General features: G+C 36.9%; 2 protein-coding genes across 2 annotated transcripts; one reads left to right on the top strand and one right to left on the bottom strand.

Annotated features, from left to right (window-relative positions):
• Positions 1–23,782: 23,782 nt before the first annotated feature.
• On the bottom strand, positions 23,783–24,827 carry CAPZA3 (capping actin protein of muscle Z-line subunit alpha 3). Its single transcript, XM_059472636.1, is given in 5 exon segments — positions 23,783–23,898; positions 23,901–24,049; positions 24,051–24,290; positions 24,639–24,718; positions 24,819–24,827. Coding segments are annotated over 5 exon segments (594 nt in total).
• Positions 24,828–24,855: 28 nt separating this feature from the next.
• Positions 24,856–70,342, top strand: PLCZ1 (phospholipase C zeta 1). The gene is made up of 13 exons (XM_059472635.1): positions 24,856–25,013; positions 25,646–25,763; positions 29,916–30,150; positions 37,084–37,285; positions 38,820–38,964; positions 40,788–40,943; positions 48,129–48,353; positions 50,485–50,641; positions 52,299–52,415; positions 61,981–62,153; positions 65,144–65,276; positions 66,726–66,875; positions 70,260–70,342. Exons 1-13 carry the CDS (start codon positions 24,856–24,858, stop codon positions 70,340–70,342), a joined length of 2,052 nt encoding a protein of 683 aa, XP_059328618.1.
• The last annotated feature ends 1,747 nt before the right edge of the window (positions 70,343–72,089 follow it).

The raw sequence follows: 72,089 nt of genomic DNA, 5'->3' as shown, positions 1-72,089 counted from the left end.
TGGTCTGTTGCTTTCTGTTTCTCCCCAGTGGTCTCTCTTTTTCACAATTTCTGACAGTAAATAAGAATGTACAGCTCCCTTTCCCATCAGTTCTCCCTCCATGTTGGAGAGCTAATTTTGGATTTTCTATTCAACATTTAAGGTAAAGAATGGCTAACCACCCAAGAAAGGTGCAGGTCTCTTCCTCCCACCCAAGTAAATTTGACACAGGAGAGCTGTTGTCTGATCGTTCTTTTCTACTCTAGATCTAGTGGAGTCACTGAAATCTTCAAAATTAATCTTAATACAGACTCTGATGTGACCAAATTTTAGATGCCTGGATTTAGATATGTCTTAACTAGACTACTATGTATGACCCACATTTTTTGGGTGTTATTTATAAAGACAAAATGGATTTACCCAGGGCAAAATGGGACTTTTTCTTTCTCAGGAACATTTTTTAATTAATTTCCCATTAAATTTCTGCTCAGCCATACCCATTTCCAACAAAAAGTGTTGGTATAATTTCTCATTTTCCTACTTATTTTTTAGTTAATAACTTTTCTGATCTATGTAATGACTATTTTTCCTCTTTTACTCTACTCTGAGATAACTATCAAACCCCCAGCATTTACTATTAGACACCTTCATTTCCTATCCACTGAGCCTACTTAATCAGCATACAGTCTGCTCTCAGTGCAAATTGTCATAATTGCATAATATTCACTGGAAAATACTGAAGTAACTGCAAAAATGCCATATTATTAATAAAGTGAATAATAATGGAAGTAGAATATGCTGTATTTGTGTCAAGTAAGCATTTTTCTTGCTTGTCCTTGAAAGGAACTGCAAGTGAAACAACAGAGCCTCACTTTTATACTAGATAAGAGTTGGAAATCCTCTTGCCTCCCCATATCAGGCAGTGAATAGAGCACTCCTGGGTGCTGCACTGAAAACATGCATTGAACTTATTAGGCACATCCATTGTGGCTACCAGCCTTCTTCATTTGTCACCAAAAAAGAGATAATGCAGGCCCTGTCAGAGCATGAAATCTGTGTGAAGAGCACGCAGCAGCCACTGCTTGTAGCTGCAAACAGAGAGCAAGTTCTTGGTTTTGTCAGGCTCTGCAGAAACACGGTGTAGTGTTCTCTGAGGAGAGCAAACAAAGTGCACTGTGAATGGCACAGTCACTATTATACATCCACCACAGAATAAACTCCATCCCCATTTTTCAGGGCAGCTGGAGGATGCCCTGTTGTGGAAACCCAGGGCATTGGGAATATTTCTCTGTCTGCTCTGGGGTCCCCCCAGGGCAGCACTGACTCTGACCCTCATCCATGGAGAAAGTTTCGTGGACATCAAGATAGACTGGAACCCACAAAAGTGTGAAATAGATTATAGAGAGCAGTGTAGGTGGGTCACTGGGTGAGAAATTGAGGGTTTGGGGTTTTTAGTATGTTATGGATGGAAGCAAGATGGAGGGCACAGGGTGCCATCCTGGGTTTCTTCTTCATGCTGCTTCTTCCTCCTTCTCCATGGGTTTGGGTGGCATTTTGCAATTGGGCAGGAAAATCTGCACTGGGGGCTCTTTGGGATCAGTTATTGGGTTAAAAGGGAAAATAATCCAGGTGAAATCCTTAATTGGATAGTTTGGCTTTAAAAGACTTTGGAACAAGAGATTGTTGGCCATTTTGTGCCTTCTAATGAAAAGCTGCTGAACTCCCAGCAGTGAGACTGTTTCACAGATAAGAAATAATAAACACCTGAGTCTGAACATGAATTACTGTCTCAGGTGCCTCCAATCCAGACCCAGAGAAACCCACAACTGGTATCACCACACCCTATCACTATTAAACTGAGAGAATAAAGACCCAACATCATATAATTTTTTGCTCTCTTTGCTGAGTATGGTCTCTTCTGTGTGCTTTGTTTAGTGCCATAAACAAACACAATGTTTGATACCTCTACCTGCTTAATTCTTGATTTCTAATCTTTCTATCATATTTATCTATCAAAAAATAAAAAGAATTCAGTTGTGTACAAGTATCATGAATGGAAAATGGGATTCCCATCACCCTCACAGTTGCTCAGCTGCTTCTACAGTGAGATATGTGGTTATTGCAGCCACACTCTTGAAAGCAAGGGGCTGGTTTTGTGTAAATGTGATTCAGTGCTGTGAGAGCTCAGTTCCAACATTAAGCTCAACAAACCACCCAGAGACATGTTATGCTGTCCTGAGCACTCAGATCAGTGCTTGAGTGCAAAGTGGTTACAGACTCCCCTGCAGTGGAGAGAAAAAAATGCCTCTTTTTAAAAATATTGGTCCCTTGCCCACATTTCTGTACAGATTTCTATATGAGGCATTGATACGCAGTATGTGGAACCATACAGCTTCTTTTTTTCTGGAGAGTTTAGTAAGTAAACCAAACACCAATCAACAAATATCAAAAAGAGCATTTCTGTGTAACTATTCTATGACTGGTTGGGCTTTGTTTGTTGTTTTGTTTCTTTTTTCCTTAACAAAACAAGGCCTTCCTCCTTTAGGCTCTCTAAGATCAAAGCAGTTATCACCAAGGACAAAATGTGTCCCTGGGAAAAAAAAATAATCTAGGTTTACTTGAAATCCTCTCTCCTGGATTCTTGGCTTAAGGTAATGGACACACTGGATAGTTTAGGATTATGGCTTTAGTGCTTCATTTTTACCACCACTAAAACAACAACAGCAAGCTTTTTGCGTGGTACAACAGCTGAGAGGCCTCAAAACGAATTCAAGAATTCCTCAGGGCAGGGATGCTCCTAATCCAGCCAGAGGGACCCAGCTCTGAGCACTTCCATTAAATGTTATCTGGCCCTTCCCCAAAGCCTGAAATCTTAAACCACTGGCTTTGAGCTTTGATTTCTGGTGTTGAGAAAGACACAAAGATGTGTATCTCCACCCCAAGAGTTCACGAGAATTAATATTTATACAGCATTTCTTAGATACCAAGCATTGCATGCTGTTATTTTTGTATTCTTTTGTACTCTGCTCAAAAAATTGTTGTATTCTGCAGGCACTGTACAATTGCTAATTCTTTTAATTTACATCCTTAGAAGATAAGATAGGGTAGAATAGGAGAAAAAACAGGGCCTGCAATTAGTCCAGGCAGAGTGTTTTACTGTGCTTTTTAAACCCCTTAAATTGCCAATGTAGTTATAGCACTTAATTTTACAATACCCTAATCTCTAATAAAAGCGTTTAATCTACATCTTTATTCTCCTCTTGAAAAGACATTTTTGTGGGTCTCAGAAGCAAAGCATTTATGTTGTCAAATGGCACATTTAATGGCCAAAAGACTCAAACATATATAATGCATTAGCTTTCCATAAATGTGTTCTGACATATGACAGAAGTATTATTTTCATTGCTGGAAAATAGTATTCAGTATTTACTGAATATGATTTATGTTTGTAACTTTTGACTGCTCTATGAAAACAAGTTTTAGAACACAAGATTTTGGTTAAGAGATAGTTTTAAGATCACTTTTTAATTTTACTCATCACAGCCATTTTGAATTTCAATGCTTTTAAATAGAGCAGAGCCATCTTTTCTGCTTGTGTTTGCAAAGTGCAATGCACAAGATACTGTAAAAATAGAACTTTAAGTAATCAAAACAACAGAGAATCAGATTTAACGTTGTCAGTCCACAGAATCACTTATTTTCTTTCTGTTTTTTTTTTTTCAATCCCTCCTGATTTCCTCACCTTTCTTCCTACTGCATTCTTTTTTTAATACCTGCTTAGCACCTTCTTTTCCTTTCCTCTCCCAAAATACACATTGAAATTATTTTATTTAGCCTTAAAATAAAGAGTACAATCTCAGTTAAGAAAGTGCCAGAGTCTTCCACTCTGGTTCTCTATAAAGAACCTTATTCCCTGTTCCAGAATAAGACATTTTAATTTATAGTTACTAATTTTTGAGGGCAGCTGGGGACAATAGAACATGAAAAAAGAAAAAATAAGCTAGACCAAACATTGAATTTTATTTTTATCTTTTTTTAAAAAAACCTTCTATTAAAGTAAATCATGCTCTAAACTGGGCTTGTTTTGTTAATACATCTTCCCAAAATATCTCCATGGACTTCTTGGAGTGGTTTTGGGTTTTTTTTTTTTTTTATTGTGCAAAGGGTCTGTGCCTGTTCATGGCCTCTTGCCTGGGCCTATTGCATTTCCCACCACCCAGAGCTCAACCTACACTAAATTTACTCCTTAACGTCACATTGGTGATCTGCCCACTCCATGTCAGCATCACAGGAAAAATAAAGTGGTGACACAAATTTGATGACCTTAGTGCATGAGCATTGCAGAAGATGCAAAAATGAACTATTTTAGGTTTATTGCTACAGAGAGCCTGAAAAAAATCAGCTGAGGAGAGAGGGGCAAGTCTGTATAATGGCTGTATTCTCCAGTAACTATAATCCAGGTCTGAAATGCAAGAAGTTCACCAGCCAAAAATATGATTATTACTGAGTTAATGAGTAGATGTGATTGCACACGAACATGCTCTTCCTCCAGTTTTTTCAGAGAAAATTACCTATTAGAAGTTTTTCACCCTTTCAGTGACTGATGCTTCTGCAACGTTTAATCAGCTTAATACCTGTCCCTACCCCTCCTGACCCTTACAATGAATTCAGTCCCAAAGTTTCTCCAGACCTATAATTTGCAAAGAGCCACCTACATCCCGATCTAAACGTGACAAGAGGTTAAAAGGAGGAGAATATTTCATCCTCATTCAACGGACAGAGGGCTGTGGCCCAAAATGTGTGGGTCATTTTCTCCAGTCTCTGATGAAGCAGTTATTAAATCACATCTCATACATCTCACTTCAAGAACTCTTAATCACAAGGATTCCTTTGTTGAGGTTTCCTAGTAAATGAGATAAAAATAGGTTTGTAAGGAAATTTTGTGTGATGGCCAAGGAGATCCAGTTGTCAGCACTTAAATTCTGGCACTTCTGTTCAGTGTTTGCTGAGGGTAAATCTGCTCTCGATGAGACGGGATCTGGGAAAGGAACTCCTTGGCACAGGGAGAAATCCAGGGGACAGGAATGAGGGCAGCCTCTCCAGAGCACGACTCAGACAAATTCAACTGAATCACAGCTGTGACACTGCACTTTCTTCAAGGCTGCATAAAACCATTATTCTCTCCCTAATATTAGGAAAATGCTTGCTAAAAAAAAATAAAAAAATCTCAATATTAAGACAAAATAATGTGTTCTACAAGGCAGACTAATGGTTTGGCAGGGGTCAAAAGTTAAAGCAGCAGCAGTACAGTAGACTACTCTGTGGACTGGGAAATAAAAATAAATATACAAATACATCTGCTTTGATTTGCTAATGATAGCTCTCAGCTAGACTACAGCATTTGAATGCCTGGTAGCCACTGCAAAGTGACAGTAGTTATAAAGCAAATCACAAAGACACAGTTATTTGGAGTGACAATAATTACATAACTGGAAATTATTTACTTTTATGCATTTAAATGGAAACAACTTAAATTGGCCTCAGATTTGGCACAATCTTTAGAAACACAGCCCAGAGCAATAAAAGACAAAATGTAAAAACCAACTATGTATGAGCTAGGAAAACCAGAGAATTCTTAAAAAAAAACCCTCTCTATTTACACTTGATAAATTCTGCCCACATATCTGTTCAGAATGACAGTGTTGTAAGATGGTGTGCAGATCCTCTGTGCAAGATTCATAATGTATCCTTGTGTTGATTAGTTTTATACAATGTGATCATGTTGATTAAATGAGAAATTTTTTTATGGTTTTCAAAACATTCATAATTTTTAAATGGTCTTTAATAACAAAAAATGGTTTTCAAAAAATAAATAACAATGTTTTATGCAGCATTAAATACTACATCAATATCTTTAGCTAAATTTAATTTTCATATAAAGAATCCAACTTTTGTCTGTACAAACAAATTGCTGGTCGCTCCACTCTACTTTCTGCTTTTCTGCCATGAAATTCCATGGACCCAAGTTTTTGAGCTCATTATTCTATGGGAGTGTGGTGTAGAAGAAAAGGGAAAATAATGTTTATTGGTAGCAGGTTTATCTGTATTTTTTGGAACACACTGAATATTAATGCATTTCTAATAGTAACTTGTACTAAGGGCTTACAGAAAGGCATTAATTTCTAATTTAATATCAATACATGATTTTTTACAAACCACATAAGAATGAAAGTTTTGGAGCAGAACACACCAAAAGAAATGAGCAAATAATTTAGGAAATGTGTTTAAATCCATATCTTTCATTTCATGCAGTTCACTTCAGAGTACAAACTTGTATGCTTAATGCACTGATATAAAAATAATGGGAGGCTAATTTAAAAAAAAACTCAGTGCATTCTGTGTTAAATTTGGAAGACAGTGGTATTTTATTAGAGTGAACTGTGTTCATCACAAATCAAATTCAAGGACTGACAAGATGCAGTATTCTGCAGAGGAGTCATGTAAGTTCCTCCCCACGCAAATATTAAAGGACAACAAGTGATTTAAAACCAAGATTTAAATCATTCTCCATAAGTACCTTTCAGAAAAGATTGAATTGATAGCTATTACCATAACCTTGACACTCAGCTGTTCTGAAAAGGAATGATTTGTGTCATAGCTGAAATTTAAGATGCTCTTTTTTTTCATTTCATTTGCAGTTATAAGGGTGAAGCTTCGCTCACCTATGGAAAGAGTTAGGACTCCAAAGCTGAATGCAGATACACCAAACTATAAACAAACTAAGGTAAAACAAACACCAAACTATAAACAAACCAAGTTAAAACACCAATTCTAGCAAAGTTTTGTGATCGCTTTTGATAATTATTGTGAATTTATACCTAGGCAAACTCATACAGAAAACAATCAGAAAAGTGGGGAGCTTTTGTTCCCCTGATACATAAGCTCCCATTTCCTTTTATAATATAATAGATTTATGTTTAAAATAGCGTATTAGAAAAAAGACTGGATTTTGTTGTTTCTCATGCTGGTGAGATCATTGCAATTAATCTGATCTGCTGTTTGTTAAACAGTTGCACAATCTGTCCTTTCACCCTAGCAACTCAACCTCAAATTAACAACAGCTACTGTTGGTAAAACTTTCATATCTCAAAAATTGATTAGAAACAGTTGGTAGATATAAGCTATATTTGTTATTTTTAACTTTTTTTAGTGGATGAAGATTGGCCTACATGAATTTCGACAATGAGTGCTGTGCAGGAATGGCAGCTGATTAAGAATGGTTTTAGAGGGAGAATTTGTGGTTATTTGATTGCAAGTATACACAGCATTGTAAAATAACTCTGAGGTTCTTACAAAACAAAAAATACTGTCTTGAAAAAAACCTCCGAAATTATATTGGCAAGAGAATAGAATATTTCAGTGAACATATGCATTAAGCAGGTAACTACTGCCAAGCATTTTCTAACACATTTGAGGCAAACTATTCAGCACACCAGCTTTTTTTGCCAGCCACCTTCAAAAAAAGAATCAGATTTTCTAATTTTAGGCATCAATTTCACTGTGCTTTGCTGCTCTATCAGCTACTTATACCCAGAATAATTCTGTACAGAACGGCATAGCAGAATTGTTCAGGATACATACAATGTGTCTGCCCACACATCTGTGTCTGCAAATTGGCTTGTCAGCACTCTTCAATCCCAACTCAGGCCCAGTTATACCTATTACAAAACCCATAACATTTGTTTCACACTTCCTGATATAGCACTGTCTATCCAAAGACAATTTTCAGTGTATTTATAGTAATTTCATCAGTGAAGTATTATTAGCAGCCCTACAGTAACCATAATGTTCCACATCCCATTTTATTCACCAGCTTACATTAATTTTCTTTGTATCTCAGAAAGTCATCACTGTAAGTTTACTTCCAGGAAAATAGTTCATATGGCAGCTCTTTAAAAAAACATAATGTATTTCTGTATAAAGTTGGTGAGATAACAAGGAAAAACAGAATAGCTTTTCATTCCTCAATGTTATATTGAGTTTGTGAGAGAACAGTCAGATACATCATTTATGTAAAAGTTTCAAAACCAGAACAAAATAGGTTGAAATAGGAAATACTAAAATGTGTGTTACCCTTAATACCCTGTCATACAGTTATTCACCTTTCCACCAAAACAATTCCTGTCTACAGGCAATTTTTGAGATGCTTTTAGGAAGAAGAGCTTGAACCCTGCAGAAGAGTTTCCTATCAATCTGATCACAGCACAGTTTCTGTCAAGGACAGCAGAACTTATTTAAAAATAATCAATTTAATAAAGTAACTTGCTTCATTTGGAGGGGTGGACATAGCAGAATTGGAGAAAAGCTATTAGGATGTGGGAGGTCCTGTCAGAAGGGTTTCAGCAAAGCAGCTATTGGATGTTGGGCTGTTAGAGTTTTTTTGATGAATGTATGTCCAAATACAAGTAATGTCTGAGAATGTTTTGGGTTGTTCATGGTAATCTTCCTGCCTGGGGAAATCAGCCAGCAGGGCATTCTTGTGCTCTCTGTTTTGGAAATCTGGGGCACTTCTGCTCATGGCAAAAGGGAGCAGACAGACAATTTCTGATGTAAAACTGACTGAATAATATGGTTAATTATAAGTTTTAGGATAATGACTTATAAATCAGGGGTGTGAAATAGTGAATGCAGTACAGAGATTGCAGCTAGTACAGTGTAATATGTTATGGGACAAGGGCTGATGATACAAGAGGATCAATGCCATATTGCCTTGGAAAACAGAGATACTCATATTAAATAAATATGAGATGCCATAAAGAAATTAGAGAAGACAATCAATTTACTGGGATACAGCTGGAGTGAGTCACAAAGACACAGGGACGAGAAGTAGAATGCTTTTAAGATGTCTGAGTTCCACATAAGCATGATTTATGTTACAATAAAATGGAGATAGCTTCTCTCAAGTAGAAATAATTCTTCTGATCAGATGAGTTATGGTAAGGGAAACAGAGCATGTTTATCAACAAGTGAGTTCTTGATGACTAATCATGACAAACAAGACGTGAAACATGTAAATACATTACTACACTGCAACACCTCTGGAGATCCCTCAAAAAAGACAGGAAAAAAGGAAAAGTCTTCAAGAAAAAACAAATGTGAACAAATAATTGCTGGGTTGTAAATTCTCAAAAGGGTTTTCTCATATAACTAATTTTGGTTTTCAATTACATTTTGGATTTCCTCTGTATCTAGATCTTGAAGTGAAATTGCATTTTGAATTATTGCTGGTGAGCAAAGATCTGCAAAATAAACCTACTTTGATTCACGGCACAGAGGTGCTGTAAAAGAGGAAGGGAAGACAAAAACAAGATTAAGGTTCTGCTTCAACCTCCTATTCAGTGTTCAGAACAGCATGATGTCACTTGCCTTATGAATAGTGGAGACCCATTCACCACTTTGACAGCAGTGCTAGAAAAAAATGCTCTGCATGGGAACCCTTGGGAACCGACAAATTGAAAAGCTGATGAAAGACATTCATACATTTTATTTGGCCTTTAGTAACCTTAAGCACAGCAAATATATTATTCTTGTTATTATTTGATATGTGGCTGTCCATAATAAGTGAGCATACAACATTTTGAAGGCTATAGTTCCAAAGATTTGGTGACTGGCTGAACTTTAGTGACAAAGGATTGACTTCTGGGATATCATCTCTCGGAATGATTACATTTCTTCCTCCATAAAAATGATCATGTTTAGAATCTTTTCAGCGTTTAGTTTAAAGTAATGATTTAATTATTCATGTCCTGTTAAAGATGAAAATTCCTGTCTCCCAGGTATCAGCAAGCAGAAAAAAATTGAAATGATTTTATGCATATCTAAGGGTTTTCTCACCCCTTTCTGTAAAGTAAGCCAAATTACAATATTCTACCCCATAGGAGGATAAGAATTAATCATGTCAGATAGCCAACTTCTTAGAAGCATTTGTTTGGTATTTTAGAGGAAGGTGGCTTTCCATGTGCCAGGACAAACAGAAGCAATCCTTAATTGCACATGAGGAGATGAAATAAAGGCCACAGGTTTCCAGTTTGTGAAGGCAACCAATGATTAGAGTAATTGCTTTTAGCATATTCCTGCCTTAAGAGTTCTGAGCCTTGATTACTACTGCCCTTTCCCCAAACACCAGAGGGGACTTTTCAGCTGTACCTCCTGCACGCAATCAAATCACATGGACAGGCTCTGTGAGCACTCACTGCACCTTGCTTGCTTTCTGGGCAGAGAAACAGCAGCAGAAAGCAATGGTGAAGCCAGAGTTCACACATTTTCCTCCCCCTTAGGAGCTGGTAAAGCAGGAGAGGTGAGCCAGGGTGTGCATGTCCAGCTTGCTGATAAGTTCAGAGAGACTTTCACAGCCACAAGATTGGCTGCACCCCAGCTGTCTTTGGGATAACTTCTCAAGTTTCTTTGTGGTAAAGTCTCAAGCTCTATCAAGGGAAATATAGGTTCGATGTTAGGAAAATATAATATTTTCCTAATATCCAACCTATCACTCACAGAAAGAGTGATAAAGCTCTGATATCACTCACAGAAAGAGTGATAAAGATCTGGAACGATCTGCCCAGGGAGGTGGTGGAGTCCCCATCCCTGGGTGCATTAACAAAGCCTGGATGTGGCACTGGGTGCCAGGGTTTAGTTGAGATGCTGGGGCTGGGTTGGACTCAATTATCACTGCTGGGGTCACCAGTTATCACCAAGGGGGTATCAGGGACATGCAAAGGTGATACAGAGACACCATGGTTGTGATATATAATGCAAAAGTCCTATTGTCATTATATTGCAAAGATTCCATATTGCTAGAGTTTCATACCTCCTTGATATTTCTTGTAGGCAACTCCTCAAGGCACTGACTCTTCCTTGTCCTCACAGCAGCCAACTGACTCCAGTTCCCCTCAACTACCCAATCCACTCTTTTATAGCGCTCTTCAAACTGGCTACAGCTGTGGCCTGTTAACATCAGGCCTGCTCCTCATCCTTAATGATTGGCTCAGCTGCAACTCTTTAGGGGGTAAGATTACATTCTATACTACCTTCATTTACTTATATTCTATCCCCCTACAGTCCATCATCAGAAGGCATGAAAAGCACTTTATTATTAGAAATACACAGTTCTTATGAAAACACTGGTGGACCTAAGACCTGATTGGCCTTTAGGAATCTTCTCTCACCATTGGTGAACTATGAATAGCTCACTCTGGAGAATCAAATCTATAAACAACAGTTACAGAAAGAGAGATAATAATTGTTTTAATTCTTTCTCTGAGCTTTCTCACAGCTTCTGAGGAAAATCCTGGGATAGCCATGTCTCTCTCTGTTCAGAGAATATGTGATTACCACACTCAATGTTCTTGAAGGTCTCTTCCAACTCAGTGATTCTGTGAATTCTATGAACTTTTGTCCCCAGTGCTCTTCTGTGTAAAGAGTGAAAATTCATCTCTAGTTCCTTCCCTTCATGTCCCTAAATGGATGTATTTGGAAGCATAGCAAGGCACATAGTGGTGATAGAATTTGTTTTAGCTCACCTATTTAAAAGAGAAGAGGTAACTTACTGCTTCTCTGCTCTTGTGCATGACCTAACAATCTGTGAAGTTTATGTGTGGTATTTAACACTGTGTAATATAGATGGTTCAGTCTTCACAGGTTTTAGGTTTTGATCTCTAGAGGGAATATAGATTTTCCTGGTTTAGCCAAAGCAGCAATCAGTACAGCAGAAGATTCCTCTGTGTATTTAGGCCACAATCCTGTGTGCCCTAATACAGACCCCACTAATACAATGGAGATCTGCAGCACCATTTAGGGATTTCTGTGATAAGACACTAGTGTAACAGCAAGGTTATACACTACAGAATTTGCCTTTAAGGAATCTAGATTTTCAGGGAAACTCATCAGAATTTCTACATTTTTTGTAATAAATCTTCTTGAAGAAGGAACAGGATATGCAGCAATAGCAAGATCCGTTGGCTTAAATGAGAACAAAATTGATTTCCTGAAACATATTCCATCTTCTTGAGAATGGAAACCAACATCCAGCAACTTAAAAGCTGAGAGTGGGTGCTGCTGAAAGCCTAGTGGTTTTATTGCATTTCTTTTCCATCAACAGTATTCCATTTAATTGCTGACAGAAATGAAAATTTGCAGTGACCATTCAAGTACACAAAAACATAACATAAATATATTGAATTGGGATGAATTCAGGGATGCTAAGTTGTGTTATTCTGTTGTGCTGGACACCAATAGCATTCTCTTTATTTTAAAAATGGTCCACCTCAAATGGTGGAAGTTATGAATGAAGATATTTTGTCTTTTTCTTAACATGTCAAAAAGAAGACAAAGTGTAAAGTGTAACATTTATCAAAGGGAATGAAACAAGTTAATGAAGAAAGTGAACATTTATTCAAACCAAGCTAACCAACACACCAGCCAAGCAAGAAGAAAGTAACTAATGTAGGATTGAGCAGGTAAAGAGTGTATCAACAAGTAGAAATATGTTGGGGTAAACATCTCACTGCTTTGCTTTTCACGTATTTTTCTTTGAATGGAACATTTAGACACAGTTTTTAAAGAGCAAATGAATCAAAACAAGAATTCTGAAACCTTGAACATCAATATTTCTTTATGCATAAGAGTGGATCATTTAGATGCAGAGTGCAATGTCTGTCACTTTAATAAACCAAGGAAAATGTCCTAGCAAATTGACATATGGAGGTAGTATTGATATATAAGATATCCATAAGATAGGAGGTTATAGTGAATAGGAGGTTATTATGAACTGAATTTCAGAATTATATGGAATCAGCAGAATAAATTCAAAGCTGAACCATAGCGAAATGCAGAGTACTATTCAGGAGCTATGGGCAAGCCTGCTGCTACAAAATCCATTTTCCTGCAGTCGTTTTCCATCTCCCCTTTTTTTAAACTTCTGCTCCCTAGTCATCCCGCTTTTATCCTTCACAAGCTTTTTCCCCCTGTGCCTTGTAATTCACTTAATTCCTGCTTCTCTAGGCTGTGCAGCTTGCTAGCAGAAGAGCACTAAAAACAAAGGAGAGATTTTCTGCCTGCTCAGAGTCATGTAGATGCAATTTCAAGGGAGATTCTTCCTAAAGCTGGAAACAACCTGCTCAGTATTGATTGAAGACCTCTCTGTCCAGCACTTGTGGGACTGTGCCTCCAGCACTGTGACCATGAAGTGCTCCACTATTAACTCCACCTCCTCTGGGCAGGCTTCATTCCTCTCCCACCTAGGACTGAGTTGTGACTTGGCATAGTTTAATTCTCCTCACAGGTATAAACTGATTCTTCTGATGCTCTTTGACCTTGCTCAAGAAGCCAAATTGTGATGGCTGCTCAGTGTGTTTAATTGAGGTGTTTCTGTGTCATTGCAGTCATTCAGGATGTGGCTTCCCATAGAATGGATGCAGGCTGCAGGAATGTGGTGGTACAAGTGCGGTTTCTTCTCAGGAATTTATCACAATATGCAATACTATTTTATTCAGGATAAACATGTCTTTAATAAATATTCATATACCATTTGTCTAGGTTTCTACATGACAATTGTCATAGCTACAAAACTCGTTTAATACAGAAGCCTTTACTCAGTCTGAAAGCTTTTAGCAAAAGGTATTCACTCTTAGTGATATTTCCCTTGATTTGACACAATTGAGGGATTTAAATATTCTTTTAATATAAATAACAAAATTTAAATCAAATATTATTTTTAAAGCTATCCTTATGTGTATAAATACTATCTTTGTATAAACAGATTAAGTATGAGAGCAGAATAGATTTAATGTGGAATAAATATTTATCATGAGCAATAGTAAGTTTATATGTATTAACTCCACTTGTAGAGATATTTACAGTAATCTGTAATCAAAGTTGTTTTGCATCCAATTTTTAAAGTGATCAGATAGCATTTTCCAAGGCTATTATATTGAAAAACACAGTATTTGGTTTTAGAAAAGTCTGCAGATACCAAGGAATGCTGCATATAAAGCTTCAATGTTCTATAATTATGTTAGATACAGTAGCTAAGTCACTATTTTGAATTGCATATTTGTAAATCTATTTGGCAACCAGGGAAAAAGTTTAGCTGCCAACCATTTATTATATTATTTTCTTTCAAAGGAAAACTTTTATTATCCTGAAATATGTAGCATAGCGCTGAGGTTCATCTTGCTTAGACATATTTATTTTTCAATAATTCCTCAAATATGACTTTCACTACAACCTTGTTTCTTGTGAGGATTACCTGGAATCTCCATAGACAGAATCTTCAATGACACAGCATTAAACATTGAATAAGTGACTGCAACTTGCATCCTGTATGTGAATTAGAGCTTAGCCCTTTTATGATTTTTAGGTCTCCTAATTTTATTGGCTCTATTTCATCTCAAAGTGTATATATGTGCACACACATATGTTTTATAATATCTATATATCTATACATAAACACATTAAATTTATATTTTAAATGTATCCATAGGCTTTTTCTTCCCATAAAATATGTTTAGCAGGTCTGTCCTGTCTTTAGGATATTTCATGGCCACAACACGTTTGCAGTGACCCTGGAGGTTGCAATGTCAGTTACACTGTGCAGCCCAGCTGGGATTCTCTCTGAGATCCAGCATGAATTCCAAAATCAGCTGAGCTGCAGTAGCTCCATAGTGCATGGAATCTCATCAGCCTGGGGTTTAGCTCTTCAGGCAGGGCAGGAATGAATCTGGTTCAAGAACTGGGCTGATCAGGGCTTGGAATCCCAGTACCAAGATCAATTGTGCAAAGACTTTAGAATACCAAACAAATGGAGATTCATACTTGGCTATCCAAAATCCTTATTTCAACAGTCTGATAGAAATGTATCAGCTCTGCATTTCTTGTATTCTGTGTCTGGTTTTCAGAAACAGGCACTCCTGTAAGAACAAACACTATTTCCCTCCACTCCCACCATCAGCACACTTAGATTTTTTTCTGTCTCCTTCCATTTCTTTTATTTTGTGATGTGGGTACTCACATTCACCAGGCTACTTGCCAAACTCTCTTTCCTTTTGGTGTGTTGGTGGAAAACAGGATCTTAATCCTTTCCACCAGACACATCAAAGGAGAGTTCTGGTGTTGGGTGTGAAGGGGAGCACCCAGGGTTTGATTTAGAGGGAAGAAGGAGGGGTTGCTCAGAGCTCTGCTGCTGGGTGAACCACTAAATTGAGCTTGCAGCTCTGTTCATGTGTGTTTGGGGAGAGATGGGGATCAAGTCCAGCTCCCCAGGGGAAAAGTGCAATCTGCTATTTCATGCCCCATTCCCTGACATCAAAACAAGTGTGAAGGCTTTATTCTCCTTCTTACCAGACTGAGCAAAGAGATCATGCAGCCTTTAGCTCCTGAGAAGGAGCCTCTGAGCTGCTCATTGTCACAGCAGCATGGACGCTGACTCCTGACCTACACGGCCCAAAAGTCAGGAGGGTAATTCAGGCTGTATTTGAATTTTCTTCAGGCATCAAAAGGCAGAATGGGAGCAGGACAAACTGAATTGAGCTCTCCTGTAAAATCATATATTGGCAGTCAGGGTTGCACAGCTGGGTAAAGAGAGAAATAGCAGAAAGAAAAAAAGAAGCAAACATGCTGAGCAATATATTTTGGCTTTTGAATTGTTTTCCTGCTTCTGGATGAGGCAAATAATGCACCCAAGAAAGCACTTCTGCCACTGTTGATATGAGACTACAGATCTGCATGGAATACTTGGAAATGCATAAATTCTTCACTAATTACATCTTAAACAAACATTTAATATAATTTCAGATTTCACCACATCATACTAATGAGCTACAAACAACTGTCCTTTGACCCAGAGCTTACAGCCCCTGGCAATTTCCTTTCTACTTTGCACATCATGAAGTCTTTAGATGGCAATTTTACAATATGACATGGTTAATAATTTGGTCTTTTAGAAGCAAATGAAATAGAGAATATTCTTCCAGGGAATTGAAATTATCAGGATTATGCTGCCTATGAAGAGCTTAATGAAACAGGAACAGAAGCATCAAAGTCACTTTTGACTGCAGAATTTCATGATAAATATATTGAGTTCTTTTCATTTCTGCTTTAACTTTTTGCTTATAAAAATATTGTGCCAATATCAGTAGGAATTAGACATTGGAATTGCCTACTCTGTTGCAGGGATAAATTTTCAAATGCTTTCACCCCTTCTAGTCTGGTCCTATATGTTCAGAGAATTAACAGAAATTCCCTTTATATAGGAAATTCTTATAATAAATCTTGCTTTTTAAAAAAAGTAGTGGACAAGCTCAAATTCTAAACTTAAGAATCTACGGCAAGCAAAAATCCAAGGTTATTTTCACTTTCATTCTGCACCTAATTCCTAATGAAGCTCTGTGAGCTTCATGTATTTACTTTCCCATTACATAATGGTCACAGAATCACCCCACAGAATTCTCTCACAGAATCACCCCCACAGAAATTAAACAGAATTTCACACTACTGGATCCACAAAAGCAGTATGGAAAGTTTTCAAAAATTTGGTTTTATATCTTCCTGGTGCAGAAGAAGTGACCAGAACAGAACTCTCCAGCTACCTTCAAGCTGTGTCAGAAATGATATTAATCTTGCTCCTTTTATGCCCACAAATTACTCATTCTGTAGAACACATGGGCATTTTCTTACAGAGGAAAAATTAGTTGAACCACACAGCTGAACCTCCTCAAATTCAAAATACACTGAACACTCCTGCTCAGAGCTTAAATGGACAAGGTGCTTCACTTGACTCTTGTGTTTTTCACTAGAGAAAGAATCAATGCTTAGCATTTAATTTACTGAAGCTTCTTGCATTTCTAGAACATTTCTGGATCCAGTAGTATTCATTTAAAGACAATAAATCAACACATACTATATTTAAGACAAAAAATTGCAGCAGCATCATGTAAATTAAGTTATAAAATAAATTTGAGCAAAGGACTGGAAATTGGTCTGTAGAAAATGTCTTCAGGTAGGTCTAAAGCTCACAGTCAAAAGAAAGGAACCTTTCTGTTGTTGTCTGTACCTGCTTTATCAGGTCCTTCATTTGGCATGATCAAATTCAACCAACTGTAGCATCATGGTAGCTATATCATACTACTCCTCCCAGTGGAAATAGTCACATGATTATAATTAATCCGACAATTAAGTACTTTGTTGAGCTGGGACTTAAACAGAGGAGCCCGAAAAGAGCTGAAGGCAAAATAGAGCCTATGCATTTTAATCTTCTCTTTCTCCCCATGAATACTTCATGGGAAATAACAGGTTGTTTTGAAAGAACTTAAATTTTAAGCACAGTTTGTCCCCTAATCTGTATCACACATTTGGCAGCCTATGTAACTTTGATAACAGAAAATAAATTATTGCACACCAAATACCAAAATGTTAATTATGCTTTTCATTGGCTTCAGATAAATCCATATTTTTAAATGGATTTAGGCATATGGAACTACAGCCCAGGGGCTGAAACAACAGCTTGGTTCTTGCAGGGTTTACAGATCATTGAAAGCATGTTGTCAATGTGTCTTTAAAATGACCTTTTGATGGAAAGAGAAAGAATAAACTATAGCTGCTCAGTGAATACTTACAGCACTGGATGATAATTACTAAAGGAACTGGTCTGAGCAAGAATATATTAACAGATAATGTTAATTATTGAAGAAAGAACAACAGAATAAATTTGCATCTAGATGTTAAATTGGAAAGCAATGGTACTGAATCTATGTAATACAGTACCTGAAGCAATCACATTTATTTTATGGACTTGAAAAACTGATGAACAAGAAGGTGACTTCTTACTGCAGATGTGCTTCAGGCATTGCTTCATTAACAATACAAGAATGAATAATAAATACTTCAAATAAGCTGTGCTTCTCAAATCTGTCTCTAATGACTATGTAATTAAAGTAAGTTGAAAATGGGAAGTCTTGTGTGAAATATAGTTCTTAAATAAAATTAATATCTTCAGTGAACTGGAAATTCTTTTTTTCTCAAAAATAATCACAGGGATTTGTAAAAGATACTTCCTAATGAACTTGTAAGCATTGGAAACAAAAACCCACTTTTTCTCATCTGTTGAATGCTATAAAGCAAGAAAGAAAGCATAAGGAAACTTGATGGCTTGGAACATGCCTGGTTCTAAAGGGAACTTATCTATGATGCCTCAAGATCAATGGAGTCAATGGTACAGAAAGGACAACACAGCTGTTAAAGGCATTTTTTCCAATTTTCCATCCAACACAAAGTTTAAGGAGTTTTTTCCACCTGTGTGAGCCTGATTTCTGAATGATGAGCTTCTCAGAGGTAATTTTCTTAACAATATTTTCAATGTAGGGTAAAAAAACCCAGAACTCCACAACCATCCCCCCTGCCCCAATAATTTGTTCATCTTACCTTTGTTTAACTTGTTTCAGAAACAAAGTGTTTCTAGCTGAAACTGAAGACCTTTACTGAAATCTGCTTTTTTTTGGTTTGTTTTTCACTGAAACCAGTCTTTAGGAGGTTTAGCTGTCAATTCCCCACTCAAAGAGAAGTGGCTTATAGGGTATTTATTTTCCTCAATCTCTAGAGGAGCTTGGACTCTTTCAGTCATAGAATTCCCATAGTAGGATAAACTTCCCAGTATGCTGTCCCAACCTCCTGTCCCAGCTGAACCCCACATTAAAAATTCCTTTCCAAGGGAAAGAAATGTGAGTTGGTGGGCAAAGTATGAGCCATATGAAATGAGCATTTTATCACGCGCCCAGGCAGAATGAATGGAGGATTAATGCCAGAAGGGCCCACAGTGACAGTATCCAGCCATGAACATGAGTGACTGTGAGCACAAACTCATATTTTCATCTCAGCTGAATGTGGAGGATTTAGTGTGGCCTGATCTATGCATTTGGTTTAAAGTCTAACTCCTCAGTGGGCAGGCTGTGTCTCAGAAGTCAGATAACAGTAAAATTACATGAGAGGCACAATACTCCATGTTTTGTCTTCCTCAGGCTTCTGAACTTGTGTTTAAGAACAAACAAACTGTGTTTTAGAAAAAGCAATGAATAAGTGAGTAAGCAAAGGCTTTTGATCCTTTGCTTTCTGCCAGTGAAGATGAGCACACCTAAATAGCTCTAGGCTTGCCAGGGGCTGGTACACTGATCTGAGATCTGTGTAGGTAGATCTTGAATCTTTGCAGAAAAGAAAGCTGTTGCACATGAGAGCTCAGCAGAGTGCTTGAGGATGTAGGTTTGTATTCTAAATTTCAACCGGGATAGGAAATTTCTTTTCTTGATGCTTTTTCATTTTGTGAAAGAAACTCTCATCAACTACCCGAGAATTTAATTTGGGATCATGGCTGCTTTGCGCGCGTGTCCCATATAATTATCTTAATCCCTACCTCAGTTTTTAAGAGCCAACCCTTGTTGTCTCTAATCTGACCTAGACACTGGCCTTCCATTCCCCTGAGACTGGGTCTCATCTGCAGTTCTGGTGACATACAGAGGGACAGCCCCAAGACAGGTCTCATCTGCAGTCTCTGTCACTATCAGCAGACTTTAATAGCATCCCAGGAGCCTAAAAAAATCTCAGGATAATAATTTATTAATCACAGGAATTAATTTAAGGATGTGTAATAGTTCCTTTTTCCATTCAAGGATAATTGACTACATTAATGATCTAATATGGCATGGGTAATTTGTTATGAATATTATTATTTATTATTATTATTATCACTACTAGTAGTAGTATTAGTATTATTAATGTCTCTTATTCCTTTAGTTTTGTATTATGGCAATTCCAAAGCCTTTCTATAACAAACATGTCTCGTAACTTTGGAGAATCCCAGGATACTATGCTTTGAATAGCTCAAAATAGTTATTTTTTGAACCAGTGACTCTTTGAAACCATTCCACATTTTTTATAACTCTGAAGCTTTCATTAAAAAGGACTATAAAATCCACTATTTGGGCAGGAATGGCATACTGACTTACAGACTTAGAAAATATCTTGCACTTGGCATGTACTAAATCTGCTTTTTCAGATTTATTGAAACATTTTAAACCATTCTTGCTGTAGAAGGGAAAATAATCCTTGAATTTAGTCCTACTATAGCTGCAGCATTAATATGTTGCTTGTTTAAGCTCAGTGACAGAGAGACACTTGACAGAAGGTTCTTTCCTTCATTTTTATTTCCTCTGTTTTAAAATCATATTTTCTTTTCTTTCCCACAGCTTGGAAAGGAATGGGCAGTAAGACACACAGTGGAAATTTTAAGACAGACTACAAGCTGGAAGACATACAAGCAAGGTGTTTTGTTTTACAAAAATTGTCTTTTCCTTTTCACAAATGAAGCAAAGAAAGAATTTTTGGAAAATGTAAAGAGGAAAACATGAATTTCTTCCAATGAAGCAAAGAAAGAATTTTTGGAAAATGTAAAGAGGAAAACATGAATTTCTTCCAATGACTAGAAATATTGACAGACTTTGCTTTCTGCCAACAGATAACTGGAGTCTTTATTGCCTGTTACAGATTTATCTATCTATTCTGAAACAAGAAATAAATTAGCTTTTAATTCCACACATATATTTGAAAATGAAATCATTACATTTGTTTCACTGGTATTATTTTGATAGGTTTTCCACCTGCTGTAGTACTAGAAAAACATGAAGGAAACTTTATAATGTGAACATTAAATATTCAGTCCAAATACAAAGTGTCTTCTCATTTTAATGCAGCTGTAAGCTGGCAATGAAGTCCAAGCTAAACTCTTATGTTACTGGCATAGTAAAAATGATAATTTTCTTTACAGCAACAATTAAGGACAGATTCAAAATTATTATCAGAAATAAAAAAATTGAGCCAATTTGGCTCAGGTATGTTTATACCAACTTGGTGATTCCAATGCGTCTGCAAGCCTGAAAATGGAAGAGCAGAATTTTAACAAAATTCCTGGTTTATTTTGAGAGAAAATTGCATCTCTCTGTAAAGCTGTTCTGAACTTCTGGAGTAGGTGATCTCCTTGTGACGAAGAATCATGGCTGCTCAGGAGCAACCCAAGATAAGAAGAACCAAAAGATACCTGATGATAATGTTTTTTTGTAGGCACAAAGCAAGTCTTTAGCAGCAGATTGTTATGATTATAAATAGGACAGAGCTTCAATTCCAGGTGTGCTGTACTCTTGACTGCAGTGGAAAACTGCTGCCTGATACAGCTGAACAACTTGAATTTTGGTTTTGTTGTAGATATAAATATACATATATTATATGTGCCAATCCTTCATTTCTTTTGTTAAAATACAAAGAACTGGAGAAAAAAAAAAGTGGGATTCACAAGGAGCTATAAGAATGTGAAAGGTTTTCAAAGCATTGGAGAGAAAAGGAGGCTATTTTAGGAATAAAGATAATGAAAGCTGGCATGTATTCCCTAAGCAACAACAAAAAATCATTTATAGACAAAAAAGCAAACAGTTGCAACTAAGTCTCAAAGACATTCAGAGCTACAAAACTGTATAAATAAAAGTTCCCTGAAGTTTTCCATGGTGTTGTACACCTTCAGTTTCTTCTCATAATGTTTATTCTTTCCCAGGTTTCCACTTTCCAAAAGAATGTAAAAAAAATTTAAAAAATCCAAGCCCATCCTGGAGAATGTAGAGGGATATTTGACAAAGCCTGTTTTGTAATTATCTTTTCCAGATTGATTTCACAGACTTGCAAAAAATGAGTGAGCATTTTCAGTCAGATCAGAACATTTATTCTGCTGAAATTCCATCCTTCTCAGCAGCTTTTGTTGCAGATTCTGGTTTCACAGATTCCCTCTTTTACAGGGAAGGAAATTGAAAGAAAATGAAAAGTTCATAAAGGTAGACTGATAGACTGACATTGCAATATTAAATGCTTTTTATTATTGCACTCCTTGCTACCGTTTTGTCATATAGAAACGTAATTTTAAAGTAGAGAGAATTGAATTCTACGGAACCAAAAAGTGCACAGCAAAATGCCATATATTTGCATCTCATAGGGGATTGATCTAGTGCAATAAATATTGGAACTGAAATTTGTTTAACTGTTTTGTCTTTTTCATTGTTCTTTATTATTCCCTCTTGTTTGTTCATGTTTAATATTTGTGAAAAAAAGTGATTTTTTCCAATCCAGAATTTCTAGTGTTATATCTATATCTGTTAGCACTTAAATCTATGCCCAAAATTTCTTTTATTTTTTGGTACTGCAGATATAAACTACATTCCCACCAGGCCATCTTCATTATAGCAGCCCTGGGTTGCATAACATTTTTAATAAAAATACTTTTGCTTCCAATAAAGAAATAATCACATATTCAACCAAATTCCATATAAAGACAGCTGCTTGCTCATCGAATGGTGTCCAGCAGCAGCACAGGCACCGAAGGATTGGTGGGTTGGTGTTGGATGGATCTCAGCAGCAGCTGTGGGGTGAAAAGAGAATGACCCATAGGTAATGCAGCTCTGAAGAACCAAGGGAGCGCAGAAAATGCTCTCTGTGCTCCATCTTTCTCTCTATTCAACACTAGTTTATCTGGGAAATTAGTTATCATATCCAGATACACAGAGAAAGGAACCTCCCAAATCAGAGGGCAGTAAGTATGCAAAATCTTCATTTTCCTTCAAAAGAGTAACCCGAGGATGCCCATTTTTGCACAATGTTGTTTCTCCTTGAAACCATAGAAATGAGTAGTTCTTGATGACATTTTAAAACCAAGACAACGGAAGCAACCATTGCCAGTCAGCAGTGAATCTCTAAAGCCACAGATGAGTATTTACTTATTCAGATGAGTATTTACTAAAGGGTGTGTTCAACCTATGTGGCACTGCAATTCCCACCTGCCATGATGAACAGCAGCAAAATCTTATGCTTAAATCAAAAATATCTAATATTTGTCAGAATAATTCTTAAATGTTCACATTTCTTTTTCCAACTGTAGTGTCTACAGTAGTGCTTGAAATTAAACTTTGTTTCTGTTGAAACTCTAATTAAAAGTTATGTTTACAGAAAACAGCAAGGATGAAAGGCATTTGTAATAATTTGTGATAAAGGTTAGGAAATAATCACTATCACAGTTTGAAAGTAAACCAAAATCCCATGCATTCCTTTGGCCTTTGTAATAAATACTGGGAGAGAGGGAGTAGCATTATTTTATTCTTTAATGCTGCAACACCCAGCCTACATCCCTGGGTAGTCCTGAAATATCTTCTGCACTAGCTATTAGAAATTTATTCCTCCAGTGTCCTAATCTTCCTTTTGTTCATGTGCCTGTATAAGGAATTCAGAGATAAATGCACAAGCAAAGCCTGAAGGCTGAATTTACAGGGTTTCTGTAGCTATAAATGAAATCTAGATACTATGTCCCAATCTTTGCCAATCTACCTTACCAACTTCCTTAAAATCAATGTTTCATTTGGTGTGATGCTACATGAGTGAATGTAATTTTAGTTAAAATTACAAATGAAAATAAGAATTTGCTTACTATCTCACCTGTAGCATTGTGCTGCTTTGACATTTTGACTGTTACTGGTAAAGCACTTGAAAAGTACATGAAGAAAGTGGAAAAAAAAACTCCAGCAGATTATTTCCAGTCACTGCAGACCTGAATTATTTTTGAAGTGGTGATTGACTGATGGAAGTCTCTGTACTCTCCTGAGTGATCCAGAAATAAATCAATTAAACAACTCCATTTTGTCTTTCCCCCCTGCTTTTTATTTAGGCCATCATATCAAAGATAGTATTTCAGCAAGCATTGAAGCACTTCAGCATTGGAGACCTTGATGTTCAGATGCTGAACATTCCATAGTTTATTCCAGTCCATAAAAGTGTGAGTAACAGGGAATTCCTTGACAGATTTTTCCCTCATATATCCTCTGACAAAACCTGAATGTTTTCCAGAATACCAATACAAAACTTGTTGTCCTCGGCTTTCACAAGTTTCATAAAACCTGTGGCAAACTGCCTTTGGTCTGTCACATTTAGAGTCTCACTCAGGCTTGCTGACAGCTACATGGAAGCTGGCAACTTTGAAGCAGATTGCCTGGAGAAGAATCCATGTAAAATGAGTGGGAAATGGAGAAAGGGTGGAAGTCCAGCCTGATTTCCAAAGGTTGTCCAAATGATTTGAAGGCTGATACTGGTGTGCCTCAAAGCATGAGGCACATGAGAGCCATGAGAGCAACTTCCTTAAAATCCTCTTGCCAGGAGGACAACATGGACAGCTGCTCTTGCCCAGGCTGGTTTTGAGGACGCAGCAGTTCCCTGCAGGGAACTTGGAGCTTGGATGGCCTTGCAACCCTTTGGGGTGGCTTTCCAGCCCTATGGGATGGCCTCCCAGCCATTTGGGGTGGCCTCAGAGCCCTTTGGAGTGGCTTCACAGCCATTTTACGTGGTCTCCCAGCCCTTTGGGGTGGCCTTCCAGCCCTTTGGGTGGTTTCTCACCATTCCCCAACATCCACCATCACGCTGAACCATGGAGTTGGCTGGTTCCCTGAGGCCCAGGGTTTTCCCTCAAGCTGCTGCAGTGGGTTGGTAGCACAGTGCTCCTGGTTTTTTTGGGGGAAGATGTTGTGGTGACCGCTTGCCTCACCAGCTTGTCACCTCGCAGCAGAGCAGAGACACGTGGGACAAGCTGGCCAAAGTCCCCAGGAGGACGTTGGCACCGCTGGCCGCAAAGGCCTACTCGGCCTCAGGCAGCTCCCGCCTCGGCCCGCGCTGGCGTGTGGGATATCCTGAGGGTGGGAGATGGCGGATGAGGGCAGGGCCTGGGACATATTTGGTGCTGGAAGGAAAAGGCCCACAATGGTGTTAGAGCAGTGGCAGGAAGGGGCCTGTGCTGGGCGCCTGCAGTCTGTGACATCACTGCAGCAACACTGGAAGGATGGAGGGGCGAACGTTCCATGGCACTCCAACAGGACATGGGGGCATGAGGAGCCCACTGTGAGCCCGAGCAAGGGCTGGTAATGGCATTGCTGTGAGGGGGCTGGAGCACAGCCACCATGGATGAGAATAGATATCCTTTTTTTCTGCTGCCTTCTCCTCCTCCTCTCCCCTCCCTGGCCTGTGACAGCTGCCATTGGGTCCCCCTGGTGTGTTTCTTTCCCCTCAGGCCTGGAGGTGGCCTGGGCACACAGGAGGGTGGCAGGGTTGGCCTGGGGCAGCCAGTCCCATCAGCCAGGGCGGGTTGATAAGGTTTGGGTGGGCACAGTGCTGGGGACACTCATTCCTTGGTGTTTCCTGGCATTTCCCACCATTCCCTGCTGGAATTTCCCCTTGCCCTCTCCACATTTCTCTCCTCTCACTGCACCCCTTTCTGCACCCTGAGCATCCCCTGATCATCTTCACTCCCTCCCTTCAGCCCTTCTGGTCACTGCCCTCTAAGTCTCTGAAGACAGAGCAAAAATCTCTTCCTGCACACCTCAGGGCCTGCTGCATTCTCACAGGTCAGAAGATAAGGATGTTCTAGAGTATGAGAAAAGGAAAGCACAACCTTCTTAGCTGTAAGAAAATGAAACTTCTCCCCCTCATCCCCCCATTAATGGGCAATTTCATGGGCCAAAATCTTCCTTAACTTCACGTCTCATACGTGGTTTTGGAATCTCATTCAGAATGATTTCAAGAATGGGAATATTGATTTAGATGGTTGCATTAGGCTTCTTGAAAAAATGCAAATAAATTTTGATGAAGATCATTTAAAACATATTTTCAAGGTAAGGTGTATGTACATTAAGCAATTAGTAGCTCAGAAGTTCAGTTACGCACATCATACCTTTGCTGAATTTTTTCAAGTTAATTTTTTGGGAAATGTATTTTGTGCTAGAGTGGTGTGCAAAATCAGCAAAGATTTTTCCTCCTCCAGGTCTTTTATTTCTGTGTAAAATAGATAACCCAGGGCTTGTATTTGAATCACAATCTTTTAGATTGGAAAATGCCTCTAAGATCACTGAGTCCAACCATTAATACATTGAAAAGTCCACCTCTAAACCTTGTCCCTAAACACCACATCTACAGGTCTCTTAAATACTTTAAAGGAATGGTGACTCAGACATTTTCCTGGACAGCCTCTTCCAATGCTTGACAACACTTTCAGTGAAGAAATTTTTCCTACTAGCCAGTGTAAACCATCCCTGGCACAGCTTGAGTCCACTTCTGCTTGTCCTACTTCTTGGTACTCGGAGAAGAGACTGACATCCCCATAACTCTGTCTTTCCACCACAACAGATTAGTGTCAGATGGAACACACGTCAATTTTGATTCCCAGGTTTTTTGTAAAATTACCACACTTGAGATAACTTGAAGCATTCTGGTTTCATCCTATTCAGCTTTTTCTGTGATCAAGCTAATGAACCCAGATGTGCCTGTTTGCTGGGCAGAGCCATGAGAGCAACTTCCTCAAAATCTTCTTGCCAGGAGGACAACATGGACTTGTCTGAGCTGCTCAGGCTTTAGATCCAGCACACATTCATTCTGTTCTCCACTACATCTCTCCTGGAGTATTTAAGAGGTGTACCTGAATGGATGGGAATTGCACCCCAGGGAAAGGATTTGGCCTTGAGACATGGCAGTGTTTTAGATGTCCATGAAGGTTACACCATCCAGCTAGAAACTGGTCTTAATAAGTTAATTTAGTGTAGGCAAACTACTGCCAAGCAGATCTTGTGCCGCTGTTACTGTCATATTTGCTGAAAAATCCCTTCGCCAGGATTTTTTCTCCTGAGAAGCTGAGAAGCTTCAGGGAATTGTCTGATTGCTTCTCCTGTTTTGCTGCTTTGGAATGCCGTATGGAGATTGTTTGTCCAGCATGTGAATTGTTTTTACTTAATGACCAACTATGATCTAGCTGCGTCAGGACTCTAGTAGCAGTCACAAGTTCTTAATTAGTATTTTGTTAAGCTTTTTCTTTCGATTTTTTTCTCTATTCTTAGTACAGTTTTAGTATAGTATATCATATCATATCATATCATATCATATCATAAAATAATAAATTAGCCTTCTAAGAACATGGAGTCAGATTCTCAATTCCTCCTTTGTCCTGGGGATGCAACAAGTACCACATCCCAGTGAGCAAATACTAGAAAACTGTGTGCCTTGGCACATACTGGGTATACATGTATACATGTTCTTATTGTAATGACTCAAAAGATGTAAGATTTTCCTTTTACCTCATTTTTGTCCCCCAAAAAAGCTGTCTGGTAATGCTGTTTCCCTAAGGGAATGAAAACAAGTGTGTGTATATATAGAAATACATATTTGTTTATTTATTTATTTACACATTTATATACATGATTCTTTTAAGAATGTTGTAACCAGCTGGCTGATTCTGTCCTGATTTGGCAGAGGAGAATTAACTATGGCAAGTCAGAGACTTTTAGGTCATAAGAAGGAAGGTGCTAAGTTTTCCTCACCCTGTCTTCCCCTCTCATTGTGGTCAAGCCAAGGTAGAAGCAGCAGCATGAGTTCAACCCTGGCTGGAGAGGCTTCCTGTGGTTTTTGAACTTGCAAGGAGATATTTGCCAATCTGGAGAAGTTCTTGAGAATTTAAAAATATTTCTCACTGCTTCCTCTATCTTCCCCCTACTTTGATTTCTGGCAGGAGTTTGAGAGTGAGAAGAATTATTTGAGGGAAGTGACCTGCAAAGAACAAGTCTGATCTAGTTGTGTTTAATAACCTATTATACCCAATAGCCTGATCTAGTTATTTATTGCTGTACTGGTAGGTGTTCTTTGCTATTTGGGAAAGATTTACAGGTGTCCAGTAGTTTGGGGGGCTCAAATATTTAATCAGTGTAATAACATGTAAAAATTCAAAGCATTCTGGAAGGGAATCTTACTGACATCATTGTAACTAACTACACACCAGCAGTTAATCTAATGGTTACACATAGCAAAATACATTTTATAGAAAACCAATTTAAAGGAATAATCTGCTTTTCTTTCTTGTCTGTTCTCTTTGAGTTTGTTTTACTGTAATACTCTTTTGAGCAATATGAAAATTAGGTTTTAAGGAATAATAAATTTTCATATAATTTCTCTCAAGACTCTTTGTCTCTTCTTTTTCTGAACAGCAAAGATTTGATGTGCATTAATAAAAATAGGAATGACAAAAATCTACCCCCAAAATTGTAAGAATATCTTTTTATAGTGACATGATTTTATCACTTTAACTTTTAGAGCTCTCTTATGTAGTATTATTGCCTGTATTTCATCAAAAGGCAACTAAAATAGAAACTTTAATTTTTTTGCCCAGCTTCTCTTTGTGCCAGCAACTAAGTGAACATCTTCCAAGTCCTGATAGACTGTTTATTTCCAAAATAAGTTGGTATTCTCTTTTCCTGCTTAATGGTTATGAGCAAATTTGCTGTATTGTTAAGAACATTAAAAATTGGATTGAAGATATCAACCTTAGCTGGGGAATTTTTCAGCAATACTGAAATGTGAATAATTAGCATTAGTACAGAAATATTTTCTTGCTAGTGACTTCTGTTAAAAATCATTATTATTCTCTTTCACAAGCTCAAAGCAAATACTGAAGTACTGATTTGTAGGATGTTTTCACTAGAACTCATGAAATTAATTTTCTACTTGTTTTAGTTATCTAATATATTTTTAATCCTATCGTTGTACTTATTCAGAAGTACAGTAGGAACTGTACTGAGTAGGAAGGAACTGTCAGTGGATCATTAAATTTTAGATTTTATACTATGGCTTCAAAACCATGTAAATAAATCTAATTGAGCAGTAATCCCAAATCTTGATCAAAGAGCAGCCAGAGCTCAAGTAAGCAATTTCCTGTTTATAGACACTTTGGTGGAAGCCAACCCAGCCATTGTAAGTGCCATGTTTTGGATGCTGGAACTTGGCCTCTTTGGCACTTTTTGTTTAAGGAGCCAACAATTAGGAATTTTCATCAATTTACAGTGATGATCACTGAGGCAGTACATTGCCCTTTTTTTTTATTTTTGTGAGCAATTTTGTCAGCAGATTTCTCTTAATTTGGCAACTTTTAAGAATATTTCAGGCTAAAATATTACAAACATTTATATTTTGTATGCAGGTACTTATTTTGAGTATAAAATTTTAAAGGAAAATTTGAATTGTTAAACCTGAGAAAACCACAAAAAGCAGAAATGGTAAAAATTATAATTCTATTCAAATTCTTTTGCCCTTTTAACTTTTCTTTTGGCTTTTACACTGAAACACTGAAATTAATTACTATGCTAACATTTTGTAAGCTCTATGAAAACAAGCTTAAATTGAAGAATTCTGAAAGCGTGAATGATTAACCTAAGTTAAACATTCTGGCTTGTTAAGAACAGAACATGATGTCATAGGTTATTATAAAATATCATCTTCAATTTTTATTAGTGTTTCTTCTTTGAAGTGTTAAAAGACTTGTCTCTTGATAATTTGGACATCCTTATGTCATTTTTAAGATTACTGGTTGATGTAAATTTTACTGACAATATTTACAATATGATGTCAATAGCTGTTGGAGAGGTATTATACTAAATATATTTTCCACTTGATAAGTTTTATGCTGCACATTTGTTTTAATGCATAGCATTTTAGAGATTTTCGACAATATATTTTAATATTAAAATTCATTAAATCTAAATTTATTGTGCTTATTTAGATGCTAATTATGTCATATGGTCCATTTTACTTTATATAAAATATTTGTAGCACACAAAGCATAATCTAAAAGTTGAAGAATGTAATCTGATTGTATTCACTGTTGGATTCTTCTATGATTCTTACTCCTATGGTCAGTTATAAAAAAATGTTTGGTGCATAACTTTGCATATATGAATGTTGTTTTTTGATTTTTTTAAAAAAAATCTTTTGGTTGCTTCTTTCCTCAGAAAACCATTGACAAACACTCAGGAGATATAATTAGCATGGACGACTTCAGAGCTATTTATCGAGCTCTTGTACACAGACCTGAATTTGAAGAACTATTCAAGGCTTACTCAATAGATGGCAACATTCTACCTGATGGCCAGCTCCTGAAATTTCTTGCAAAAGAACAATTTCAAACTGAAGCTAATGAAACAACTGTCTTAGAAATTATTCTGAAGTATGAACCCATTGATGAAGGTATGCACAGTTAAATTATTTGATATCTAGCTGTGATTTATTTTGCTTCTCTCAATGACTTGGTTTTGCAAAAACTCATCTCTTTATTTATTTTAAAGCATGTCTTTTCATCATTAATTATTTTTCTTCCTTTGTTTTAATTAATTTTCATGGTGCCTTTCTTTCTCTGCTCTCTCCTTTTTTCTGTCATTTTTAATCTTTTCTTTCCAGTCCTTCTATAAATTCTGTCCTTCAACTCATTATAAACCATTTCCAATTTGTTTTTCTTAAAGTTCTTATCTGCCATTCTTCCTGTCTGCTCGTTACCCTGTCTTCTCTCCCTTGAGTCATTTAGTGATGATGCAAGGCTTCAGACAAGACTTTGATGTCCCTCTGACTCCCTTGCAGAAGCACTGTGTAAGATTTTCAGAGGTGCCTGGTCACCCTTTCTGATTCTCTAGAACTCTGAGATGAGGAGAGGTTCATAAATCTCTGACATGTTCTTCACCTATTTCAATATGCCCCAATTTGAAGTGTAACACTTCTGCTGAGTTTCACTGATTTCAGCTTGTGGCAAATTTTACCACTGAGCTATGAAAAGGAAGCTGTTATTTTATTCAGTGGTGGAATGTGTTTAATTCTTCCATTTCCTTGGTTCCCAGCCTTTGAAAATGGGCGGAATTGATAACTGGTTAGGAAAAGCAAACTCAAGGAGAAAATATTTCTTCTGGGATGAAAAACCCAGGTCTTCTATGCTGACTTGTTGTGAAAGAAGAAAATGGAAAATGCCACTTTTTCACTGAGAAACAGAAGAACATTTCGTATTTCATTAAGAGACACTTACTGTCCAGTAATAGCTGCAAAACACGTGACTCCTTATGCCCTTACTCTTTGAGGTTGCTTTTCAAATTTGTACATTTTTAAACATATTCCACTCTTTCAGAGGAAGTAATGTTTACTAATTGTACAAGTTACCAGTTTAAAAGGTTCCTTTTATTTTGTGTCTCTTGTTTTGATGGGAAAGTCAAGAACTGTAACACAGTTAAACAATGAAAAATCTTCAGTCTATTGGAAAACACCTTTGTAAATATCAACTGATGTTTCTATAGGTTTAATTTGATGTCTGGTTTAAATTTCAGATGCTGAGCCAAATTCTTGGTTGTTTCTTCACCTGTGATAAATTTGTTTGTCTCATAATTGGAAATAATGCTGAACAAAATAATCTCTGTATTGTTCATGCATCTTTGAGTGAATTCAAACTCCCACTCAGACATATTTATTGAAAAGTTGCAGTTATGATTGACGTGGGAGATGATTCATATGGTATTGTGATAGACCATTTTGTGCAACTGTCATTCTGAATTTGCTACAGAACGTTCTTCATCAGGATGGTCTGTTGGACTCATCTGTCACCCTTGCCCTCTGCTTTACAGAGAGGGAAAAGGGCAGGTTTTGACACTTGATTCACAGCTTTGCTAATAGTAATGACCATTCTCTCATCAATATGATAGCACTGGTATGTCAAGATTAATACAATTAAGATGAAAGCAATGACTACATTTTACATATAAATTAAATAAATCCATTTACGGCATTTAGTGCATCCCTAACATTTGTGCAGAGATATTTCCAAATATATTGGGCCAGATAACTCTGAATTTACTCTCTGTGGGTACTATAGCTACTTCAGGAAGGAATTACGTTTTCATTTTTATTATACAATTTAAATGCCTAATGTCAAAATGCTACACTAACGGATTTTTTCATGTGTATGCTAAAAGCTTGCATTTTTGGCAGAAAGAGCCATTTCTATGGAATTGATCACAAAATATGAAGATGTGATTCACACCTGACATTTATGTCTTACTAACACCCAAATTTCAGTTTTGTTCTTCCCAAACATCCCATTATCTGCCCATTCTACTATTAGCTTTGAATAGAAGCCTTGACTCATTAAATCAGGTTAAAGAAAAAATGCCAACTAAATGCATTTTCTTAGCTTGGTATATATGTCTTTTTTTAAAAAAATGCTTCTCATTTACATGGATAGGATTAGAGGCAGAGTGAGGATAAGAAGGTGCATCCCATTATTAATTATAATGTACTGCCACTCAAAGACTCTACTCCTGCCTATATTACTGCTAGGCAATACAAAAACAGGGCAAAAATGCAGTCCTGTCTTAAAAAACAGCTTGCTTCATAAATAACAATATAAGCCTGGTGCATCTGTCAGATAAGGACTTTGAGTAATCCAGAATGTGTTTGTGAAGCAAAATACCATTTTCAGTTTATTCTACTACACACAGTCATGAGGGTTTTCTTGGGTTTTTTTGAGTATGTGTGTGAGAGAGCAGGATGTAGAGCAGAAATTTGCAGAAGAGAACATTTGATCCCATTGGCCAATGTAAATCAAATTTAACAAAGCAGACATCTCTGTCAAAGTCCTACAGATTTCATAAAAAATCATGTGAAGCAAGAAAGATGACTTTAAAATCTCAACAACGACAATGGCTGTGGCTGGATTTGTGAGACACAGTAGTTCAGATGGATGAAAGGGTGTGTAAATACCCAGTCTCAGGGAAAATTTTCAAAATAAGGTGATTATAAGATAAAAGCCCTTAGGAAACTGAACTGAACTGTTCAGATAGATACTTTATTCCAATATGAACCAGTTATAGGTATAAGTAAGGTAGAAAAAAGCCTCCCTAGAATGTAAACTCAGAGTAGAAAAGGAATGACTGTATTTTTACTTTAAGGAATAACTGTATTTTTACTTTAGTCAGGGAAATACTTCCCTCTTTACTGCTCCCTTAGAGCATGAATGTTTCATTCTGATGTAAAGTAGTCAAATTTCACAGTATGAAATTCCATCTGATGATGTTTCTGCCTGACTTTTAACAATGATTGAAAGCTTCCTCCTTCCAGTACAACAGAGGAACACCCTGGTCTCTGCAAGTCTTTCTCATGAATTCCCCCCTAAAATTACCAGTAAATATATCTGTACCCACTTTACTATCTCTGGAGGCCAAGTAATGTAGACATTTAATTACTAATTCAACTCCTAGGAAGCAAAAAGCACACACATACATTTAAAAAACCATGGGAAACACCTTTCTCCCCATTTCCTAGCCTCAAATTCAGTTCAGGTTCTTTTCTTCCCCACTCCCCAGTCTCTGCTTCAGTCCAGAAGCGCTGCAGGTTGTACTCAGTCCCTCCAGTGTTGGTTTTTTTGGGTTTGGATTGAAGGCACTTGAGATGGTAGTTTATATTTGGACTCAGGTGTTTAATATTTTTATTAGTAGAACAGTCTTATTATTGTGGGTTTGGCAGGTTTTCATTAGAAGGCACAAAATGGCTTACAATCTTTTGTTACAAGGTCTTTTAAGACTAAACTATTCAATTAAGAGCTGACACCTGGATTATTTTCTTTTTTAACTCAATAACTGATCCCAAAGAGCCCCCAATGTGGACTTTTCTGTGCAATTACAAAATGCCAATTAAACTCATAAAGAGGAAGGAAGAAGAAGCATGAAGAAGAAATTCAGGATGACGCCCTGTGTCTTTCATTTTGCTTTTATCCACAACATACTAAAAATTTTAAAACCTCAATTTCTCACCAAGTGATACACCTACACTGCTCTCTATGTTCCACTCCAGGAGGAAACAGGTCTTGAAGGAGGCTCTGGCCAGTGCAGAATGATTTCTTGTTTTCTCTGCTTCAGTGTAGGTACCCTACAGCCCTTCAGGACAGCAAATATCTTATGAAAGTTTCCAATTTTTTTCTTTCCAAAGAGGGAGAAAAATACTTTCAAAGAAGTTCCAAGATAAATAAGAAAGCAGAATGTAATAAACACTGGAAATAATGTATAATGTAATCAGAGTCTTTCAAATACTCAGGTTATATCCATAATTCCTCTCTGATGTGACAGTATTTGTATATATGGCAGAGCTGGAGTTTACCTTAACAGGAGGAATGAGAAAAATATTTTTTTCTTAAATCAGATTAAAAAAAAACACCCAAACAATATAAAAGAGTATTGCTAAAAAAATGAATTCCACACTGTCCAAAAGAGGAGGGCAAGGAAGAAATCATTGAACTTTGTGAACAGAAAGAGGCAATGAGAAGACAGAGATCTTTTCTTGCCTTCCCTTTCTACAAGGAATGGATATGTGTGTGCACACTAGCTACTGCCAAAAGGTCCTAATGGAGAAAAAGACTGAGGTTTCTCAGGGGGAGAAATGTAAGGCCTTGATGAAAGTCTTTCACTGTGGAATAGTTATGGAGATGAATTCCCATTTCCTTTAATGGAGAAGCAGAAAATGTCTGTAAATGGTCAGAAAATAGTGTGACTGGGCTATTCCTCAGAAATGTAAGGGCCTGTAATAAGCTCTTTAAAGATACAAAGATTTTTAGTCTGTTGATTGGAGACATGAGCTGAATATTTTATTGAAGTCTATATTGACTAACAAAAAAATGCTAGATGTTCATTTTTGGGGGATTATGCTCATCAGTACATTTGCATAAACATTAATTTCTCTTGAGAATATTGCAGTTAACTTTTGTCAATGACAAAAACAGACAGGAAAACATAATAAATAATTCAGAAAAAAAACAAGACTTTGAAAAGCCAGTATTTTTCACTGATTTAATAAATAAATGCAGTAAAGGTAAGAATTATTAGAAAACAAAAAAATGCTCGCACACACATATAAATAGTTAGTAGCTCTACTTGTAATTGCTCAGAGAAATAGAGCATGAAAAATAAATTAATCAGAAATGAAATCCAGACAGTTCATGTATTCATTATAGGCAAAGCATACAGGATGAGCGTATTATGTTTTAAATAACATTTAAAAATTCAAAATTATTTTTAAAGATCTAGAAAGTAGAAAATTAATTCAATTGTTACAACTATAGAACAATATAACACAAGCATGTGGATAAACCAAAGTTAAGATACTAAATGGGATACTCTTTTCAAGAGTCATCAGGTTGGCAGGAAGTCATCCTGCAAATCTCTTAGTTAAAAGACCAAAGAAATTCCTCTGTAATATTATTGATCTGAGTAGATCTCAGTCAAAACTATGGATGAAACAGGGTAGGGCCTTCTTAAATTATGTAATCAGGTCAGTGAAGACAGGTTGACAAATCCAAGTTCTTAGAAAATTGACTGTAACAAGCTTGGCTAATACAAGTCAAAGGTTACTTTTGAAAATAGGGGGCAAATGAATGATGAATTGAAAGACTGGAAAAGTTCAAATGGAATATCTATTTTAGAAAGGGAACATCCAAGCAACTAGACACTGTCAGTTACTAGAAAAAAAACGGAGGAAATAATAAATATGTAAACTCTTCTAAGATGGTAAATGTGAGTAGCAGTTTGTTAGGACATCCCATGAAGAAATAGGATCCTGTTTTCTCCTATGAGAGGAAAAAGGAAAATTATCAGAAATCTGAAACAGAAAGATGCCCTGGCTTGGATTTGTTTTTGTGGAAAGCACTGGAATGAGGAAAGTGTGAGAGTAGTTTTCACCAGTGAAAGAGTGCGGAAACAGAGGAGAGGAGTAATACCAAACTGAACAAATATTTTGGACAGCAAGGAAGTTTCAGGGTAAACTTCTGTTTCCTAATTAGGGAAAATTTCCTGAAAATGAGATTATTTAGCTGTTGAAATGGTTTTACTGGGTTGTCTGTGGATCCTTGGTCAGTGGAAGTGTGGAAGAATAATTTCAGAAAGACTTCTGGTAGGAATTACAGTGGTGCGGTGAATGTATGTTTGATATCTGCATGGCCTTCTGTTTTTCTTTATCATTGTAAAACATTGCAAGTTTTCTAGTTCAAAGACCTGTGTAATAGAGAAATAATTATTTTCTGTAAATTCTCATTCAGGTGTAAAACTTTCACTTTGTTACACCCCAAAGATTGATAATAGCAATTCCAACTTGTGCATTCTGGTACTTACAGTTATAGTAAGAGTTACTAGGGCAGAAAAGGGGGTTTTCCTGCAGATATTTCCAGTCCTCAAGTTTGTATACATTGATTTCTAAGTTATTGTTAGCATAAAATAATCTTGGATTATTTACTGCTTGTTCACTACTGGCCTGCTAGGGTGACAATAAAGTTATTTTAGAGTAAGAACTGGGCAAAATCCCTCACTAATTCAAACTATGTTTTGAAGCAAAGCTGACTTTTGAGATTATATCATTTGCAAAATGACTGCATTTGAAACAGGACATTGGGAGCAATAGCTGGCAGTGTAATGGCTCTGTTTGCCATTAAATCAGTCAAAAGCAGAACAAATGGGATGGCTATCACTGGGATGGACTCAATTAGTTAATTTTGTTTTAAATGCAGTAGTATAATAAGCTTGATTTGCAATTCATCTGTGTGGGCAGTAAATTATTTTGTTAAGATGCTATTTTTATTTCAAATATTTCTAAACATGATTTGATCAATATTTATTTGATTTTTTTCCACCCCTGGAGAAGATATTTGGTGCTAGGAGTCACAGCTTCTGCAAGATTATATTGAGAATTTCTTACTGACTTTTAGAGAATAATCCTGGTTCTCTTAAAAGGGAAAAGAAGATTCTCTTATCTCATTGTCGGGCATGTCATGTTACTTTCCAAATTAAATAAAAAATATTTTACTTTATATTTAATCCAGACTACTGAAAACTTTTCTTACTGCTGTCCATAGAAGAATAAAAGTGTCAAAACACATTTATTTCCTCTCAGAAGTTTGAACCCCAGCAATTCAGCTCCAGAGTCACATGTATCTGATTTTTGAGTTATTTATACATTTGTTATGAACTTTAAAATTTCAGGAAAGTGTTGTGCTGTATAACCTTCAGCAGTGTTCAGAATTGGGTATTAAAAATTTCAGAAAGGACATAGATACAACCATCAGAGTGGCTTCCTGACAGAGATGTTTTTCCTTTTGTTTTTGTGCAGTGAGGAAGAGAAGGCAGATGTCATTTGAAGGATTTATAAGGTACATGAACTCAGACGAATGTTCAATATTTAAAAGCCAGCACAGGAGCGTCTATCAAGACATGACCCAGCCATTGTGTGACTATTTTATTTCATCTTCTCACAACACCTACTTGATAGCTGACCAACTAATGGGACCCAGTCATTTATGGGGATATACCAGGTATTTAGACACTGTTTTTTAATGTTTTAAATATTCTTTGGCTTTTTTGAAATGACTGCTAAGTCACATACACTCCTACTTGGCAAAAAGGGACAAAGCCATCAAAGATACAAGTTGAAAATGTGAGAGTAGTCTTTTATTTTATGTGCACCCTTTTCAATATATTTGCCAAACCATCTGTTCATAGTCTGGAAACAATTTATTTTTTTCACTTACATCTCAGAAAGTCAACCTTGCAGCAAATGAAATCTATAGTATGGTGTACAGTACATGATTAAATCAGTTTTTAATCTCAACACACTGTGCAAAAATAAATAACTCCCTGAAAGAAAGGTAAAAATCCTGGGCAAGCTCTAATCTGTTCAATATAGAAGATGTGTGTTGGAGTGTATCTGTGTCAAGAACATTTGTGGTCAGTGCACATGGGCAGTACAAAAACCACAAAACGTGGGCATTCAAGCAGGCAGCAGGGGAGGAACCTCTACAGTGTGTGACTCCAGGAGGAGGAGGAGGACCAGGATGGCAGAGAAGATGGAAATGCATTGTGCAACAAAGGCAACACTGAGGGCAGGATATATTAAGAATTAGGAAGAGCTGTGTCTAGAATTCCTATTATTTGTACTGCTTTAGTGAAGAGAAAGCAGTTGGAACCATCATCTATCTGAACTAATTTTTTTTTGTTGCTCTCTTAATTTTCTGTAATGACCTGCAACTATCAGAAACAGTACTGAATAATTAACAGTATTTTAAATTCCATTATGTGAATGCTGCATTGCTGAAAGTAATTGCAAAGAGGGTATAGACCCCTCTCTTTTCCTCTTTATCTATTATTTGTGTGAGGAAAATGCTAAAATCAGCTAGAGGCATATTTGACATATTGTTAATGTGTGAAAAGCAGCGTGTAAAAGACAGATTGGTAATTAAGTGAAAGGGTTTATAAGGAATGTTTCAGTTAGTTGCAAGTCAAATATTAGAAACCTAAGAATTTAAGGGATGCCACTAACGTATTAAAATTAAAGCAGGAAAGTCAAGGCGCCTGGGAAACTTTAGCACTCCCTCTTACAAATGTGGGCTGGGGAGAACTGACTTATGTAAAGACAAAGTGCAACCTGATTCTCTAAGTGCAATGGATCTTTAAATACAGGCATTCTCAAAATTGCAAGCAAGTTTGGTAGAGTAACACAAAAGACCATTTAAAATATTTATTCTTCTGTTTTAAGTGAAAATTTGTCTTTATTCCAAAATTCCTTTATTGAAATCTTTGACCCTCATTTTAAGGAAGATAATTCAGGTAATCCCATATTCTTTAGTGCTCCAAGAAAGTTTATTACATAACACACCTAGAATAAGCAACAGAAAATATGTGTGTCTCATATATGTAAAATTTTGTAGGGTTTATTTTTATTTATGATGAAACTGAGGTGGTTTTCCTGTAATTGATCACTGTGCTTGTAAAAAGAAATACATCAGCTTGTATAGAAAAGTATGGTATCTTTCTTTTGGCTGTGAAATGATTTCTCTTGTTCTTCTGAAGTGCTCTCCTAAAAGGATGTCGTTGCCTGGAGATTGACTGCTGGGATGGCCACAACAATGAACCTATTGTGTACCATGGTCACACTTTAACAAGCAAAATCCCATTTCGTTCTGTAATTCATGTGATTGACAAGTATGCATTTATGGTATGTATAGATATATGTCTGCAGAAATAAGTTGGGATGGTGGCTTTGACTAAGCCAGGGACACGGCTCTTATAGATTATCCAGGGTAAAAAAATATGAAACAGAGCATGTGGCAATGGGCATTGTTAAAATTAATTACAGAGCAAGTGTGCTATTTGTTCTTAATGTATTTTAAAAACTTTTAAAGGAATCATAATCATTTTTCCTGATAATGAATATACACCAAACTTAGTGCAAAGGATTCAGGTGATCTTGCTCAGCTTCTTGGGTGTAATTCTCACCTCAGATCATTTAAACAAGGATTGAATATAAATTGAAGAGCTACTTCAGAATTGGTCTGACATTTTCTCCCTTTTTATATCTTTTAAAGGTTTTTGTGTCACTTATTCTTCTACTGTTATCAGTCTGTCTTATATCCTATATGTGACTTTATGAAATAGACAATAATTTTAGATAATAGATGAGTCTGAGACTTTGTTTTTCATTTCCTCTCTTTTTATTTTGAATGTTGACCTGATAAGTGTTAGCAGTTACTGATTTTTTGGTCAGGTGACTCACAGGGCAAGGTTCCTTCTGCCTATCTCTGGAAAAGCACTGAAATGTGGAGAGTTTTTGGCACTGTCTCAGGATTTTGTATAGGCTTTTGGCAAAACTCCTGCTCAAAGCAAGTGCTGTATGACTATTAATACAAATCTCAGAATAAGGCCAGCATTATGTGTCTGAATTTATACATCCATGATCATAAATTTATGTGGATTTTTACACATATGTGTTATTAGCCTTCTCAGTGCTAATGAAAGCTGTGTTTTTTCTATTCAGTTTTCTGTATACAATTTAATTAATATCTGATTTTAAAAGTGAAATTAAAACCATTATTTTATTCCATTGTTTTTCAAAACTCATTGGATATAACTCTCCTATTCTCGCTAATACACAACATATTGTGCTTAATTCTAATGCAAACTTTATTTCTCAAGTTTAAGTGCCAATGAGATGATAAAATCACAACAGGTAATGGTTGGTACCAGCTGTCCATGCAAGCTGAGCTCTGCTTCTCTTAGCAAAAGCTCATGGGACAAAATGTGAAGACAGGAAAAAATAAAAAGGTGTTTTCCTTCTTGACAATTTAGGTCCTGCCTGAGCAAAGATTTCATTCAGACTATGGTTTTGGTAGCCACCATTATTACTGTCAACTTCTGAGATTTATTTGTATGTTTAAATGGATATGTTTGTTTTGAGTTATTATCTAGGTTTTACTCAATTTCCCCTTTTCACCTTTTATTTTTAATTTTTACTCAATTACCCTTGCTTGAGTACTGTGATGAGTAAAGTATAGACTGTCCCTAGAAATGTTTATGGTATTATTAAAAATTTTAAAAAATGCATAGCTTGTCTTTGCAGAAGTAACAATTTCTGAAAAAGCTTTGGGGAGACTATCAGCTTGAAAAGCAATTCAAAAAATCTGTCATAAACAAAAGCAAAAGACATTTAATCTTGTTTTATGTTGTCAATTTTAATTTTAGAATTTGATTTTACCTTTTAAAACCAAAACAAAGCAGTTCTTTTTACACCTCTGCCTATGTCCAGCTCTGCTTTAGCTTTCTGAAGGTGCATTTTTTTCTTCTTCAATTGTGCTTTCTCTTTTCCACAAATGTGAGCTTTTTCTGTTGCCTTACTAACCTGAAACAACTGATCTATATTCTGCATGCTTTGAAAATGAAGGTAAATACAGATTGCCGAGGGGACTTTTGTAAGATATTTTGGAAAAGCAATTATTCTCATTTTTATTTATTAATACTAAAATCCCAAAATTATGTTTCCAGTCATCTGCCTATCCACTTGTACTGTCTTTGGAGAACCACTGCAGCCCTAAACAGCAGGAAGTGATGGCATTCTGCTTGAAAAGTATTCTAGGTGACAAACTTCTTTCTTCACCACTTAATGGTGAGGTAGATATGACACGACTGCCTTCTCCTGAGGTAATAAGTTTTCATTTTTCTCTATTAAAAAAATGGAAAAAATTGTGGGGTTCTTCACTTTTTTTGTTCTTAATCCTCTGGAACTGAATTTATGGATCACATCTGGTGTCAGAAATAGACTTCAGTTAGTAACAAAACAATTTAAACAGCAGAAAAAAGCCCCATGGAAAGATGCACATGTTGCTGTATCTGTTATCTGCTGATTTATTTTTCTTGTTTGAATTGAAGGAAATTCCTGAAATTTAAACTTGTTATTGAAATGGAAACCTGAACCAGCATTTTATTTTGTCAGTAACAGTGATAATGAAGTTTTTCTTGGTGTTCTGCTACTACAAAGCCATTCTCTTTCTCAGTGTGCTTCTCCCCAAGACAGTGTTCCTCAGCTGGTGGCCTGAGACCCCTGGGATATGAAATCAGAAAAGGAAATTAGATGGGTATTGAAAATTTTATTGCAAGCTAAAACAAATGTCCACAGTTCCAGTCTTTGCACATAATTTTCTTTCAAGGACAATTTTTTTTTTAAATCTCTTGTAGCACAAATACATGCATATATACAAAATACTTATTTAGGCTTGTCAATGTTGCTAGTGATAGCTGTATTTTACACTTTTTTTTTACAGTAGCTAAAAAAAATGCAAATGAAAATGTGGAGAGGAAGCACTGTCATAAGAAAAAACAACACACAAAGGTTGTAATTTTCAAAGGATTTGTCAAGGAAAAATATTTTTGAAGCAATCTGTCCAGAAGATGTGTTAAAGTATTACCATATTCTTCTATTTCCATAACAATGTTGTTATAAATTTATTTAATATTCACATTTATCCGCCTTTTGTTTTTATTGTACCATTATTTTTTTTACATCATGGTGTCCAATATAATTTTGATGCCTTAAAAACTGCTTTTTCAATTAGGAAAAAATATAAACTATACCAAACAAGAGGGCTTGTTTTAAAGCTTCTCAAAGCATGGCTGGATTCAGTGTAGGAGATGTCCAAAGACCATACACCCTCTGAAGCAAGCACAAAATCAGTGAACATGGAATCACTGAATCACTTAAAAATATTACTGTCTATGATATATGTCTCTTACCATATGGTTACTGTGATATAGGGAATTCATACTTTATATTTCCATAGCTTAAAGTTTTCATGAGTCATTTTTGCCTGAAAATGGATTGCTGGGTCTATAAGTATGGAAATGCTGACTGGTGAGATTCATTCTCCTGAACTTTCAGCATATTAAAGAATTGCCAGACGTATTTCCCATTTGTGCCAGGTGTAAGGCTTACCTAAATACCACCACTGTCCTCAGCTGGTTACAAAAGTTTGAATTTAATAAATTATTATCTTGAGAATGAACATAAATTAGGATCATCTCCATTTCTCCTAAATGTACTTGTCAAGCATGTTAGAAAAATCAGTAGGATTTTACCTAGCAATGGAAATACGTAGCTATGGCAGAATGTGTAAATTCAGCTTGACTTTTGGCTGGCATCCTTTTGAAAAACAACTTTTGGTCCATGTTCAAAAGGAATTTAGTGGCATCACATCTTTAAAGCTTGGGACCTTAACCAGGCATTTTCAAGGCCTGGTTAAATTTGTTATGATTTTAGAAAGCCAAATTCTGAATTTAGTCTTCAGACTGCTTTGCTTAAGCTGTGCAAAGGAGATGTTACAGAATCATAAATGATGAATTTAAAATGCTCTTTGTGGGAAGGATTCTCAGTTAGTGTGGAAAAAAAAGCTGTCACCTATATAATTTATGCTCCATTTTTTTCAAGATGGAGCATGAGCACGAATAGGGAAAAAGCCACCTCAGTGTTCCTCAAGATCAGAATTAAATGGTTCTCTTTTGTGTACATGAAGTGGGAAAACATACAGTTTCTCACAACACTTCAGAGAAACATTTCCCAATTACAGGTTCCTTTTAGGTTTTGGAGGCTTCCATGGAAATTATTTTCTCTTCTCTTATATGGTCAATCTTCTACCTCCTTCTTTAAGTAGATCTTGAGCTATACTTTTGTCCCCTGAGACGATTTTGTGTGTGTGGAAGGAGGTTAAAATGAGGAACAAACCCACTCAGGTGGTTCCTTGGACCACCTTGCAATGAAGTCTCCTACCATTGTAATTCAAAGTGAAAATCACATGGAGGGCCAGAAAATATTAGTGGAGGATCACTGAACACTTCTTGTGTCTGCTTTTCCCAACACTTGCTTCATCTGAATAAACAAACCCCAGAAAATTTCAGGAAGAAAGTAATTTTTTTTTAATTCTTTGCCCTCAGTCATATATTCACACTTCCAGCTGATTATATTGATATTGTTAATTCCCTGCAATTCCTGTATGCTGTAGCATCTCAACACACAATTCTTCCTCTACATATGAAGGAAAGAGAAGACTTTTGCTCTGTTTCTTTCTTTCATACATACCTGATCCCCTGAGAAACTGAGGCTGCCCTTAAGCTTCATCTATCTATTCTACCTCTTTGCAGGGCAAATGTTTTGCCACTCAAAGCAGCAGACCTGATAAAATTCTCTGTTCCCAGCCTTGGCCATCATGGTGCTTCTGAAGAGACTTCATGAACTTCCTCTAATATTCACTGGAATATCAGGTCCTTTGAGTCAGTTCCTGCACTAAATTAGATGTGGCATCACTGACTGGTGCCAGACATCCCTGCAGGTTGTACCAGCACTCCTGGAGATGTGCTGATAGAAAGTGAAGGAATGAAATGTCTTATGCAGCAATTCACATTTGAACTTAGAAAATATCAAAAAATTGTGTTAAATATATGTTAGAATATATACTTACCCTGCTGTGTCCTTCCTCTCAAAGAAATTTGACAGCAATTGAAAGAAACATGTAGGCATCCAATGTAACACAGAAAAGAATGTAAACACACTGCTTTGATGAAGATTTGTTCCTCTATTATTTTGCATTGTGGTGCATTGAACTGCCTTGCACTGCTGACAGGATATATATATCAGATAGTTAGGGAACTTTTATTATTTGCAGGTTTCCTGTCACAAAGTTGGAATTGATGTGTGATTAACTGAATGGGAAGTGGCAGTTACTGTGATTTTACAAGTTGTCTTTAATGTTTACCACACAGCTGCAAGATCAATTACTGTATTGTGGTGATTCACAAGCATTTCTGGCCAGGATTGCCAAGGCTTCCTATGGTTGTTAAACCTGTGGTGTCCAAATAAAAGGATCTGTTTAATGATCTCCTTGAGAAAGATCAATAGAAACTCTCCAGTACAACTTTATACGCTATGGACATTTTAAATTCTGCTATTATGGGGAAAACCAGTTAACCCCATAAACCAGGACTCATTGTTCCCACTTTTCTTCAGCTTTATCTACTCAGTGTACAAAGGAGCTTTCTCTATACAGTGAGTGTTTTCACTGAGAAATTCAAGATCAAGCCTGCTTTAGTGTATCTGATTCTGTTGCTTCAGTTATGAGAGGAATTCCTATTTATTTTGGGAATTTCAAATATGCAAACATCTTGACCAAGTCTTTGCATCAGAAATGTCTTTGCTTCTTAGCAATTCAAAACATTTCTTTTGCCTTTCAATCAGTCTGTGGTATCTATTCTTTACAAAAAGAAGAAGAAAGATATGAGAATGTGGTATGTCTTGGTGATGACCTCAAAAAAAACCCCCGAAAAACAGCATTGTTTCTCATAAAATTACTAGAATCTCTAGGCTGTACTGAGTACTTATAGAAGGCTCATCTAATTCCTTCACTATTTTTAGGCATTGTGCTCTTCTTGAGGGAACATGGTTTTCCCAGAAATGCGGTAAACATGTGACAGCCATTATCTGTTGGTAATAGGTTCCCCGTAGTGTAAAGCAACTGCAGGAGGCAACTAAAAGCAACACATTGCCATATTTTATATAATCACCCAGGCAGGTTGATGGTTTATTTGGTGTCTAAAAATCAGGTTGTTTGTTTGTCAAGGTGTCTTCTTGGAACACTGAGCTTTGCTAAGGAATCTGCCATGAGGACTCTGAGCACGCTGGTTTAATATCCTGGCCAACCTGCAACCATCTTTCTCCACATTCATCCTTTGGATTTCTTTCCAATCCATCCAGAGATTTAGCTGCCTTTGTAGAATATCATCTCAGCTGTAGCACAGCTGTTTTGCCTTGGACGAGACTTGCCTGAAGTTTACTACAGAGCACAATACAGAAGTGGAATTTTCGGGGTAGGGTGCTTCTCACTGGGTAAATATGTTGTATGAAAACTTGCTATGAGCTAGCTAAAATGCTGCTCCTGATATAATTAATATCTATTTGCCCAGAGCTCAGACATTGCTGGTAGTATTAGTTTAAAGTATCTTGATAATTGTGATTTATAAGGCTGCCACAAAGACATCCAGTCACACTTCACTAAGTGTGAGTCTCTTGAATTGTTAAAGATAGCTGGTGTTGGGTTTTTTTAACAGTTGTACTTAACAAATCTTGTCATTGTCTCAAAACCTTTCCCTGTGTTAGACTTCACAGGAGGTGTTGCATCTTCACCCTGTATCAGAATTTAAGGCAGCAACACAATTCTTGAAATAGAATATTATGTAAAAGTCAGAAGAGATTTTTAACCTTGTTACTTAGCAAGATTTTCAGGATTTGATATTCCTCTAACTAAGTACCTACAGCTGGTAAGGAGAGGAGAAGGGAGAAAAACAAGCTACATTTAAACTGGAGAAACTATTCTTTTTTTAATACTTATATCTCAAATCCAGGGTTTATTCCTTAGATTTTTGGGAAGTGAATTTTTACATTACATAATCACAGAGATCAATAGGTGGGTTTGCTTGATCCAAAGTGCTTGTGATTTTTGTCTTGGAAACTTGGCATTGCTTCAGCTGATTTGTGTTATACATCACATTAACTAGAATATACAAAAAACCAGACTTTTGTTCATTTAATTATGTAAATATTTGTTCCAGTTGATTGTACTTTGAGGCTTTTGCTTATGCCAGCCTTGAAGTCCCTCTATGCTCTAGGGAAGACCTATTATGTTTTACATATTTAAATTTTTTAGTATGCTTACAGTTTATATAGAGGTAAACAGCAAATGTATTTTTAACATACTTTGCCTTTCATAATAAAACTAGAAATGAGAAGTTTTAGTGAATACTCAGAGTTTCAGCTTATTAAAAGACTTTTCAGCTCTCTTGGAAGACTTGGACTTGTAGAGAAAAAAGGGGTCACATGCTTAGCAGTGCTGATTACCAATTAAAGAACTCAGATTTCACAGTCACTGATTTTGTAACCATACATTTATTGTAAGTTTTTTTTTGAAGATCTTTGAAGTTCAGACAAAATCCTTGGTATGTCATTTTTCACTCTGTGTTTCACTTTCAACCATTTGGGGTAACTATTATTACAATTTTCTTCTGGCCAAAAAATAGCAAATTTTCATATCACTAGGGTATTTTTTATGACTGTTTCTGAAATGAGTCATGATTTAAAAATGTTATCTTTGTAGAAAAAAACCCTAAAAAAACTTAAAAAACTCCTCCTACCTCAGGGTGTTTACATTTTTGCTAACAGCTTGTAAACAGAATTTTAGAGACTGACTTAAAACATCATGACCCATTGTTTTATAACTACACACACATTCTACAGTCCTTTTTATTTAAAGAAATTTGCATACAGGAGGCAATAATGTAACCATAGAAAGTGTTTTAATCCCCTGTATACTAGGATTGGTTTTTTTTTAATTTGTAGAATTAAGTCTTCATGTGAATAACAAAATACAAGATTGAAAATGGATAGAATAGCTTTTAAACATTGGGAAATATGAACATACAAAGGAAAATTCAGAACTCTTAAAAAATATGGGTTAATTTTCATTTATTTTAGCATTAATAACATTAAAATTATTCTAAAAATATCACAAGGAAAAAAAAAGAGTGCATCAATAAGAAATGAAGGAAAATTTAAAGGGCATCCTTATTCTGAGTCACCAGTGCAGAGAGACTGATCAAACCTCCCAGCACCATGGCACTGATAGATACTGGGCATGGGACGTCTCATTGCACTGGCACCCTGGCAAACTACCAGCCTGAAATCTGAAGTGATAAAGGGATTATGAGCAATGGAGCAACAATGGCAATGAACGGAATGTCTCTGTCCTTGCCTATAATGGCTCTGGTTTCCATTATAGAACTTTGGGTTCATATGTTTTCATCATCCACACCTTTTATATTTACTTAGTGGATACTTCAAACTACAGCATTTCAGTTACCTTTCATTTATTGTGAAATGATTCGTTCCCTGTTCCTGCCACACTCCCTTTTCACTCCCTTTTCACATAGGAAATTTAAGGAATATTTTTGAGGATCACTTTATTCAAGAGCCATAGTAAGTCCTGTTACTCACTGGCAGCTCCAGTGTCCAGATGTAGATTTGAGTGTCTGCTACATAATAACAGCTTTACTATAAATATAATTTTGTAATCAAAGTGAAATATAAATTCAAATAATTCTGTTGCATAGATGAAAGCCATGTTATTAGAATCACTATAATTGAGAGATGCTTTTCCCCCTTTACATTATATATTATGGAGGTTGATACATGCTCATTTATAAACAGAGAAACTGCTTAGACAAAATCACCAAACTGTTGTTTCCCTCAACTGGGTAAGATCAGCATAAAGGATCTACTATAAAGAACACAAGGTATAAACAGAACTTTTAATTTGGTACACAAGAGAGATATGCACAAAAAATCAAATGACAAATTTCCTGCAGCCTCAATGATAGATGAAAACATTCCAAATTAACATCATACATGTCTATAAGTACACACACACACACACATATATATAAGGACATTTAGGCATAGTGAAAAAATATAGTTTTCCATCTTGTCTGGCTATCGCCTTTGGCTCTTACTTCCTACTTATGTTTTCATAGTTTCAGCATCTGTGTGCCTGTGGTGGAGAGCCTTTTTTCCTGTCATGGGGTTAGATAGCCACATTCTGTTATGTACTTTGGTCCCCAGATTCTGTTTGGTTCATTTGGCTTTGGCTTCTGCCTCACTCATATCTATTTTGCTTCATTTTATAAGCTCACTTCATTATACTTAATAAACAACTTTGAAGACGAGTTAAATAATACCAAGAGATGAAAAATCTACAGAATTCTAGTTATTATTGTTAAATCTCTTTTCTACAGGCATTAAAATTCAAAGTTCTGATAAAAAATAAGAAAGTTGGAACACTTGAGCAAAGCCTGCTCAGGATGGAGGAGGAGTATGGTGGTGAGGCAGAGGAAGTGTCTGACTCTGATGTTCCCTCTGATGATGATGACACAGAAGTCATGCTTCCTGGAGGACCCAAGACTCCTTCCAAAAGAAAAGGAGATCGTAGATCTTCACCTCCACCTCAAAAAAAAAGCAAGGTAGCTTTTGCTTCAATTGAATATAGAGAACATATAGATTTTTTTTTTTTTTAAGAAGGACTATATTATCTTAAAATAGAGACTAAATTTAAAAGGGAAACTTTAAAATTGCTAAGATCAGTGCATTTGGAAATTACATGTTTTAGCTGAAGCTTTCAGAGTTTTCCTATTTTTATAAGAAAAGTCAGACTGGACCACATTTTAGTATCCAACCTCCCAGTGGTCCCATCTTGAACTTCAACCCCATTTTCCTCTTTCTGTGCTTGTCCCAGGTGCACAGTACCACAGTAGATTTAAGATGAAGATACCCAAGTGTTTTGTTGGCGCCATGGCCCCCTGGAGCTATGTATAGAGAACATTTATAGCACTTCCTAATGACAACAGGCAGAGTTAACTATTTCTTCCCCAAGTCTATTTTTAAGACAGATAGATTCCCCTATTTTCTTCTGTTCTGATTTTTTACATTAAACTTGGTGCACATTCCTGGTTGTGCTGAAACATTTTTCAGCACCTGGAATTGAAGAGGCATTTTAACATTTATCATGTAGAGACTTAATGTTAAGCACTATTTCTGAAAGAAGTGTAAAAATTGGGTGTAATCTCCTATCTGAAAGTCAAATTGAACTTATTTTTTTTAACCAAGTATAATTGTCTACCATTGAAAATCCGTTGCTTTCTCAGAGTTGAAACTGCTTTGTTCAACTTTTTTAAGATGTCAAGCAGCACCTGAAGTGTCCAGTCACTCTTGCACATCATGCTCTGATTACCTAAATGTGGCTAAACTGGCAATGTTCCTCAGAGCCCAGTGTTCTTGCTGAGAAACAGTGTCTCTTTTTTTTTTTGTATAATTTGATGGTGAAAGTTTTTGCTTCTTTCTCATTCCATCTGACATGGAGAAACAGCAAGGAAAAATGCTGAGGAAGGATGGAGTCTTCTTTGAACAGGAAATGTCAAATTTCTAGGCAAAAGTTTTCAAGTTTATTGATAGGACCTTTTTACAGATGAGAATGTATTGTGGAACACATTGTGAATGTATTGTGGAATACAATACAATGTATTGTGGAATACTCTTAAACAGCAGCAACAAAAACTATCTGCTCATGTTTCACAGGCAGAAGGGGAAGTGGTTTCCAGGGTCCCACTCTGTTGGACTATTTGCCTTGCTATCCCACTTTTGGGAGGAGGGGTGGGAGAGCATTTGAATCTGCAGAAGATGTCCCAGTGATGCTGCTGGCTTTGCCTGCCTCCAGAAAGTTGCATTTTCCAGGATTTCCATGGCAGCAGACCCCTATTGCTCCTCGTGGGACACAGCCTCAGAATAATTAATGCTCTTGAACTTTGCATAGTTTAAGAGCCATGAGGAGGCAAACTCTGTTATTTTGTCAGATGAGACTTTGCCTTCAGAAGCTTTAATGGAATGTAAACATGATTAGCATCAGCAGCTCTCTGCTAGCTACTGCCCCCAATTAGCTCACAAGTTGTGCTGTGGAAAATGAAGTGGTCATGTAGTGCCTCACTGTAAGAGAGAAGACCCTGGTAAAATGTCAGTTGTTTCTGCTTGTTTTGGTAATGGAGCAAGACTAAATTAAGATTTTGGTGAGAGAATCTTTGACCTTAATCAAGAAGAAAAGTTTTCCTGACTTCAGAGCAATGCTTAGAGAAATAATATGCCTTTGACTAATTTGTTTGGCACAGTGTAACATTTTCCTGTTATTCTACATTTTACAGATGAGTTTATGCTGTTGGTCCTTTCTAGTATTTCATATATTTACAAATAGAAAGTTGGAGGTATAGTTTTAAGGAGTAATGTTAAAAGCCAAGAAAAATGATGCTATTGCAAACACCTTAGAAGCAGGAAAACTGTAAAGCTATGCAGAATATTCTGCTAGGAAGCATCTCTCCACTCACCCTATGATTACTATGATGAACATGAACAAAATAACCTCAATTTTCTCTCACTAGATCAAATCTCACTATTAAAGGTCATATTTATTAAATTCATTAACTGTGGCATCTTTTCTCATGCTTTATGCATCCAAAATTATTGTTTCTGTGAATTATTAATAATAATAATAATGAAATATGCATTATTGTGACTTTTTTATTCCATTATTCATCTGATGATTATTAGGTGCGGAAGACAAAGATTGCCCTTGCATTGTCAGACCTTGTGGTTTATACAAAATCTCAGAAGTTTGTGGGCTTTGAGCATTCCATGCAGTTTCAGAAGTGCTGGGAAAATAATTCCATTGGAGAGTCTAAAGCACGAAAACTTGCAAGAGTTTCAGGTAATTTCTTTTGAGTTAATTAGTTTAAAGTTACTTGTTGCTATGGTTCACTGCTTAGGCATTGGAAGGGTAAAAATTTTATGAAACAACTGCTGTCTGATTTTATTTGGGTCTTTGTATAATACTGTGTTAGAAATGTCCTTTGAATAGCATTTTTTAAAATTTCTGTTGGTTTTGTGGGGAAAATTGAAATTCAACTTTGTTTTAATTTCATGTATTTTTATAAGAACAAATATTAACACAGTCTACAAAATGAATGTCTGCCTTTTGATTCATTGTTTTCTGCATCAAATAATTTAAGAGTTCAGCCAGTACTTGAAAAAGTGTGGAATAAATTTCACTCCTCCTCCTCCCCCCTTCCCAAAATCTGGGCTGAAAAAGTGGAGTTGGCTTGGCAGTGCCCTGGCTTTGGTGAGAGCTGCAGATAAGAGCCCACATTAAAGGGCTGGATAAAGCCCAGAGCAGGCAGTTTGCTCCACTGGAGCACACCTCTCATGCCAGCCAAGCTGGGCTATTCCAAACCCACTCTGGCTTGGGGCATGTCCGTTTGGTGGAGGCAGCACAGTGCAGCCTCTGCTGTTCTAGCTCCAGCTGCCTGCCCGGGGCTCTGGGGGTGTGGAGAGCAGAGATCACCGGCTGTGACAACGGCAATGGCAATGAGAATGACCCCTGCCACACGCCCATTCACTCGGGGCCAGCCCTGCTGCCACCCACCCACTTTGTGGAGGCGCTTCAGTGCCTGGTGAGGTGAATGATGCATCAAAAAGTAAGATTTTCCAGCCATCCACAGAGAGTCCTCTCTGTTCCTCCAGCACTCTAGGGAATATAAAACTAATTCTATAACTCCCCCTCTCTCTAAAAAACCACCCCCAAACAACAAACCCAACCAAACAAAACCCCTAAACAAACAAAAAATTATGAGAGGAGAATGGAATATATCAGAGAGATGAGCCTGGAAACGTAGATTTTTGGTGAATAACTAAAAATTGTGTAGATAGAAGTCATCTGGAGCTTCCCACATCTGTGTAGTCCATGCCTGCATATGAGAAAGGAGGGAACACAGCCAGCAGAAGGAAAAACAATGTTCATTAATAGTTAACAACTTCTGAGGCTTATATAAGAATAATTTAAGTGGCTTTTAAAAGTGTGCTGTTCCCTGGTCTCAATATTATTTAGTCATTTTATTTAAATCTCCTAACAGCAAACAAGCCAAGATCATCTAGAGATGATTTTCTCTTTCATTTTGAGCTACTATAGAATGGGGAAACTTTTGTGCAGTTCCCTGTTCTGTGTCTTAGTTTCCCATGAGAACACAGTGGGCTTTAGTGTAGAAATCATATAATTACCCTGTAAAAAGATGAAGAAACAGAATATTCCAGTGAAGGAATGATTTTTGGTTCATGAACTTCTTAAAAAAGTCTGCACTATATACAGGAATGCTGTCAGATTCAAATACATGGAAGATATTAAGGTTTCAAAAGAAGATTTCAGGCATAGCTCAGAGTGGTCCATGTATTAATGTTAAAATAGAATACATAGATATAATATTGTGTATAAAATTTCTGGATCCAGTGACTGCATTTTTATTATTTATTCAAATAGGACCTCTTTGATAGCAAAGGTTTTCTTACCAAGATTTTATCCTTCTGTTTATCAGCTAGCCAGTTTATTGCACATACTACAAGATTTATTACAAGAATTTACCCCAAGGGATCAAGAATGAAATCTTCAAATTACAATCCTCAAGAGTTCTGGAATATAGGGTGTCAAATGGGTATGTATCCTTGCAGAAACGATTGCATTCTAGGCTTTACAAATGCAAGGGTTTCTTGCTTTCTGTAGTATTTTGGTGTTATATAGGTTGCATACTTCCCACCAGTGGCATTATTTTAATTTTTTGTTATATAAACTTTTCCTTCAACCCACATCTCCCATTAGTTTTTCATCCCTGGTAGTTGTAAACATCACTTTGTGTTGAATAGCTGTCTCTTATCCCAGATATTTAATTTATTGTACTTTATTAATTTCTTTAAAATATATTTTTGAATTGTATATTAACTCTAGTGATAATTTAGCATTTTTAAGTTTCCATTACTCAGCAATGGAAGTTTCTTCTGCAGGGTCTCTGGGTTTTCAATGGCTCCTGTGACTTGAGCGGTACAGGGGCAGGAGATGTGAGCACAACCATTGATAGTAGTGCCAGAAATCCCAGAACAGGATATGTTACACAAGGAAACACAAATATTCCTGGTCAGCACCACACCCAGGTTCAGCTGGGAGCTGCTGGGAGCCTCCAGTCTTTATATAAATGTAACATACATTTAGCATCTTAATTCCCACTGCATAACATATTAGTTTCCTGAGCAACAAAATAAAAATTATTTCTGCTTCTCTTCATTGCAAGTTATTACTTTGAATTTGTTAAAAATAAGCATGGCATTACTTCTGTGGGTACAGCAGGCTTTGACAAACCTCTTACCTATAAGCATTTTGTCCTTTTTTATGGCCTTAAAGACAATTTTACCTTCATCTGTTTGTTCTTCAGTTTGAAAGATTCTCATTACAGAATATTTTTCTCTGTCTGCCTGCTACATCTTCTTCAGCCCTAGGTAAAGGAGAGCAGAATAGTTGAGCTTTGGTTTGTTTTGTTTTGTACTCACAAATATATTCTGTCTTTGAGTCTTGGCCAAGGGCACCTGAGGGAGGCTGCGGGGTGAGCAGGGCACTTTGCTGCAGGCTCCTGGTTTGGAGGTGAAAGGTTTGGATTCACCCTGTTTATGTTAAAATACACACTCATCCAAGGACAGGCACAGCTTCCACTCTGCCTGCAGGGCCCTGGAGCTTATGTCACCCTTGTTCCAGGCTGCCTTTCCCACTTCTTTCATTTCTCAGCTCCCCATATATCTCCTGTGACAAGTTACCTTCCCCATCCTGACTGTTTATATTGAGGTAGAGTTTTACATAACTACACAAGGACTACAAAAGTTACTGATTAGTATAAATTTTACTTGTTTCTGTGTCCTTATAAATGCTTATTTGCAGTACAGATTTGGACTTGGGCTGGGCTATCCAAGTATCTTCTCATTACCACACTGTGTGAAATTGGTTTGATTATGTTCTGTCCTTGTGGTTCATCCACACTTTGTGTAATTTCTGGATTATTGAATGGGGTGCTGCACTCTGTATGCTATCATTGCCATCTACACTCCATACTGCCATTAAAAACTAGTACGTTTGTTCCATGATTAGAGGAAACACTAGCCAGAGGTCCTTAATTTCAAATGGAATTAATCTCCCAGTCTTATCATGCTGCAATTTACTAGTTTTCTTTCTGGCCTGTAAATCTGCACACTTATCTTTGAAAGAATATCCATTTGTTAGATCACAGACAGGGCTGAAGTCTTTCAAAATTACTATATTGATTGTTTACTCAGAGTATACTTTAATGAGAAGTCATTCTAAACATTACTATGCAAAACATATGACTTCTGGTGCATAGGGAGTTTGGGCCCCTTCCTGGAAGAATGAAAAATATGTAGGAAGTGGTTAGATCTGCTCTCTTGGTCACTTCATTTGCATCTTCACTCAAAACCCCCTCCATTTTTCACATGGGAATAGGCTGATTAAAACAAATTCTCCACATATATAATTTCCAAGCTATGTTAGATCTATTCTTAATTCCCTAATCTGCTTCAGATAAGTGTTTGGCAGAACTACAGCTGCTCTCCACAATGCAACTCCCAGAGTGAGTGTATCAGTGAACATTCTGCTGATGTCCTTCCACTGATTTAACAGAGAGTTTTGATTTTTTATGTCTGTCCCATGTCTCTATAATTCACACACTTTTTGCGTGTGTGAATTATAGAGACAGGGGACAGACATACACACCCTGCCTTTGTATTTTACACCCCATGCGCAGAAGTGATCCCTCCAGATCCCTTCTGCCACTTCCCTAAAACTCTTCAAAGGACTCTCAGGTTTCCCCTATGCCACCTATTCCCCTTCTTACCTCCCTTCTCCTCCCCACACCTGCAAGTTTGCCTTCAAGTTCCTTTAACATCCATAACTTCTTCTGGCTGGGCAAAGAAAATGTACTAGGTTTTGTTCAAACCTAACATATAATACTGCCTGCCAGGCCTCTGCATCCTGTAATTATGAGAATTGAGTTATTCCTTCACTTCCCTTTAGTGATGGACCCAAAACAGTCTCTCTCCTGTACTTTGCCAGCAATTTTCTCTAAATTGCTTGGAACATATTAACTTGGAGCAGGCTGGCACTCAGCTAAAGCAGGATGAAATGGTCCAACAGGCTCAAGATTTGTTGGGGCTGAGGATGGGACATGTAATTGTGTAAACCTAATTTCCAGAGGAAGACAAGTTAAAAAGCTCACTGAAAAGTACAGAGTTTCCACAAAATAGCTTTTGGATATCACTGTGCACTCCCTGTCTGTTCTCTGAAAATGGAGACTCATAAGAACAGGAGGTTTTGTGAATAAAAAACCAACCCCACTTTTCATAGTCTGTGAAAATTAGTATGCCTTCTGCATACAGCTGCAGTGAGGCACTGGAAAGAACTGGTTTGGTGTATCCATGTCTCCTTTTTCTTTAGTAAATAAAATTAAACTGAAAGATTTATGCAGGGGAAGAAAATTCAGGGTAGTTATTTAAATAAACTGAAGGCAGTTGTTTTATATTAATTGAGAAAAACAACAAAAAATCTGAAACAAAATAGAGCCTCAGTGAAAACAAAAAAAAGACTTAATTATCCTTTTGAATATGGCATTTCCATGCAGTAGGAAATGTTGTAAATGTATCAAAGCACTCTACAGGAATGACCAAAACATGTCATAAGTTACAGGAGAAAGCCATGGTGTGGTAGGTACAGAATTTTGTTTCAGAAGATCCTATATGTGCTTTTTGGAGTGTGCATGAAATTTATATGCTGCTGTGAAAATTGTACTTGGATGAAGGGTTTTTTCTTACTGTAGGTTTTGTCTTGGCCTGTGACACTGAAATGCAGCTTGGCAGTTTTTTTCACATCTGTTTTGTGGCTCAGTCTTGTGAGCAAAAATATGACAAAATATGAAAAGAGGAGGGATAAAGAGCTCTCTAACCAGTTCTGATTTCAATCTCTGAAGCAACCAAGGGAAAAGTAAGCAACAAATTTTGGTATGCCTCACCTGTGCAAATCAAAATGGCTCAAATCTGACCCTGCTTGGGTGCTGTGTCAATAACTATATTATTGCTGCCTTCTATTGGCTTTAATAGCCCAAAAGTGCCTTCTTGGGAAGTGAAAAACTAGAGAAATCTTTTTTTTTAATGTTGTCCCTTGAACTTCATTGATTTGATCCCCACTAAGAGTGAAGTGGTGCAGCTAATTCAAGTGTAGACCTCTACAAGATGGGTGGGACAATATGATTCTACATATGAAGCTCCCCAAATGCACTCAACTTTCCTTTGGAATGGTTCCAAAGGTTAGGAGCTGTTTTGGATGAAGGTTTCATGTTCTGCAGAAATGTGCCTGCTGCCAGGCTTATGAAAAAGCTCTTGGGCTACTCTGTAGCCTGCTTCTTTTTAGGCAGTTTTTGGTGGGTGGAATAGATACTGGGATTTCACTTAAAAGCAAAGAAACATTGAAATTCCATTTTATCAGTTTTTCCAGCTGTCTTCAGTGCAGACAACCAATAGAGTAGTAAATAATTTATGTGGAGTCTAATAAATTTTAAAAGAAGATGGGGGAAAAAAAATTGCAGGAACACAATTGTTTCTGAAGTCCTTGCAGATCTTGTTCTAAAATCTGTCAGTGATTCATACTAAAACAGGAAGGGAAGTTGATAATATTCACTGTTCTGCCAAGAATCACAAGTTAAATAATTTTTTAAAAATTGGAAAAATTTCAGGTGTAAAATTGGTCAAATGACAGTCAAAAGATGCTCAGCCTTACACTAAAGTGTGACTTTCAGACTGATACATTAATTAAATAGCAAAAATCAATTTAGATTTTTAGACTTGATAATTTATCAGAAATACTTTATGTACTTTTCCCATGAGAACCTCACAAGAGAGGATCCCTACTTAAACCCTTCGCAGATATGCTGGGACAATGGATGACTCAATCACCTGACATCTTTTTTTCCAGTAGAACCACTTGTAATTAAGTAGGAACAATGTCAGCAATTATGAAGTGTATGACTGAATTCTTCACATTTCTTTTGACAGTATCTTTGGAGCCACAGTATTAAATTGGCCCAAAGACAATTAAAAAAACCATTATAAGCATATTATGTCACAGTTCTGCATTTATTCAGTTCTCAGAAGAGCAGTCCCTCTTCCTCTCTCACATTGTAAGTCATTCATAAATCAATTTTCTGTAGAATAAAAACAACCATTTCAAAATGTGTAGGTGAAAAATAAAGCCAGGAATCATCATTAAGCTTAATAAAATTTGGAGTCTGTTAGGGGAGGGAAAAAAATAACAGTTTGACTGATTGATTTTTTTTTGCCAGGAAGAGAGATGAGATTTTGTATGCCAAAATTTATACTGTCCATAGAAGCTTGTAAGGGAACCAATAGTATATATATATATATTTTTTTTTTTTTCTGGTAGGAAAAAAATGGGTTTTTTCTTTATATTTGGTCAGGTAGACCAAAGTCCTTGTTCATAAAGTTTGTGTGGGTCTCACCTATTTACAGGTTTGCTCTCTTTCACTTTGAAGACCTTCCCCCTTGTCCTGTCATGCCCTTGTAAACAGTCAAATAGTCTTGTTCTATCTTTCTTGGACTCCTGAGATATTTCTGTAAATTTGGGCAGTGATGGATTGGGTGCAGCTGTGACCTGCATGTGAGAAGAAAGCCTAGACAGCCCATGCCCAGCCTGGAGTGCTGATGTGGAATGAAATGCACAGTGTCCTCAAATCCAAGCACATTGATCATCTCATGGCCAATGGCAGCACTCCAGACCTTTGGGATGCAGGCCTGTTTTCAATAGGATTTCCCAGGCTGTGTGCAATTCAGTTCTGATTTTGAATATCTAAGGCATAGATTTTTTTGTTGCATTTGTTGTGAGTGGCCCACTTTAAGAACACAGACAATTGGAAAGAGCTGAGAGGAAGGCAACAAGGCTGATAAAAGTGTGATCTATTAAATCTCTTTAGATTCAAATGAGTGAGGTGAATCATGGAGATAGAAAGCACTGAGTGCTTTTTGCATATGGTATTTTTTGAAATGGCATAAAATTAATACACCTCGAGATGCATTTTTAAATGGCATAAAATGCAATTAAGAAACTCATTTTAAGAAAAATTGGTGATAAATGTGTCCTTATCAATTTTAAAATCTTCCCATTTGAATGGGAAAATACATTAAACCTTATGGTTGTAATATAGGTAATAGAACCAGGAAGCAAAGAACAAAAGATAAAAAAATACATTTTAAAAGTTTCACTAGGACTATTAATAAGAGGCAGGATAACAGACAAAGGATGTGCAGTTTTTCTCAACTGCCCTACAATCATATTCACAGTGCTCATTTGGTTTTAAAAAGCTTTTGCTTTTAGATTATAAATCAATTATGTCTTGAATTGTGGTGCTTATGGAAGGTGCTGTATATGAATATTTAGAATGTCTTTAGTTCTGCACTTGGTTATGGGACTGACTTCAGATAACTGTTTGTGATACAGAGTTTTGGGGTCAAAAATAGTACTGCTCTGTGTATTATGGAATGGCTCATCTTTTTTGGAGCTGGGCTATTTCCTACCTTCCATTTGCTCTATGAAGTTATAGAAGTTATTTACTATATAAGTTATTTGCTCTATGAAGTTATTTACCCCTGGGGCTTACTGGCACAACCATGGCAGCTTTGGTGCTTTGCAAGATGATTTGATTATGGAATACTCTGATCTGAAGGGGACTTAGCCTCGTGGTTCTAGGAATACTTAAATCCATTTCAGGTGCAGGAGTCACACTGAGGAATTCCTTTGCTCAGGTCATTCCTCAAGCCTAGGTTTTGCTGTTGTGCTTTGATTTTGAGTCAATATTAAAGGCTTTTGGTGCTTAATGAAAGGACTAAGGAAAAAGTTTAATGTACACAGTGTTAAAGATGCCTTTACTTCCCCATGAAAACCATACATTGAGATTATGTACTGCTCAGATGGTTTCACTGCAAGCTCATTTAGGCTTATTTCCAAAAGAAACTGTCAGTTTAAATCTCTTTTCATACATGCATTAAATTTATATTGTTTCATAAAACAACAGTACAAAGGATGTTATTGACAGTTCTGCTCTTGAATTCAGCAAAGCTAAAATGAAACACTGGGTAGAAATTCAGGGTTGTTTGCAGAAAGATGTTGCTCAGCCCATGCTGCTAGGCATAGCTTTTGGTTTATGATCCTTGCCATTTTTCAAGAAGTGTTAGGGCTATAACTGCACCTGATTAAAAAGAAAAACTGTGCATCAATGCACCATAAAGCAGTGCCCTGGGAGGCCCCAAGCAGCTATGAACCCTGTGAGCAGTTTTAGTAGAGGTTTCCATCTCAGAGAATATGACACAAAATCTCACGTTTGCTTAATCACCTTAAAACTTGCAACGCAAAGAAACCAGCAGGTAAATGAAAACTACTGTTCCATATGTTTTTTAACTTATTCTAAGGTCAAATTAAATTAAGTGAAAACACAGCTCTGATGTTTGAAGATATGAACCCATAATAACATTGCCCTTCACTTGTGTTGCAAAAGTAATTTTCCTAATATGATAAAATATAAAGTATTCTCATTTTCTTGTTGCTGTTGTTACATCAGATTTTCCTGCTTAGTCGCATATAAAGCTTGGTAAATTTAGCAGTAGTCTCATTATGTGCAATCATGTAATTTGGTTCATCATGTAGAAGCTGCTATTTGAAGCTGACTGTTCAATGTGCCTAATTTCAGTTGCACTTTTAAACCCACATATTCTGAAAGTGTGGCCCAGGAATCACCTGAGGACTGAGAGGTCCTGGGTTATCTGTGGTTCAGACTTCCAGGGGCCTCAGGGTTTGCAGCTCTTGTAGCATCCTCTGCACAGCTTGATTCAGTGTATTAAAATATGACAAGCATCATAGAGCACCAAATCTGGGGCTGTTTCTGGATGATGTGCTGATCATGAAAAGCAAATTGTGAATTACTGCCAAAACCATACCAAGAAAATACTTACCCTGTTTAAAAAAGGCAATGGTGTGCAAAGGGCAATATGAACACTGTGAAGTTTCACTTCTGTTGTTAAAGTTAAAACAGATTTCCTGTGTATGTTAATATAAAATCATGTCTGCATCTACATTAACACTTAGTTCCAAGCGGGACTGCATGTTGTGTTTTGCTGTTTCACATTTTTTTTGTTTGTTTGGGGTTTTTCTAGACAGGGTTTCCAGTTGCTCCTGCTTGCTGCATATTGGTTCATGATGCAGAGCAATCTTAGCTAGCACAGATGGGATTCCTGTCAGATTAAATAGCTGATGCACTCTGGGAGCACTTCATATATTCCACCCATTAATTGGTTTTGAGACTATGGAGCCAGGCCCGAGCTCTTCAGAAGTAACCCTACCAAAAAACACATGTAGTGCAAATATCAGGTCCATTGTACCAGCTGCTTCATTCCTGTTTGTGTTATTTGCTACAGAACATTTTAAAAGGATCATCAGAGCAATGAAGGAACAAATAATTTTTGCATGAAAACAATTCTGTGTGTTTTCCTCTTGCGATAAGGATTGTTGCATTATGTCAAACGTTCATTCAATGCATTCATATTATCTCATAGGAACAGGTAATATTGTCCTCTTCATGAATTATTATGAGGAGTCACTTGAACTGCTTAAAGTCTTCTTTTTTCATTCCTACCAAACCACCAGTTTAAGTAAATGACTTCTTATCACTGTCTGTTTAACACATGTCACAGGTTCATAATGCCATCATTCACTGCTGATTTGACTTCTGCATTTTCTATTTTGAACGTGACAGGAAGCTCCAATGTACTGGAATAGGGGAAAATTTCATTAAACAGGTCTATTTCAATGTTGGCTTTATCTCATGAATTACAATATCCTGTTGATGAGAAATGTGATATTTTATTATTGGTGCTGCAGCATACCAAAAATGTTTTGAACTGCCAAGGAAAGGAAAATCTGTCAGGCGTATTTTTGCAATAATCACCAGTACTGCAGGATTAAACTCCAAGAGAATGTGTGCTCACATAAATTTAAGAACACTTTTTAAATTGCTTCTAGTTCTATAAACTTCTATTGCATTTTCACTGGGTGTTCTAACAGTAAACTAAAGCTTCTTAATCTTCTGGGTGAGATGTTTTTTGATGAATTCTGCACCATAACTAAGGTTGGATACAATCCTGTGGTTTTGACTTCTGCACCAGAACTTTGTTAGCAGCTTTGGAGCGCAGGGTCTTGCTGCTCTAGAGAAACTAGGATGTGAATTCAGTTTTTAGGGAGAAAAAGGATCTCTCATTTCATATTCTCCTAGGTCTAATTTAGAAAGAAAAGGGAAAACAGATAGAGCAATGTAAAAATATCTATAGGGTAATTCTTAAAATGGGGTGCAGTTCTAAATAGTGTGCTGCTTTTGTGCACAAATAATTATGGGTGTATGAGTATGGGGATTTTTGAAGGGATTTTGAATGAGTTAGAGATGGGATTTCTGAGTTGTTTTGATGTGATTTATTTTTCTTATCGTCTACATAAATAGGAAGGGTGAGTTCAGCTCACATCTTTATGGTTTAGAAGGTTACAAGACTCCTAGTTATAAGACCTTTTAAAGATTTATTGATTAATAAACCACTGTTAATAAAGATATTTATGTTTTTGACCTAATCCTTAAATATTTCATCTTATGGACTCATGTTAAAGTGTAAGCTGTAAGCTTTCTTAGCCAATCATGTTATGACATATAAACTTACAGTACTAAACTGTAACCATTCTAAACTCCTTGTTTACCTCTGTAACGACTTTTATTTTTTCCATATCTTAAACTCTAAAACTCTAAACTTTCTTCTTCTTAATTTGATGTGTTTCTACTTTAAACTATAAATCCACATTCTCTCTTCTGGAACTTAAATTTGGAAACTTTTTCCAAGATCTCAAATAGAATCCTGTGTTTAATTCTAAGCTTTGGCTTACTGAGAATTCCTTACATTTCAGATTCCAGCAATTGAGTATCACTTAATTTAAGGGAAACAGCAGGATCTTACATATGAATTGAGAGATATAGATACCTTAAGCTCATTTGCTTTTTTAAAAATATTTGTTTTATAAAATGTTATCAAACCTAATTCACTAAAATCAGTATTGTTCTAATTTTCCAGTGGCCCTAAACTTCCAAACACCAGGCCCATTCATGGAATTGCAAGATGGAAAATTCCTGGACAATGGTGGTTGTGGCTATGTGCTGAAACCTGCATTCCTGAGGGATCGCAATACCACATTCACACCCCGAAATGTGGGAGCACACAGCAAACCAATGTCTCTGTCAATAAGGGTAAGGTTACTGAAGTGTCGCTTTGTTCCATAAAAATGGGAAAACAAATGTTATGTAGTTCAGATGCAATTGTAACCTATTTTTTTTTCCATTTTATTCTCATTCCTGTTTGTTGGGAATTAATATTTTCAACAAGAAAGGTAAAACTCTCATATAGTATCAACTGCTGCTTGGATACTTTCCAGTCTGTATCTCACTTATGTTTGCTAAAAATATGTAAGAGTTCAGAGCTTCTAAGAGTCTGTAAAAATACATGATTTTTCAGTATGCTGTATAAAGAAATATAAATAATGGAGCTGACAAATGGACCAGTTAATTGTGCTTGTGGAAACTGAGCTGAAAACACAGAAATCAAATGTGCACTTTGGGTGTTATTTCTTTCAATATCAATAATACCATGTGTACTATTATAATGCTAATTGAGAAATGGAAATTTTAAAGATAAGATAGGAAGCTTTAGGCTTTTTTAAAGTCTCATTATCTTCCTATGCATATATTAAAGATTATTTATAATCCTAAAACGGTATAAATGTGTGAAAGGAGGAATGAATTAATAAGTCTTTGAATTATTTCTACTTCTCCCAATTTATAATGTGATTTACGTCCCAAAAATACTAGAAATACATGTCATTTACAAATAAATGGTTCGAAAAGCCCTTTTTTTTTTTTTGAGATAAAGTAGATTTGTTATAATTGTTCACTAATTAGAAAACTCCCTTTTCCCAATGAAAAAGTAATATTTCTGAATACACAGAATACCACTGGCATAAATGCTATTTAATTAGCATATAATTAGTGTGTAATTGCTATTTTGTTTCTTTCAGACTAATAAATAGTGGAGATAAAGCAATAGTTAGTGACAATTATAAAATACTTACATAATGCACGCACCTAATCAAGAACATTTTAGTGTTCTGACAGTGAGCATACCAATTGTGAAAAGACATTGCTGGATGATTTCAGGCAGCCAGGCAAATACATCACTTATTTTAGCCCTAATTTGGATGAAGCTGGAATTAGGATGAGGAGAAACCCTGAATTGTAATGCAGGACACAGCAAAAAATCATTGTCAGTGCAAAGGAAGTGTCTGAGTTTGGAAGGAGCTGGAGAAGAGAAAGGCAGTGTTTTAGACTGAGGACTTTAGACTGAGACTACAGGCTGGTAGAGCAGCAGTGGCATCCCACTGGCTGAGGCACTGAAGGGCACAGAGAGCCCCATTCATTCCCAGCAGCAAAAACCAGGAAATGGTGGTTGAAGACAAAAGGAATTGGGAGCAGGAGTCAAAGGAAAAGCAGCTTCTGCTGGAAAAGTTACTAACTGGATGAATGGACAAATGACTTAACAGAAAGCAAAGATATAAAACATCTAGGGGACAAATCTCTCAGAATGAATGAATAAAGTACAGAAAAGTCACATAGGGCCTGATTTTACTGAATTCATTATCCTCAACCTGATATGCCACAATTCCCATCAAGAGGCATGGAGCTTTTGAAGCACAGAGATATTCAAGGTGCTTCATAAAGAGTCTTCTCAGCCTAACAATTTTTATGTCTCTGCGGCACCTTGGATCTCAAACATGGATTGGATTTATGTATTTGGGTCCTAGTGTGCTCAAAAGAACTCACTCTTTTCCCACCCCAGGGGAAATTTTGGCTCTAGCAATGGCTCATGCCTTGCCAAAAGCACTCAGGACATGGCAAGGAATCTCCCAGGTTCCCAGTGGGCAGCCCATCAGGGATTGCAAAGCTTTCTGGTGAAGGCTGTAGCTATTCACTAGGAAGAAAGGACATCAGTGTTTGTCAAGGCTCAAACATTTCAGACTATAACTTCTCTTTGAGCAAGGCGTTACAGAAAATACCTAAGCAAAAGCTGGAATTTGTGGGTTTCGATTGTTTGGGCGGCTGACAGGGGAATAAGAAACTCTTATGATGCTTAGTCCTGAGACCAGGATCAGGGGTCATATCTTGCAGCTGTGTTTTCAGGCTTGTAGATCTCTCCCAAGACATTTCATACACTGATTTCTAAAAAGCTGATTACTGCACAGATGTTTACTCTTTCCTAGGTGTCCTGAAATATAGATAGAAAGCAGACCAAGTTGTGACTTTCAGAAGTCCTTTCTTAGGCTGGGTGCCAGATTACAGGGCAGTCTGAGACAAAATTTCCAGGTAGCTAACTAAATTAAGGAGAAAAACATCAGGAAGCTCACTAAATGAGGAGTTTTTGTGTTACTGTGTGAGACATGAGGCACAGGTGAGGGAGTCTGCTACACACCCTGTAGCACAGTGCAGATGTCACCGTGGGTCTTGATGCTGATCCACTCCCCACAGACTGGAATTCATGATCTTGAGAGTAGAAAATGTAAAAATCACTGTACACTGATTCCTCCAATGTTATTATTTTGCATGGTTACAAAATAGAATTTTTATGTGCAGCTATTGAGTAAAAACCCCTGAAAAATATAATTTAAAATATGGTATCAGTTTTATATACATATATCTATATATACATATATATAGTTAGTGACATATATATTATATATTTATTATTCACATATATATTTATATATTTAATTATTTATATATTTTTTTATTTATAAAGAGGGTGGTGAAACACTGGCACAGGCAGCCCAGAGAGGTTGTATGTGTCCCATCCCTATAACCACTTAAGGTCAGTTTGGACTGGGCTTGGAGCAATCTGATTTAATTTAAAATGTTCCTAAATATATGAATGTTCCTATATATATATGAATATAATATAATATATATACTATATAAATATATACCACAATATTTCTAAAAATTTATCAACAAATTAAGTTAGATGAAATCCATATTATTGATTCCATTGTATTTAATATGTCTTTAATACATCAGTTTATGGCTGGTATATCCTTAAAATAATTTCTTATGAAAGGTATTTCTTTTATGGTTACTACATGGCTGTGAATAGTTCATTATTACAGTTATTTCAATATAACTTTATTTTCCAGCTGATCAGTGGCCATCAATTACCACCCAGTGCCATGTCAAAGACCAACAAAGCTGACCCCATGGTGCAGATAGAAATCTATGGTGTGCCAGAGGATCAAGCCAAAAAGAGATCTAGTGTTATAAAAAGCAATGGTGAGCAGCAGTCTGATTCTCTTGGCTGAGAACAAAGCACAACAACATTTTATAAGGAATCACCAAGGAATTGTTATAGAGAATTCAATTAGTTATCTCTAGACTAGGATTTTCTGGCACAAAATCTGTAGCAGAAGTTCATGCTGTGTGCCATTTTTCTAGACTGGTAGGTTAAGGAAGCACAAACTCCTAGCTGGGATTTTATTTGCACACTGCTGTGGGCTCATCCTGGACAGCAGCTCAGCCCCACAGAGCTGATTGCCTGCTCTCCCCCAGCTGGATGGGAAGAGGGCTGGAAGGGCCAAAATGAGAAAACCCATGGGTTGGGAAGACAGTTTAATAGGTAAAGTAAAAGCTGCTTTACACACAAGCAAAGCAAAATAAGGAATTCATTCACCACTTCCCATGGGCAGGCAGGGGTAGAGCCATTCCCAGGGAAACAAGGGTTCATTTTGGAGTTTTGTGTTACTTGGGAAGAGAGACAGTGAATGCCCTCCCTCCCTGCTTTCCCCAGCTGTGAGCACGCCACCCTTGCTAAGGAACATCCCTTTGCTCAGCTGGGCTCAGCCGTCCTGAGGCTGCTTTGCACAGTGAGAAAGACAAATCTCAACACTGTGTGAGCCCAGCTCAGCAACAGCTCAAACTGCTGTGTAATCAGCACTGTTTGGGTTAAAAATCCAAAATGCTGCACCATAGGGGTTGATATGAAGAAAATTAATCCTATCCCAGCCTAAACCAATAGACAAATTGGTAAATTTAGACTTTTTTTTCTTAAGCAATCGCTGAAACTTCACCACTTGTCTCATTTGAAGTTTCTAGTAGGAGTAATCCCTTAATTGCTTGACAGGTGAAGTGTGTACTCTTTGTTGCTGTCTTTGAGCACTCCCTTATCTTTACAATATAGATCTTCTTGATGTCTCAGACTACAACTTCCCTGTGATCTCCCTTTTTCTGTATCTCTGTCTTCTACGCTTACTTTTTCTTTTTATTTAGATGGCTGCTGTTTTAAATCAGCCCCTGAATTTCTTTTCTCTGTAGGAACATTGCTAAAGACAAAGTAACACCTTCTGTTCCACATTCTTTTTTTGTCTTTCTAGTCAAGTGAGTGTTTTACTACCTGAATTTATTTACTCACTGTGAAAGGACAAACTTTGGCAAAAGCATGAAACTGGTATGGCCACAGGAAAATTCAGGTTGAGCAGAAGTTCTTAACTTGGCTATCCTTGGCCCATTTTGCTCTCTTTTAAGGGATGACACCAACTGTTTTAGGCTTTTGCACCTCTAGAGTCAGTGGGAGTCTGGTTATTTATTTAAATGGGCACAGATATCTAGGGAAAAAGAATGACTCTTTACCAGTTCAGACTAGTGATAGCAGGTACAATAATTCAGTTACTGAGTAGAAAAAAGAGAAATCACATTTGAATCCTGTTTCTTTTCTCTTTTCCTTAGCTTTGTGTCCTAGATGGAATGAAACCTTCTCTTTCAACATCCAAGTTCCAGAGCTGGCAATGATACGCTTCTGTGTGGAGGATGAGGTGTCTTTGGTCAACAAGGACTTCCTTGGCCAATACACTTTACCTGTGATGAGCCTGAATACAGGTAGTACTTTTATGAGAGCCATCTGTAACAGCTTAAAAAAATCCGCAACATTCCAAGCTTTTATTTTTACTGAGAGACTACAGCATCATGCCTGTTTTCTAGAGGGAGATTGTCTAACTAAATGAATACATGGCACTCTCTGGTTTTTTTAACTAATTGTATTCTCTGAATGCAAATCCATGATGTTGAAATCAAAGCAGTATTAATGACAGGAGATTATTCCCACTGCAGTATTCCATTCTAGATGGAAACTGCCCAGGTGGTATTTTAATTCATTGCAAGAAGTGAGACTAGTCAGAATGCTATGAAGGCAGCAGTTTTGTGCAATTCCTACTCAGATAAGTTCAAAATCCAATATCAAATTAAAACAAAACAAGCCACCAAAACTCCCTCAGGTAACCTATCTGCAACTTTTCAGAGTGGTTATAATGGTTATAACAATGGTTATAAATTAGACCAAAGATGGCATTTTTCTTGCTGGAGTTTCTTTTGTTAAGGCAGTAGAGTTCCTGGAACCTTTGTAATGAATAGGCTGCACATAAAGAGCAGACACAGAAGCCAATAGGCCAAGGAGAAAGGCTTATGTAAAATGGCTGTTTACTACACTGGCTTTCCAAAGCTATTTCTGACAAAACAAACAGCTTTTATTAGAGAATAAAGATGCGAAGGCAAAACATTGCAGCTGGCAACAGGCACTGAGCTATTTTATTAAGCTTAACAGGATTTTAAATGGCTTTTTTCCCCTCATGTTTGGAAGTCGTAAAGCTGCTTGTGATTCTTAGTTGAGGTTGAGGAGTTATACAAGAACAAAGACATTACTCTTAGAGCTCAGTTGTTTTTCTACAACATAAATTTTTACACTGATAACCTTTTACTTTCCTTTTATTTGTATACTTCTGGATACTGAAAGAAAATTCAACTCACCAACTCACGTCTGAGACAAATTCAAATATCAGGCACTGCTGCTTACAAGTGCTTGTAAAATTATTAATTGAGGCTTTTTTAGATGGGTTTTTTAGTGTGGCTTAATGTCTCTGTAGGATTAATTTTGGTGACAAATTAGGTATTCATATTTTGGAAAAGTAAGAACAGTAGATTTTTGAGGAAATATTTCCAGTGGAGTAATTCAAAATGCTAGGGAATAAGTTTAGGTGCAAAAACTATAATTGATGCCAAACAAATTGCCCCTTAACACAACATGAAAAAAAAAAAGTAATTTGCCGTCAGGATGCCCAGAAGCCATTAATAAAATGCTTCTAAGAAGTGAAATGATAAATAATTTCAAAATTTATTGCAATGCTTACCATTGAGATCTCTGAAACTAGGTCTGGAATGATGGTTTTGCTTTAGGTACCAAGGCTCTCTAAACAGTGAAATAGGAAAATAATTCTTGCAGAGGGAGTCACAAAAAGAAGACAAGGGAAGAACTGCCTAAAATGCTGAAGGATGAGCTAGGATTTCAGTCTTAGTCCTCAGCACTGCAATTGCTTTAATCTGTGCTACAGGACTGCCCCTCAGTCCCTAGGATTTGTATCCCTGAGGTGTCCCTGAGGGCAAGTTCCTTCCAAAAGCTGAGCAGTGCTTACATCTTTTTATTTTCTTTGTCAGGTAGTGAGAAAAAGTCGTGCCATTTCCTCCTTCCTCTGCATTTTCGTTTGAAAGGATTCAAATCTATATCCACACTGCCTTCCTTTCCCCAGCAGCAGACTCCCAGCTACTTGTAGACTCCACTGGGGAGGAATGTTTGCTGCCCAGCTGTAGCAGAATTTGATTTTCCAAGTAGTGATTATGTAGCTTTACTCAGAGGGGCTGAAATTGAGAGAAATTCTCAACCTGGGCGGTTAAAGGCAAATAGAAGGGGAGTTCTCTGTTACAGTCCATGTGCCAATGAATCTGCCATGGAGAATGCTAATACAGGACAGGAACTCAATTATTACCTCCATTATCATCCATGAGTAGTTAATTATTTAATGCAAAATGGAGCAATTTCAATTAAAAAAAAAAAGTTATACTTCTCCCAGGACACTTTGTAGAATATTCTGTAGGTAGGAGCTAGAACACGAGTCTTTAGAAATTAATCTTAGTCCTTGAAGTGTATCTTTGGATAGGAAATCAACCAAGCCTTCCACATACTGTGTGCATGCCTTAAAAACTGATTTAAAATGAAAAGTGTCTGAGACCAGCATTAATATCTGCTGCCCAGAATCTGAACCTTAAATACCAGAGGAACTTATGTGTAATATGACAGAACAAGGGCAAATTGTGCCAGGGAAGGTTCAGTTGGACATCAGGGAGAATTTTGTCACTGGAAAGGTTGTCCAGCACTAGAAAGGGCTGCTCAGAGAGGAGGTGGAATCATCATCCCTGAAGGTGTTCAAAAAACAGCTGGATGTGGCACTTAGTGCCACACTCTGGTTCACAAGGTGGTGATCAGCCAAAGGCTGGACTTGATGATCTCAGAGGCCTTTTCAAACCTAAAAAAATTTATGATTCTGTATAAAAGAAGCAAGAAATTCCAAACCCAGGTTAGTGTGGGCCCCAAAGACTCCACAGGCAACCAGACACACCCAAGTAGGGGCTTTGAAATATGCAGTTTTGAAAACAGAGATACTGATACAAAACACAGAATTACTTAAATACCTGGAGTTATATATACATAGACAGAATACAGATTATTTTTTAATCAAAAGTGACATTGTTTATTATTATGAAATAATGGACATTTAGTCATATCAAGCCATACAGGCTGGGGTTTTGAAGAAGAGATTGTTTTGTTTTCTAAGCAGGTAAGTGAATTATGTTTGAAATTGAGAACTACAGCTTCTCCAAATGTTTCAACCAACCAGATGAACACGTTGTTTCTGATGGCATGACTTATCTCTAATAAAGTAATTACTCATATGAAAACAACTTTGTAAGATGTCATTGCAGAGTTGTTACATTTCATTTTTTTCTGCCTCAGCTGGACAGTGCACAGCTGCTGCAGCACCGTTCTGTAGGTGCCATCACTGCTGTTTCACATGCTGATTTCATTTGCTATCAGAACAATGTGTGCAGCACCTAACCTTGGGTATTACATTGTAACCTTTGCCCATGTGTAAATATCACTGGGCTAAAAGTCTTCCATTTGAAAAAATACCACATCCTGAAAAACATTAGAATTTTTCACTCTGTCACTAAAAATACCACAATTGAAGTACTATATATATATGAGAAGAAATAGCACAAATGGTGTTTAGGTCCTGTATAATTTAATTTTATTTTAAAGAGCTATTTACAGAATCATTAATTTATGCCTTATCTGCATAGATGACCAAAAAACCACTCCATTCTAATATCTGTGCTTGTGGTTAATACACTAATAAGGTGTCCTTGTATTTCCAGGTTATCGTAACATTCCGCTGCTATCCAAAGATGGAACCAAGCTGGAATCTGCATCGCTGTTTGCTCATGTTTGGTTCTATTAGTGATGTTCTGCAGAAGAAATTATTCTGGGGGATTGTCCCCTGCTTCAATAAAGTAGCATTTCGGGCTTTCCAAGAGCCCAGGGGCCTGATTTCCAGACTGGCACATTCTCAATGACTTTGTGAAGCCAGTGGGCTTTTATGGAAGGGATGTCCTGGACAAGGGCTACTGTCCTTGGCCGTACTGCTATTTTTCTGTAGGGGAAGACTGAGTGTGAGAAAACCTAAGCTTTGAAATGCACGAGTGTTGGAAAATCCCAGCTCTATAGAGATGGGGTAACTGAAAGGTGTTTTAAAAATTTTTTTTCCACTATCAGTCTTGTAGAAGGTTGAGACATAAGAGATGTAAAACTCAACACCATTCCATCAGAAGCCACTCTACTTCTTGGTTACAATACCTTATAAATGTTTTTCAGCCTATTAGCTTTTGCCACACAATGCTGCTAATACTTCTAACCCAAATTATCTCTTTTTTTATCCTACATGGCCTTGCTGCAATGCATCTTTCACAGTTCTAATTCTCCAAAATATTTGGTCTTTTTGACAGACCATCTTTTGAAACTCGTTTCTAGTTCAATCTCTCTCTCAACAATGTCATCTCTATTCCATGGCCTTCCTAAGTCAGCACACCTTATCTCAGAGTTTGCACACACTGTACATGTACAAGGCTGTGTGAGCTTTCAGTCAGGTTTTGAGAGCCCTTTACAAATCAATTTTTCACACACAAGTCCGTGGGTCCTGATGAGATACATCCACAGATCCTGAGGGAACTGGCCTAAGCTGCTATCCATATACTTGGGAAGTCATGGCAGGCTGGGGAAGTTCCCACTGATTGAAAAAGGGGAAAATAGCCCACATTTGCTATCAAAAACAGTATTGAGGGAGGTGATTTTACCCTCCCGCTCTGCTCTCAGGAGATCCCAACTGGAAAGATGCATTCAGCTCTGGGGGTCCCAACACAAGACAGATGTTGATATTTTGGAGTGAGTCCAGAGCAGGGTCATGAAAATGATCAGAAGTGTGGAGCACCTCTGCTGTGAGGAAAGGTTGAGAGGATTGGAGCTGTTCAGCCTGGAGAAGAAAAGGCTCCAGGGAGGACCTTCTAGAACTTTCCAGTAGAAGGACAGATAGAGATTGGACAAGAGTGGGTGGTTTTAAACCGAAAGAAATTAAGTTTAATTGAGTATTAGGAAGAAATTCTTTAGTGTGAGGGTGGTGAGGCACTGGCACAGGTTTCCAGAGAAGTTGTGGACTCCTCCTCCTCGGAAGTGTCCAAGGCCAGTTGGATGGGGCTCTGAGCAACCTACAAAGTGTTTCTGGCCATGGCAGGGGGTTGGAATGAGATGATCTTTAAGATCCCTTCCAACCCAAGCCATTCTGTGATTCTATTATTCTCTGATTATTTAGAAACAATTCATAAATACCGAATATTTTTGTATATTTAAAAAATTCAGTTGATGTCACATGGAGCTAATTTCAAATTTATGACTAATTCTTGAGTGAGAATAATAGTCCAATATATACAAGAGATCAAGATAATTTTTAGGATATGAGTATGTGAAATTGACCTTTTTATTTGTTTTGAACAAAATTTTTTACCATTGTATCTTTTCAGGAAAAAGTTACCCATACAATGTTCCCTTTACATTTATAAAAAGTGGGTTCTGATTGGGCTATTCCTCTTTAGTCCCCACTGTCATTTTCTTACCTGAAAAAATAGTTTTGAGGAAAAAAAGTACTTAAAATCATA

The sequence above is a fragment of the Ammospiza nelsoni genome, chromosome 5 (assembly GCF_027579445.1).
Source record: "Ammospiza nelsoni isolate bAmmNel1 chromosome 5, bAmmNel1.pri, whole genome shotgun sequence".
Taxonomy (NCBI): domain Eukaryota; kingdom Metazoa; phylum Chordata; class Aves; order Passeriformes; family Passerellidae; genus Ammospiza; species Ammospiza nelsoni.
This window is presented reverse-complemented; position numbering and strand designations above follow the sequence as displayed.

What these genes read in the sequence shown, in the direction of transcription:
- PLCZ1 (XM_059472635.1), top strand. Translation starts at nt 24,856, where the DNA reads ATGGTGTTAGAGCAGTGGCAGGAAGGGGCCTGTGCTGGGCGCCTGCAG. An exon ending in GTGAGCCCGAGCAAGGGCTG is followed by an intron (nt 25,014 to 25,645) that starts GTAATGGCATTG and finishes TCATACGTGGTT; the next exon opens with TTGGAATCTCATTCAGAATG. An exon ending in TGTGATGAGCCTGAATACAG is followed by an intron (nt 66,876 to 70,259) that starts GTAGTACTTTTA and finishes TTGTATTTCCAG; the next exon opens with GTTATCGTAACATTCCGCTG.